Source organism: Podarcis erhardii (assembly GCF_964252035.2).
Source record: "Podarcis erhardii genome assembly, chromosome: 7".
Lineage (NCBI taxonomy): Eukaryota > Metazoa > Chordata > Lepidosauria > Squamata > Lacertidae > Podarcis > Podarcis erhardii.
Window position 1 is genome coordinate 73,866,961 of NC_138511.1, and position 70,742 is coordinate 73,937,702.

Here is a 70,742-nt window from a genome sequence, read left to right on the forward strand (position 1 = left end):
TTTTTCGATTTGCAGCCCTTGGGCCCTTTAGGTTGTGATGTCTGGCTATGAATGGAGAAAGCGAACTGAACACAGGAGTATCCCTGCAAAAGATTATTTCTTTTCTAAGTTGGGCTTTAAATGAGAGAGAATAAATGGAATACTCTTGAGTGGGGCAAATGGGCAAGCTAGGAATGTGGCACTCTACCACATATTTATTCTGTATGAATATACACACACGTGCGTGTGCAAGTGTGTCCCATTGTCTTGCAAAGCAACTGGGACAGGCCTAGGTATCTGGATGTCATAGACAGATTGGATGTAGAGGAATGTGTTGCGGGTAACCCCAATGGAAGAAGGCTCAGAGCCAGGGAATTGGGGGTGGGATGACGATGAGTGGTTAGATGGAGAAGAGGGAGAAGACTGGGAGGAGGTGGTGTTGGAAGTTGAAGAGGTAACACAGCTTAGTGAGCAGGGAGAGTCTGTGCCAGAGAGAAGTCCAGAATTACAGGCAGAAGCTGATGTAGGAGAGGCCCAGAGGCAGAGATGAGCGTCTGGTGAAGAGGCACGGGAGTCTCCTCTTCCTGCTGTGACAAGCTGCCCTCCCCCCGTCTCCCAGAACCAGGAGAGGCATGAAAAGGGCAGAAAAGTTAACTTCACACAGGCACAGTCTCAGATTGCTTGGGGAAAACTGGAGAGGAGGGGCCTTAGGCAGCTGTGGGGAGGCAGGGACCTCCAGTCTTCGCAACCACTTCATGGGGGCAAGACCTGCTGGCTGATTAGGCCTGGCACACCTGTGCAGATCCTGTTTTTGCTAATAAGAGTTAACTCCAATGTGTTTGGTGTGATTTACTGCTGGCTCGCTCCTGTCACTGCCTTCTATTGAGTTAGACCATTCATTCATATTCCTCAGTGTTTGCTACACTTGACTGTCTATCCAGGGTTTCAGGCAGGGTTCCTTCCCAGCCTTACTTGCAGATGCTGGAAGTTGAACCTGGGGCTTTCTGTGTGGAAAGCAGATGCTGCATCTCTGTGCTATGACTTCCTCATCATCTCGAACATCCAGACATTTGAAAATTCTGTCTTTATTTGGTCACTTCTTTCCCCCTTCCTGAGTCCACTTACATGATCTATTTATGGGCGTGTCCATCTGTCCCCTTGAGGGACACTTACCTATACACATACACTCCTGAACTGATGTTGGCATCCCATCCCATTTTATAATATTTTTAATATTTTGTTGGAAGCTTCCCAGAGTGGCTGGGGAAACCCAGCCAAATGGGCGGGGTATAAATTATTTATTTCTACTACTACTACTACTACTATTATTATTATTATTATTATTATTTCCCTATTCTAAAGGCAGCTAAGTGCCAATATGTGGCCACAATCAGCAAATCAGAAACCTGAATGCTCCCTTATCCTTTGATTTCTGACCTTCACCCATGTTCTACATGAAGCCATCACAGGTTGACTTGTGAGTTAACTTGAACTGTGACTGGCTGGATGTCCATCTGGAGAGGCCACATGAATTATAGCAGTGCAGGACAGTGTGGGAGCTAACTGGGATGGGTGGGTGTTGAATGGACACAGCTGTGATAGCCTAGGTAGTGCCAGGCATCGAGATGGCCGTGTCTGGCAAAGAACAAGGTACTTTTTGTTGTTTCGAACCACTTTGTCACATTGCTCCCTCAGTCGTCCTGGCCTCATCTCTTGTATTTTAATATTTTGTTGGAAGCCGCCCAAAGTGGCTGGGGAAACCGAGCCAGATGGGCAGGGTAAAAATAATAAATTATTATTATCATTAGCTGAATATTGGCCCATTTTTAGGGCAACAACTTCGTCACTGAACTTCTAAAGTTCTAATAGTTTTTCTGAATTTTTGTTCAGTGAGTGGGATTTGGGCAGTGACCTTTGGAGACCTAGGCTTCCTGTCTGTAGCTGGCAGGAGCAGAGATGGCAACTCATTCTTGCCTGCAAATGCCTTGACCGTAAGATATTACTCATGTAGCTAATGGTCTGTGTTTGCATCAAAATGACTCTTGCGCAATCTTCCCACGTGAGATTCCTTTAGGTTTCTGGCACATTCTGAAGGATGTGGATATGATAGGGATGTTGCGGGGGTCAAAGGCAATGTGGGTTAAACTGGCATTTATAATGCAGATTCAGTTTTTAATTTGGGATTGCGTCCTTCAAGATTAATGTGACATGTTTTACAGGTATTCCGTATCTCTGTTCTGTAGCAATATGAGTTTTTCAGCAATATGGTCCTTGACATAGGGCTTCTACCTAGTAAAGCAGGATGTCTGTATGGTAGACTGAATTAGGTGGCTTTACAGGGGGACTGGACAAATTCATAAAGGACGATGCTATCAGTGGCAACTCGTCATGATGACTTTATGGTACCAGATTCAGAGGAGATAAGCTGCTGAATTACTGGTTGCTGAGGAACTATGGGAGAGGCTATTACACTTATCTCTTGTCTTGTCTTTCCAGAGTCGTCTTTTTACTGGCCACCATGTGACTCAGGATGCTGACTGGATCAGTCTGATCCAGCAGAGCTCTCCTTTATGTTCTCAACCTTATGAGTTCTCCAAAACCTATCCAGCTTGTGATGCGTCATGGAGCCAATTTACTAACCCACCAGATGACCTTGCATGGAAGCATGAGGTCTTTATGCGAGCAGGTTCTGAGGGGTTGGGATTATCTCTCTGTGTGTGTCTTGTACCCATACATCTGAGCCATCCGCCGGGGTGGCCTGATGAATGCAGCTCCCCCAGGGCTCCCTGTCTGGACTTGTTGCGGTGTCAGCAATCGCCTGGTCTGACCTCCATGTTGTCTACCTGGGAGGGCTGGTGAGAGATGAGGCAGCGGTGACAGTGTCTATTAATAAGAATGTCACTTGTCGTTATGTAACGGAGTCCCACTGTGCCATACCTTGCTTTGTCGCATTTGTGAGGTAGAATCACACCTCCCCTATTTTTTTTACCACCCAATTACATAAAGGCATAATAAGCCATTCAGTCGGTGCATATTAAACAAGGCTTTTAAGTACTGGCATTGGTGGTTCTCCTTTGGACTCTGATGGTGATATTTTGTGGGGATATATCACAAGGGGAGGTCATGAGACCTAGTTCCCAGTTCCTCCTTCAAAATCCACACAAAAGGGCAAGGAAAGCCTGAATCACCAGGTATCTCTGCCCGTCACAGCCCAATTCCAGCAGCCTGTCCCTAGTATAAAGGGTGGGGAGGGGGCAGGAGAAGAATACAAGGATCCCCAGTCCATGCCTGCATTCCGACAGAGCGAGCTTTCCCATGCACATACTACTTTGTAGTAGCAATCCAGCAAATTTGAAGGGTGCGTGTAAACGCATGCATGCGTGTGTGTGTGTGTGAGAGAGAGAGAGAGAGAGTGAATGAGTGAGTGAGAGAAAGAGAGATCTGGAGAGCAGGAGGACATAATTCAGAGAAAGGCCTACCTCCAGAAAGGTGATTTCCTTGTGGGGAACAACAGCACGAGGAGGCCCTTTTTGTAACTTGGCTCCAAGCGGTTAGAAAGGGTGGCGTCTCATTTGCAAGGGTTTTTAATTAATTAATTTATTTAACAAAACGGAAAAGAGGGAGGGAGAGAGGGAACTCCTAGGACGCCTGGGTCCTCTATATTTACCGTTCCCGAGGGGCAGGTCTCCTGAATTAGGGCGAGGCAGAACTGTGCCCCGTCCCCCCCCCCTCCCCGCCGCCGCCAACCTCAGCTAGATATACAGTATATGTATTCTCTCCTTTTGAAAGAAAGATGGGGACTGCCTATATAATAAATGGCTGAGGTGGGGAAAACGTTGGGGCGCCTCCCATCTATGCTCAGCTCTTTTGAGGGGGGGTTGGAGAGCGGCCGGCCAGGCTAACAGTAGCCCCTTTGTGCCGTCCCTTCCAGCTGCCCCTTTTGTTTCAGGGTTGTTGTTTTTTAACCCCCTTCGGTGCGATCGCACGGCGAAAAAAACACACCCAAAAGCGGGTGGGTGGCGGGGTTCAAAACCAGGAAGGGCGACGTGTGTGTGTGTGGGGGGGGTCGCCTCTCGGATCCCGCGCCTGCACCCCCCACCTCGTTTCCTTGCGCCCCTTTTGTTGCAAGCCGCCGATCGCCCCCCTTCCCTGCCGCCCCCTCCTCCTCCTCCTCCCCGTCTTTCTCCGAGCCTGATCCCGCCCCCGCCCGCCTGCGCTCCCCGCCCCGCCGCTGCTCGGCTCGCCCGCCCGCCCGCCCGATCGCCTCGCTAGCTGGCTGGCTGGCTGGCTGGCTGGCGCTCCCCAGCCGGAGACGGGCAGGAGGACGGACGCGCATCCGAGGGGCCGGGCCGGAGAGGATCGGCTGGCGGCGTCGGGCGGCCGCGCTGCTCCCTCCCCTATTGTCTCGGCTCGGCCCGGGACTGGCCCGGGCTGCCGCCGCCGCCGGGGCACATCAGGATCGCGGCGCCATGGTGGTAAGTGAAGGCGCCTTTCTCTCTCTCTGGCTGGGGTGGGGGGTAGGTGGGGGGGGTAGAGGAGATGTGGGGCGGGCTTAGGGGGCGCCTTCTCTTCCTCTTGCGCGGCATGCACCTGTTACCATCGAAACCCACATCCGGCGCCCCTAGGAACACACCACCGCGCCCCGTCACTCTCCTCGTCGGGTCGCGGTGGAAAGAGAGACCCCCCATCAGATTTCAGCAAAATGCAGAACGGGGAAAAGTCAGATGAAAACCCTTTATTTTGCTTCCAATAGCTCCCTCTCCGCCTCACCCCCCTCCCGTGGCATTTTTTTGGGTGGGGGGGGGAGTGGGAACCCGACCCTCCCTTAAGTCCTGAAACTCGGGGAGATCTAGGTCAAGGGATCGCTTTGGATGCCCCCTGCCAACCCATCAGCGCCGTGGCGCAAAGGGGAAGATTCCTCTGCCCTAGAGAGCAACCGCAATAATTCACCAAGACAGCCGACCCACTCTCCTCCCCCCCCCCACGCGTCGCCACCACTTTCTCCCCATCATTAGGAGTTGTGCCTCATCCATTGTAATTAGAACATCACACACACACAAATGCGCTCCACAACTTCCCCCAAATAATTAGGAGGCTGTTCTCTGCTTCACTCAACATCAACTGTTGGGAGTGCAGCAGCAGCAGTAGCGTTGCTAGGCCCCGGCAGCTGGATTTACAGCAAAACCCCAGAAACAAAAGGTGAAAAACCAATGTCAGGAAGCAGGCAATTAAGACTAGAATTAGGTGATTAGGAGCACTGGGTACTGTAGCCTGGAGAGGGATCTATGATGCTGTCCACAATTTACAGTGTGTTGGAGCAGCTACTTTCTGCCATTGTCTTTCTGGCCAGTGGGAAAGAATTCCCTGTTGATATAGGTTAACCAGAAGCACCATTAACAGACTGGCTCATTGGTAGGCACAGCGGGGGACAGACGGACACAGATATACAGAGTCTTGATCCGCTCAATTCTGAAAGAAATCCCGAAAAACAAAAATCACCTCTGTTCCACTTACCAGTGTCTTTGTGGTGTTTGTCTGTTACAGCTCCAAGCAGTTTTGCACCAGACCAACAGAGGCATTGAGTGGAGATGGATGGTGCATCCCTTTGCTTAAAAGGAATTGGAACTGTCTACAGAGAGGCTTGGCTTCACATGCTGTCTCTCTGCGGTCAAACAGGTCTTGCAGGGTTTTGAAATGATGCAGAACCCTGCAGAACCTGTTTTGCTGGAGGCGAAAGTAGGGTTGAGTGTACATGCACCCGTGAGCGACAGTCTTTTTCTCCCAGCTTGCCTTCAAATGCTCTGAGCCAGATTCCTTTAAGTTGGGCATGAGGAACCTGTAAGCTTTCAGGTGCTGTTGGATTACAACTCCCGCCATTCCTGGACATCAGCCGCGCTAGCTGGGGCTGATGGGAGCTGGAGTTCAACAGCGACTGCAGGGCCACAAGTTCCCCGTCTCTGCTTCAAGTTGAAGAATAGCCAGTGTTTTTATGCAAGGCTTGACATTACCATTCCCTCCAGGTTCTGTCAGCGTACCTCCCCCCCCCCATCACTCCCTTGGCTTCACTTTCCCCTTAATCCCTTTAGTAAGACGTAGGATTTTTATTGACGGATTGATAAATAGGAAGTTGTAAAAACAAAATGAAAACAAATCATGTTTCCACATTTGCTCCAGGAACAGCCGCAATGAAACAAACCCATGTGCATATGTGCAAAGAGAAAAATGCAAATGTGTGTGAAAAGTCAGTACACCTGACTTTTCTGCTAGGTGGTGGTAGACAAAGGCAGCAAGAGGGAAAGTGGGTGCAGGGTGGTCGGGAGAGGGAAGGAAGGTTTGCTTGAGTCGTATGTGATAGCTAGTCAAGGTATGTGTTGAATGCAATTGCTTGCATTTATCTTGAGCTATACGATCAGCAGGGCAGCCCCTTTTGGTGGCCCTGCCACTTCCACTGGCTGCTGCCCAGTTGCCATTGACCCATGACAGGGCCTTCTTGGTGGTGTGCCCCATCTATGGATGTCTTCCCTGGTGCAGTGGGTCTCCCTCCCTCATTCAGGAGGAATTTAAAGACATTCCTGTTCACCCAAGCATCGGATAACTGAAATATGCTGTTCCTGGCAACCTTGAAAGGCTTAGCTGCGGGGATATGTAACTGTTTTTAGAGGTTTTAAATATTTCATAAGTTTTTTATTTATTTTACTTTTAATTGCTTGGCCGTTTGTTGCCCTGGGCTCCCTTGGGAGGAAGGGCGGGTTAGAAATTTAATAAATAACAACAAGTGTGCTTTGCAATTATATATTGCCTGCCCTTCATTACACAATTCCGGGTGCGGATTGCGACGTAATTAACAACGATCATTCAAAAACAATTAAGGGCAGATGAAAAGACATGGTTTAAAATTCACATCACAGTTCAGTCCAAATGTAGCTAACATCCCATTAATGAAGTGGAGGTCATCTCTGGGTTAGCGTCACAGAGGTGGGTGCTCACATTTTACTTCCCTGCTTCTCTTATTTCTGGACCGCCAGGGGCCACAGATTCCATACATTTAAAAAACATTTACAAAACATTTAAAGCTCATGACTTTCCCCAAAGAATCCCAGGAACTGTCTGCTAAGGATCCTGAGTATTGCAGCTCTGTGAGGATGAAACTATAGCTCCCAGAATTCTGGGTGGGGGATAAGTGAAGTGTTTTAAATGTGCACCAAATGTGCTTTAAATATATGGTGTTGATCTGCCCTGTGTGGTCCACAAGCTGGAGATACTGAGAAGAGGTCAGCGCTGACTTGCTATCTTGGCCGCTGGAACATATAGCTTGAATTCTGCAAGCTTTCCAAAGACAAGACTGATGGGAAAGTGTGAAAGAAAAGCAGAACCTCACGCTGTGTGTGGTTTTGCTCCTATCTGCGGGCCTCTGTTAACGCAATTCTACGTCAGGAGTTTTGAGTGTCAAAGTTTATCTCTGCTTTTGCAGAAATGGGTGTCTTTGGTTGCAATGTGTACCAGAGTCAGGCTTTCCAGTAATATAAAAGGGACTGTTGATTGTTTTCTTTCTCTTGTCTCCTGTTTTGCAAGAGAAATGCACAAATAATAAACTATTCCCCACTTTTCTAGAGATCAGGATGCCTTGGGCCATCTGCATGAAAAATTTCAGCTTTGTAGCTAGTGTGGACTTGCTGTAACCATTTCAGGGCAGGCATTATGTCACCCATTTTGAAAGAAAGATGCACAAATTCCTCCCTTCTCAGTCCTATTGTTTGATTGTCCGCTAATGATTTATATGTCATCTAGTAGTTTCTGGCACACTTTCTAGTTATCAGGGGACCTTGGGTTACATCTGTGCCAAATCTCTGGTTTCTTAGTAGCATTGATGTATCGTAACAGTGGTCTTCTTCTTCTTCTTCTTTGGTGATCACTCGTAGCCGAGTAAGATTGTCTTCCATAAACACGGTTTTAACAATGAGTCCGTAAGTGACTGTGGAGGCCAATTCATGAATGGCATTACAAGAGGGACCATGTTGCAGTGCTCCTTTTTTGTTCCAGCAAGCCAGCTAGCCCCCACTTACTCCTGTTATGGTATTTATTGTTAAACAAAATCCATATACCACTTGATTGTAAGAAAACCTCTAAGCAGCTTACAAAAGCATGAAATAAAACATTAAAATTGTTGATTAAAGCAGTTAGAAACAGGTATTTGAAAATATTCAAAAGTTGGTTAAACGGCCTCGGCCCGGTATACCTGAAGGAGCGTCTCCACCTCCATCGTCCAGCCTGGACACTGCGGTCCAGCTCCAAGGTCCTTCTGGAGGTTCCCTCACTGCTAGAAGCTAAGTTACAGGGAACCGGGCAGAGGGCCTTCTCGGTAGTGGCACCCTCCCTGTGGAACACCCTCCCTTCAGATTTCAAGGAGATAAAGAACTACACAACTTTTAGAAGACATCTGAAGGCAGCCGTGTTTAGGGAGGTTTGTAATGTTTGATGTTTCATTATGTTTTATATTTACTGTAAGCTGCCAAATCGGTGAGGTATAAATAATAATAATAATAAATCATAAAAAGAAATAAAAGCAGATATAACTTCTACCTGTCTGGATAGGCTTGCCTAAACAAAATTGTTTTAAGCAGGTGCCAAAAAGAGAACACTGAAGGTTCCTGCCTGATATTAATAGGTGTAATAAAGAAGCGATATAGATGTAATAATTAAACAAAATTTGCCAGCCTGCGTTCCCTTTTAACTGGATAAACCAGCTTGCCATAGGGTCAGCCCCTCGGCTTGTCACTGAGGCAAAAAAAAAAAACCTGCTTGTGAGTTTGAGATACAGAAAGATTTTTGAAAACTGCTGAATAGGCCAGTTTTGGTATTAAGTGCAGAGCTAAGTCAGAGGTACTTCCCCTGAAACGCACGCCAGAGGGGAAAAATAGCTTGGGAGGAAGTTTCTGCTTGATTTCCTGGAGACAGTGGTAGCTTTTCTTGATCTGTTGCTGTTAATTCAGGGCTGTGGGAGGAAGGCAGATGAGGGTCAAGGGAAGTCACCATGTCTTAGGCAAGTGTGGGATTTCAGTGGGGGAGCCTCCCGGAAAAAACCTCTGTTTTCGTATCAATCATTCTTGTTCCTAGTTTCCAGATAACACTGAAATCTCACCGGGAACACAAGCCTTTGCTACAAATTGGAATGAACACTTCTTAAACTGTGCAGGAGGCATTCCAGATATAGACATCTGTACGAAAATGCACTCAACTTCTACAAACAGGGAACCCTCAATTCTTTCTTTGTATTGATTAAAAAATGTAACCCCATCTTGCCCCCCCATCAAACAAATTTAAAGCATCTTACAACCCACCCAACCATTGCATTACAATATGAATAATTATCCTTGTGTTTTATCTGTATGACCCAAAGCCCCCATTTGGAAGCATCCTAGGTGCCATTAAAAGGATTCTAGATTATCCTTTTCCCTGAACCTGTAGCCTACCAGGTGTCAGACTACAACTCCCATCTTCCCTGACCACTCCTCATGGTGGCTGGTGCTAGTGGGAATTGTAGTTTAAGGTTACCCACCTTAAATGATAGTTTTCTATTTCTAGGCATCATATAAGGCCCCCTCCTGCACTGCAGGCTAAAGTGGCATAATTGAGAGACAGGTTTATAGCCTTATTGACATTAAGCCAAAGTATGGAAGAGTATTTGAAAGTTATTTTAATGACTGCCTGTACTAATACGAAGCTTCCTGGGTCTTAAGAACCATGCATCATGGTATGTTAGACTGGCAGATGAGAGAAAGATACTTTTTTTGTGTGGTGGCCCCATATTTGTCTAACTCCCTTACTTGGGAGACCGGGGATGGGAATAAGATTGATTCACTGGCAAAATATACCGATAATAATATGCAAACCAAACACAGCCGCCCTGTCTCTGAATTTTACAAAGCAGCTTGTAAATCAAAAAAATTACAGAAATGTGAACATTAGGGTAAAGTGTACATATACATGCTTATATTAGTAAAAATAGCATACAAAGTGCATTATTTTAGGGGAAATTCCTTTGCGAAATGTGTGCATTAGGCAGAATAGCATAATTTTCTTTATGTTGATCTTGTTCTGTGAACTGTCCTGAGACCTCCGGGTATAGGGTGGTATATAAATTCAATCAATAGTAGTAGTAGCAGAATAAATCCTTACTAAAATGCTGATGAATTTTCATGAGAATTGAAAAAAACAACCGTGCAAACTGATGTGGAAATATGAGAAGCAAACTTAAGGCTGGAAAAATGAGAATTTAAGAGAAACCGCAAACAGATCAACCTAGCCTTAGCTGATACTTCTTCTGCTTTCAGAAAACCTTTTTTTATTTCAAGTTGCTTTAAAATACGTAGTGCTCTGCATTATTTCAACTGCTTCTGTTTCTTCATTTATTTATTTTTGTTTTAGATTGTGGTTTGTTTTTTAACAATTTGTGTTCTGTTGTGCTGATGTCTGCCTTCTGGACCCAGAAAATGGCATTAAAATCTTTGAAATAGTGAACTGAGTGAGATGGCTGGAAAGGTGCATTCTTACCCATATTGTACAGAGCTAATGATGATTGTCTACATGCGGGTGTTCATTCTACCAGCCATGTGCTAGACTCTCTACTATGATCAGCTGTTGCAAGCCATCCACGCAGCCCTTCTGCCATGGGAATCTGTGAATGTGCCCTCCTGTTGCGTGTGAGCATTTCAATCTGGCAAGAGACTCTTTCCACACAAAGCTCAATCCTTAATGGAGTTATATGAACCTATTCAGGACAGAGAAAAGATAATTCTGATAATTTATATACCACACTATACACGGAGGTCTCAGGCGGTTCACAGACCAAGATTAACTTAAAAACCACAATTATATAGTCAAAATAAAATTAACAACTCAATAACAACCCCCCTCAAAAAAAGAACAACATTTTAAAAGGGCATAGGATGTAAATCAGATCAACCAAAGCCCTGGTTAAAAAGGAGCATTTTTGCCTGGCGCCTAAAGGTGTATAATGAAGGTGCCAGGTGAACTTCCCTGGGGAGAGCATTGCACAGACAGGGAGCCACTACAGAGAAGGACCATTCTCATGTTGCCACCCTCCAGACCTCTCGAGAAGGAGGCACACAAAGGAGGGCCTCAGAAGATGATCTCAGAGTCCTGGTAGGTTCATATGGGAAGAGGCGGTCCTTGATGTATTGCAGTCCTGATTCTCAGGGTCCCTTCCAACTCTACAGTTGTATGATTCTATGAAGGATTATAAGGCTACCTGGAAGCAGTATGCTTCTGAATGCGAGTTGCTGGAAATCACAGGAGAGGAGAATGCTGTTGCTTTCAGATCCTGCCTGTGGACTTTCCAAAGGCATCTGGTTGGCCATTGTGAAGATGCTGAATTAGGTGGGCAACCGGCCTGAGCAGGATGCTGAAGTAGCTGAGCCATTGCAGGCCTGATCCTGCAGGCTGTTCTTATATTCTAAAGTCCTTGCTATTCAGGGGACAGGGTCAAACATTGCACCACCAGTGCAATATGCCTTTACAAAATGTCTGGATCAACTAGGGATGCAGGTGGCGCTGTGGTCTAAACCACTGAGCCTTTTGGGCTTGCCGATCAGAAGGTCGGCGGTTTGAATCCCCGTGATGGGGTGAGCTCCCGTTGCTCAGTCCCAGCTCCTGCCAACCTAGCAGTTTGAAAACACACCAGTGCAAGTAGATAAATAGGTACTGCTTCAGTGGGAAGGTAAACTGCGTTTTCATGCGCTCTGGTTTCCACCACGGTGTTCCATTGTGCCAGAAGCAGTTTAGTCATGCTGGCCACATGACCCGGAAAGCTGTCTGTGGACAAACGCCAGCTCCCTTGGCCTGAAAGTGAGATGAGTGCCGCAACCCCATAGTCACCTTTGACTGGACTTAACCATCCAGGGGTCCTTTACCTTTTTTACCTTACCTAGATCAACTGATGGATTCTGCTTCGCTTATGGCAGAGGGAAGCCATTCCAGATTTCTGGAGCTATGGCAGATAATGCCTGCATTTGGATGGCCCACCCTGTGGCTGATGGCAGTCTACTCATTCCTGGGAGGGAGGGTTTTTGGAGAAGATGGCATGGCTCAGTGGCAAAGTATCCACTTTGCAAGAAGAAGTCCTTGGGTCCAATCCCTGGTATCTCCAGGTAGGGCTTGGAAAGGCATCCTGCCCAAAACCCTGGAGAGCAGCTGGTGCTACCGGTCAGCATAGACAATATTGAGCCAGATGGGTGCATGGTCTGGTATGGTAGAAGGCAGATTCCCATGTTCCAGCTGAGGGTTAATCAGAGAGGGAGTTTCCAAGCAGATCGTTGTAGGGGAGAGGAAATAGAGAAGTAGAGGGAGGTCCTGTGGCAAGGAGCATGAGTGGAGGAAAGGGAAAAAGCGTCTCAGCTGATCATGCATCCCAGCGCACAACAGCGTTCCTCCTCTTGTAGCATGCGTCAGCCAAAAGCATCCTCCACAGTGCACACTCGGGTATTTCCTCACCACAAGTCACAAGGGCAGCTCAGATGCCTGTTGGATTCCTGGTGGTGACAAAATAGCTGCAGATCTCAGCCTCCCTGCTGCCGGTCAACTGCTTGCGCAATCCTGCTGTGGTGTGTGGTTGAGCTTTGTGCCTGCTACCAACCTGTGTCTTTGGGTTGCAGTCTGGTCCAGAACAATGGGACGCTTTGGGGAGCCGTCATTGCATAGCTCAGTGGTACAGCATCTGCTTTGCTTTCGGAAGGTCCCAGATGTGATCCCTGCTGGCATCTCCAGCTAAAAGGGTCAGGTAGCAGACTCTGCCCCAGACCCTGGAGAGCCACTACCTCTAAGGGCAGGCACAACTAGACTAGATGGGCAAAGAACCTGCCCTGGTTGATTTCACCTTCCTATGTTTCCTCTGAGTAGCTGCAAAGTTTCTCAGGAAGGTGCGCGATACCTAGTTAGCTGTGTCGATTGTCAGTCTATCTGTAGGGACCGGAAGTGAGCTTTCGATGTCTGCGATGAAAGTATTTAGGTAGAATTCCCAAGCAATGCCAGGGCTAAGGCTGGTAGTCCGGTCGTCCGTCCGTCTAATATAACAAAGAAACAAGAAAATGTCAGGGCAGTTTTGAAAGGTTCAGTCCCCCATCTTGATTCAAAATTGCATTCTCACTAGTTCCCAAGGGTGGACACTATAGTTTTCCAGTTCTGACAAAATGGAAAATGCTGTGGTTGGAATGCATTTTCTGGTTTGTTAGCTCGCTGACATTAGGGAAGAGCGAATGGACCGCAGGTACGATCCACAGTCTTATTAATATCTTATTTACCTGATATGTGATTGTCCCGATGTGGTCCCTGTACCAGCCTTTCCCAACCTGGTGCCTTCCAGTTGTTCTTGGACTACAACTCGCCCCATACTTGACTGCCAACCATGGTCGCTAAGGCTGATGGTAGATGTAGTGTAACAATATCAGGAGGGCACAAGGTTGGAGAAGACTGCAACAGCCTGTAGAGAATTGAGAGAAAAACCGTCTGACTTTGTATCAGGCAACTTCCTGTGGTCTTATTTATAGCCAAGAAACAGCACAAACAAAACAGAGCAACAGTGAAATTAGCAGAAGATTGTAGTATCAATTCATTCAGGTAAATTCCTGTAAAAATACAAGTCTTTTTATACCTAAAGAAGAAGTTCCATATGTCCAGAATTTCCCAGACATAGCCGGTATTCAGTCCGGGGAAATCTGGACATATGGCAGCCCATGTTGGCAGTGTGGATTTTGGTGAATTTCATAAAAAAAGCTGAAAAACTTGTGGTTGTTTTTTAAAAGATTTTGTAAAGGAAGCTCAACAACTTTGCCAAAAAATCCTCAACAACCCTAACTAAAGGATTAAAGTGAAGTGATTTATTCCATGATAGTCATAACTCAAAACAGAATCAATGAAATTAATGGACATGGTTAACGTTGAGCCATCAATTTTAATGGGTCTACTCTGAGTAAATCTTTGTTGGATACAGCCCTAGGTAAGAGGTAACTGACATCTCTGAGGAGGGTGTTCCAGAGGTGAGGTATTTTCATCAAGAAAGCCCTATCCCTGGTTGCCACCTGCTTGACCTACCAAGGTGGGGCAAGTCAGCTGAGGATCTGAGTAAACAGGCAGGGCTGCATGGAGGAAGGTGGTCCTTGAGCTCTGCTTGTCCCAGGCCATTGAAAGCATGATAGGGCAAAATGAGTTCTTTGAATTGCTCCTGGCACTGAGTAAATGGAGGATGACTCAATTTGCTCCTGCAGAGGAGTGTTATTCCATTGACTGCCATGCTTTTCATCGCTGTGAGCAGGCACCTGGGCTGAATCACAACAGGCTTTGTGTAAAACTGGAACTTTTCCATGTGGCCGTCTCCAAAACCACCAGCCTCGCATCTTCTCTCCCCTAGAAATGTGTCGTAATTAAACAAAGCATCATCATTTTCAGTTCCCCCACCTCCGCTAGCTGAGGAGGCTGATCAAATGGAGCAGGGGAACACCGGACGCAACGACAACACCCCATAACTTTTTGTCTCACAGCCCATGACTGGGGGAGAGAGGAAGAGATGTGGATTTGTTGCTCTGAGCTGTTCTAGGCTGCATCGGCAGAAGTATTGTGTCCAGATCATGGGAAGCAGGGAGACCATTGTCCTCTAACCTCCCTTGGAGCACTATGTTCTGGGCAATGCAGTTGAAGAAGAAAATCAACAAAGTCGAAAGTGCCCAGAGGAGCAGTGAAGGGCAAGGGAGATGGTGAGGAGCCTGGAGACCAAGCCCTAAAATGAAAGGTTGGAGGAGTTGGGTATGTTGCTTAGCCTGGAGAAGACGAAAGGGTGATGTGATAGTCATCTTCATGGCACATAAGACTGTCAGTGGCTACCAGCCATGGAAGCTATGCTCTCCCTGAGTGCAACACCGGGGAATGGGACAATTGGATAAAAGAAAATGAAGAATACTACTGTACGGAACTCCCCGGAGATTGGCTCCCCAAGGAGAAAGAGAAGAAAATGCGAAAGAACCCAACAGGGAATAAGGATGTATGCAACTACAAACAGGAACAAGAAAACCTGCAGAGGGGGCTTGGAAGTGACCTGAGAGCCTCAGATATTAAAACACCTGACTGATAGATAGGATCTAATGACATAAGGACTGACATTATCCGGAACCAGGAAAAGGGACGTTGGATAAATCTAGAATGAGAGATGCTTTTTGTAATAAACCTATATTTAGGGAATTAGTGTAATACTAATGAAACATTAAAAGATGTTGGAAAGGAAGTAATTGGCTTTAGCAGAAAGGTTAGAAGTTAAATATGGTTTAAACTTTGGAATTCTAATGATTTGAAGACAAGATAAAATTAATGAAATTAATGCAAAAAAGGAAGTGGTTTGAGTAATAAGGTGAAATAAGAACTTGTAAGAATGGTTTGATTATAAATGAAAATATGAAGTTATACTATATGGGGACATACAATTAAGGGTAAGATAAGAGGGTATGAATTTGCTGAAATAATCTTTAAATGGAATACAAAGAGGGAGGTGAGAGGAAGTCAGGAAAATAAGTAAAAGAATGATGAGAAACTGAAAAGAGGGAATTTTATTTTTATTTATTTTTTTCCTTTTATTTTTTTGTGTTGAATTTTTAGCTTTTGTATTTTTCTGGTGTTTACTTTTTTGTTGTCTATGGTTTTGTAACCTTTTTTTCTTGTTAAAATCTAAATAAATATTATTTTTTTAAAAAAGGAAGCTATGCTCTCCCTGCATGGTCAGAGGCTATAATGCTTCTGAATACCAATTGATGGAAACCACAGGAAGGAAAAGTGTTATTGTGCTCGGATTCTGCTTAAGGATTTCCCACAGGTATCTGGGTGGCCGCTGTGAGAACGCGATGCCTGGACTAGATGGGTCACTAGCCTGATCCAGTGGTTTGTCTTAGGTTCAAATATTTGAAGGGCTGTCACATAAAGGAAACAAAATTTATTTTCAGCAGGGGTAGGAAGCCTCTGGGTTACGGGCCAACTTTGGCCCACCAGGCCATTCCTGGAAAATCACTCCCCACGTCAGACGCAGCATCAGGAGTGAGGCCAGTATTGGCATTGCTTCAAAGGAATATTTCATGGAATCGTAGAGTTGGAAGGGACCCCATAAGAGTTATCTAGTCCAGTCCCCTGTAATACAGGAATGTTTTGCCCAATGTGGGACTCGAACCCACAACCTTGAGATTAAGAGTCTCATGCTCTACTGACTGAGCTATTCTGGATCACAGAGGGGTTCACATTGAACCCCCTCCATTTCAGACTCTTTAGCAAGACTCCTCGATGGGACACGCCCAGCGTGCCTCCAAAGACGCTTGTTGCCTGATGTCATTGTGATGTCATGTGATTGACAGGTGGGTGGCCTCTGCCCGCTTTTTATATCTAGAGCAGGCCTGCAGGGGAAAAAAGGTTCTAGAATGAAGGATTCTAACCCGTGGGTTCAAATGACAAGAAAGGGGAATTTGAGTAAACACTAACTTCTTGATGGAAGGACCTGTTTCACAGTGTCCAGGCATAGGCAAACTCCAGATGTTTCGGGCCTACAACTCCCATCATCCCTGACCACTGGTCCTGTTAGCTAGGGATGATGGGAGTTGTAGTCGCAAAACATCTGGAGGGCCGAATTTGCCTATGCCTGGTGGAAGACTCTCCTTTGTTAGAAGTTCTTAGGCAGAAGCTGTCCTGGTTTCTGATTTTATCCCGGAATATCCCACTTTTCCTTAGTATTTCCCTATTTTCACTGGAGAAATGCTGGAGGGTATGCCACCAATCTTAGCACACAAGAGGGTCTGTAGGAAAAGAGGTGGTCTTTCGGGTATTTGCGTCCTGAGTTGTCCTACCATGGCTGACGAACAGACTTTGACTAGCCAAGCTCACCTCAATTATATACGAGAACAATCAAAGACTGGGGGAGATTTGTGGATTATATGAAATGTTATTGTACACAAATAAACTCATTAGCAGGATTAATTTAAACCAAACAGTTAAAATTAATGCGAAAGAACAGCCAGGGAGTAATTAATAATTGGAGTAATGAAGGAGATGAAGCATTACAATTTAAATATATATATATATATAAGAAACCGCAAAAGGAGTGGGGAATAGTAAAAATATACATATTTGTTGGAAAATATTAGATTGTATTTTTGTCAAATTTTTTTTTGACAAACTGAAATATATTTTGAAAAACTGAAATATATACATTATATATATTTATATGAAAAGAACAGTCAGGGAGGTTTGCTTCAGCTCTGCCCCTATATATAGACCTGTGGGTTTTTACAGGTTTGGCTACGGTGTTTTGAATTGCGTAACCCCGCTCTGGATTATTTTATTTTATTTTGGGAGTTTCGGCATCTGAAATGCGTAATGTCACGTGATCGCAGGTCTCTCAGTTTTCCAAGCTGTGTCCTGTGATATCTTTTGAGCTACCCAACCAAGGGGCTAATGTTATGTCTAACGACGTTATTTTTTCTTCCTTTTTAAAATCAGTTATCTGGATGGTGGTGGGGAAATGACAAGTATTGCTAGCAAACCGAGCAGCAATTTTTTTTTTAAAGGGGGGGGGGCGATTGCAAACAGTCCTTGAAGAGAGGTTGACAAAATAAAACGTATCTTGACAAACTGGGAAACTGAGCTAGATAATGTGGCAGCCGATGTAGGGAGAAAGCTGGATGGCATCTATTAAAGATGCTGTTGGTATAGAATGTCAGGGATTGGCATTGTACTGGGAGATCAGCCATTGTATCCTTTTGTAACTCGGGAGGTTCCTGCGATTATCTGCGGAAGATACTGTGAAATCTGTCTGCCAACCGATCCCTGACTTAGCTGCAGGGTGGAATTGTAGCAGGCCAGCTCTGAGCCTGAAGAGTGATCCCTGGATAACTTTTTTTTTCCTGCCTTTGCTTTGCCTGTGGGAAGAAGTGTCGGAAGTGTCAATATTTATCCATACCTTCCTTATTTTGACTGCACAGGCCCGGAGCACGGACAACATTGATACAACGGGAGAAGGTCAAGTCCGCTCGCTGGGGAATGCAAGCAGTAACATCAAGGGGAAGCCAACCAAGAGGTAAAATCGAGAGAGAAAGAGAGAGATGAAAACAGGCCCAAGGCTTTGTTGCATTACAGGACAGTAGGTTCAACCCCCAGGACTGAGAGGCAGCGTATGGTCGCCAACTTTCTGAACTCATCCCTGCAGCCTCTAAACCAGGCTTCCTCAAACTCGGCCCTCCAGATGTTTTGAGACTACAATTCCCATCATCCCTGACCACTGGTCCTGCTAGCTATGGATCATGGGAGTTGTAGTCCCAAAACATCTGGCGGGGCCGAGTTTGCCTATGCCTGGTGGAAGAGACTCTATTGTTAGAAGTTCTTATGCAGAAGCTGTCCCAGTTTCTGATTTTATCCCGGAATATCCCACTTTTCCTTAGTATTTCCCTATTTTTACTGGAGAAATCATGGGAGTTGTAGGCCAAAACATCTGAAGGGCCGAGTTTGAGGAAGCCTGCTCTAAAAGGTGTGGCCATTTGATCTGTAGGCGCCGTTTTTTTATCTCTCTGCTGTGAAAAGCTTCGCCTGCTCTTGCCCCCTATCCTGCAGATCTAACATAGGGCAAAGAGACTACGGTCTTATTTTGAGTGAGTGCCCACCCACAATTTAATGTGAGAGGGGATGTATGAGTGGTTGCTGGCTTCAGCCACCCCTGCTGCAAGTTTCTTCCCCTCTCGAGCCACGTTCAGCATTGCTGCTAGAAAGCAATGCTAGTAGCAGCGTTGCTGGACATGGCTTGAGAGGAAGAAGTATGAGGATGCAGGCCGAACGGCTCTAAGGGCAGACCCACAGCGTAGATTTAATGCCCAAAAGAATCCCGGGAACTGTAGTTTGTGAAGGGAATGGCAGGCCCGTGAGAAGGAAATGATAGTTTCCCAAGAGTTGTTGGGAGGAGTCTATGTGTACAGTGGTACCTCGGGTTACATACGCTTCAGGTTACAGACTCCCCTAACCCAGAAATAGTGCTTCAGGTTAAGAAATTTGCTTCAGGATGAGAACAGAAATCGTGCTCTGGCAGCACAGTGGCAGCAGCAGGCCCCATTAGCTAAAGTGGTGCTTCAGGTTAAGAACAGTTTCAGGTTAAGTACAGACCTCCGGAACGAATTAAGTACTTAACCCAAGGTACCACTGTACTGTAAATGTGCACTGGATTTGGTTTCATTGTATGGCGCAGATCTGGGCTGAGAGTGCCTGACGTAAGCAAGCTAAAGGAATTAGGATGATGGGGAAAAGGCCTGCAGGGAGAGGGCTTGAGGCAAGGCAGGGAACAAGTGTAGGATTTGGGGAGAGGAAGGTGCATGGACTTCCACAGGAATGTTTAGCAGACTTCCTCAAACTCAGCCCTCCAGATGTTTTTGGCCTACAACTCCCATGATCCCTAGCTAGCAGGACTAGTGGTCAGGGATGACGGGAATTGTAGTCTCAAAACATCTGGAGCGCCGAGTTTGAGGAAGCCTGGTTTATGGGGTGGGGTGGGGAGCAGGCTAGTTTCTGTCATACAAAAATGAAAAGAATTGCGTGTGTACATTTTATCTGAGATTCTACAAATGCTAGGAACTTAGGCTGCGTACGCACGATACTCTTTCAAACACACTGGAAGTGCCTTCTTTCCTGCAAAGGACCAGAATTCTTTGAGAGCGTGTGGGAATGTGCATTGAGCGTGCTTTAAAGGTACTGTGTGTATGCATCCTTATGCTTTTTTTAAAAAAAGCAAGCAAGCTGGGAATCTTAGGATTCTGGTTCATCTAGGGCAGGGTGGGGAGGAAAATCCCTCTTCCCGCCACCCCCCCCCCCACCATGGGAGGGAGGTTGGGCTCAGAATGTCACAATGGCTTCATTGCATATGGTAGGAGGGTACTTTTTAGTATTTTACTTAAGGCTTGAAACTCAAGAGTTAGCACCCATAGCAACATAACTCATTCCCTTACATAGACCTACTGTATTTTTCGCTCTATAAGACACACTTTTCCCCTCCTAAAAAGTATGGGGAAATGTGTGTGTGTCTTATGGAGAGAATGCAGGCTGCGCAGCTCTCCCTGAAGCCAGGAGAGCAAGAGGGATCGGTGCGCACCGATCCCTCTTGCTCTCCTGGCTTCAGGGATAGCTATGCAAAGCCTTTTCAGGGCAATGGGAAGAACACTCCCCTTCCCCTGAAGAGGCTTGGCACGGCTATCCCTGAAGCCGTGGAGAGGCGCTGCGTAGAGAGGGAGAGAATCTATTTTTTCTTGTTCTCCTCCTCTAAAACTAGGTGCGTCTTATGGTCGGGTGCATCTTAGAGAGCCAGTCTTAGAGAGCCAGTGGTCTTAGAGAGCCAGTGTGGTCTAGTGGTTCAGAGCGGTGGACTCGTAATCTGGTGAACCGGGTTCGATTCCCCGCTCCTCCACATGCATCTGCTGGGTGACCTTGGGCTGGTCACACTTCTTTGAAGTCTCTCAGCCCCATTCACCTCACAGAGTGTTTGTTGTGGGGGAGGAAGGGAAAGGAGATTGTTAGCCACTTAAGGTAGTGATAAAGCAGGATATCAAATCCAAACTCTTCTTATGGAGCGAAAAATACGGTATCTCTCTTTCCCTGCAGACTTTCCATCACACGAGGCCACTTCCCCAAGCTGACCGAATGTGCTCATTTCCACTACGAAGCACTTGACTTTGGACACATTGAGGTACGTTTGCCAGCCTGCTTTCTTCGCAGGGCTTGGGAGAACGAGGAACTGTTACCTTGGGCACCTGAGTCCCTATGGCAGGCTGGGAAGGGAAGTGGCAGGACAGGTGGATATTTCTGCCTCCCCACTGCTGCAGGGGGCACTTAAATTTTCTCTCTCCCCACAGCTGCAGCTTGCACCCGAGCAGAATGAGAATCTCAGTCACTTGGAGGAGGGAGAGGTGCTGTTTGATGTGCAGGTCACCTGCCAGGTAAGGGGCGGGGAAGGGGAGTCAACTGGCAAAACCTGTTGGATTTGGTTGGATTTGCTTCTTATATTCTTGAGCCGAGTTGTCAGCTGACTAGGTAACTGGCAGCTGTTCACCCATCAGTACATTATTTTATACTGCGCACATTATTTTATACTGTAGTTAAATTAGAAATAATTTAAAACTTAAAAAATAGTTCAGTTTAAAAAATTTAACAATTTAACTTGACAGTTTAAATTATTTCAAAGCCAGTTACTTTTTAAAAGATTCCAAATTGTTTCTAATCTAACCAAGGTTTATACCTGCCCTAGCACACTTGCAGCCAGATCCAGTGCAGAGGGAGATATTGTTTTGTGCAGTGGGTTTAAGCATGCTAAACTGGATGGGATTGGCTTGTTAAGTAGGCATAATGCTCATTCCCAGGGAATTCTGGGAATTGTAGTTCTTTGAGGAGGGGGTGTTGGGGTTTTCTGATAAATTCTTAATTCCCTACTATACTATGATTACCAGGAATAATTGTTAATCGACTGTTTAATTGGTATAAAACAGGTTTAGGTTTGTTGGGGAGACAGCGTTCTGTGTGTCTTGTTTGATGACACTGAGGGAAGGGCCTAGCTTCCTTTAAATGTTAGATAATCTGGCCACCCATTTTGCAATCTGAAGTTGTGCTGTGCTTCCATTTTAATTATGTGCTGCGTGTTTCGTTTCTTAATTGTGAACCACCCTGGGATATATTTGTATGAAAGCTTGTATGAGTTCCGCCAACCTGGAATATTCCCATTCTGTAGTCCTACTCAGCCAACCAAATCTGCTGGAGCAGGTGAAAGGCCTGGCTAGTCCAGCATCCTGTTCTCACAGATGCTTGTGAGAAACTCTCAAGCAGGACCTCAGTGCGACCTCACTCTTCCCACCCTTGATTCCCTGCAACTGGGACTCAGACATAATCCCTCTGATGCTGGAGGCAGAACATAGCCATCATGCATATTAGCTGTAGACAACGATACGATAATCTTTTTTGTCATTGTCCCATACAGAACAACAAAATTGAAAAAAATATACATCAGACATTCAAAAACCAACAAGCCTGCTATCCCAGTTTGGTTAACCCCCTAAAAACTCTGATACCCCATAACTGAATTCAGTATACTCACATAGAGACTACCTTGCACTGCGTTTAAAACCAAAATCACATTTGGATAGAAACTGTTTCTCAGGCGGCTAGTCCTAGTCTTTATAACCCTGTACCTCCTTCCAGAAGGCAGAAGCTGAAAGAGATCATTTCCGGGGTGTGCACTATCCTGCACTATCTCTGCAGCTTTCTTATGGCACCCAATTATTATCTTCCTTGCATTTGTCTAATCCTCTTTTACAACCATCCTCGTTTTTGGCCGTCATTGCCTCCTATGGGAGCAAATTTCAGCCTTTAACTGCAAGCCATGTGAGGAAGGGCTTTTGACGCCTGTTCTGAATCTTCCAACTTTCAGCTTCATTAGATGCCCTTGAGTCTCTGGTGTTATGAGAAAGGGAGAAGAACTTTTCTCTATCTACTCTCTCCATGCCATTCATGCACTTCTCTCATGCCACCTTTTTGTTTGTTTGTTAAGTTTTTATTTATTTATAAACTGAAACCAACACGGTTTATTGAATTGCAGTAACAAAAACCAAACAATATCACAAGGAAAAAAGAAAAATAACAAATTACACAAAAGAAAAATAAATAAAAAGAACACACCAAAAATACATAAAACATAGTCTTCCCTCCACCCATGTTTGACCTCCTTCCCTTAATCTTCTTTTATTCGTATTGCTTTGTTTTTGTTCCACTTCCATCCACTTCCTCAATATTTCTACCCTGTAAACTTTATTCATTGCATATCGATATATTTATCCCAGAACAATGTTTTTTCATGTACTCCTTTACACAGTCTCATTCTTCAATTAATTTTTGATCTGTTTGTCCTCTTATCGCTGCCGTATTGCATTTTCTCTACGCCAAAACAATCCTGAATGCTTCAACCTTTCCTCACAAGGGACTTGCTCCAGTTCCCTTGACCATTTTGACTGTCCTTCTCTCAAAAGTTTTTCCAACTCTAGAATATCCTTTTTGAGGCTAGGCAACCAGAAGTGTACACAGTACAGTGGTACCTCAGGTTAAGTACTTAATTCATTCCGGAGGTCCGTTCTTAACCTGAAACTGTTGTTAACCTGAAGCACCACTTTAGCTAATGGGGCCGCCACACGATTTCTGTTCTCATCCTGAAGCAAAGTTCTTAGCCCGAGGTACTATTTCTGGGTTAGTGTCTGAAGCGTCTGTAACCTGAAGCATCTGTAACCCGAGGTACCACTGTATTCCAAATGCAGCCACACCATAGAACTGTATAATGGCGTTATGATATTGGCAATTTTGTTCTCAGTTCCTTTCCTAATCCCTAGCATGGACTTTGCCTTTTTTCTTTTTTCCTTTACAACTGCCGCACGCTGCATCACCATCTCAACGCATGTCTGGGATTTTGTCTGTGTGTTTGGATTCTGCCCATGGGCCTTGGTTTCCGCTGTGTTCATTGAACTTTTGGTACAGAGACCAGGGCAGTTCCAGGTTTGAGGGGTCCCTCAGCAAACAAATTTTGGGAGAACCATCCTTGTCAGGCTTACTTGCTGTGGCTGGGGCTGCAGGAAGTTGCAGCAATCATCACTGGCAACTGAGTCTGGGAGCCAGCATTTAAATTTCCCACAATGCCTCCTTCATCCGTGGGTTTACCTGGTGGCAGGGGCAGGCAGCAGCAGCAGCCACAGCAATGCTCCCTTCAGAGATGGAACAGCTGGGTCTGAGAACGGCCATTAAAATTTCCCACACTGCCCCTGATGTAGCAGCACTGTGAGGCATTGTGGGGAATTTTAAAAGAGTGTCTCCAGCCGTCTGGCACTGATAAAAGCACCGGGGATGGGTGGTAATTGTTTAAAGGCCCAGGACAGGTGTTAATGATGATCCCTTCCTGGCATTGACCAAACATCTGCTCAAGGGATACTTTGTGGTAATGCTGGGCTTGGATGGGCCTTGCGAATGCAATTCAAGCATTCTCTCTCTCTCTCTCTCTCTCTCTCTCTCTCTCTCTCTCTTTCTCTCTCTCTCTCTCTCTCTCTCTCACACACACACACACTCACACACAAAAATATTGACCCTGGGTTTGCTCAACAGCTGTCTACCACCCTCTTCTACCTGCATGGTTCTGAATTCATAGTAGGTTAAATATATTTATTAAGCCAATTAAAGGTATTGGCCATATATGGATTTTTAAACTTTTCTTAGGGCCCAACCTTTTACTTTTTTGTAAAACGTCCTCGGTCCAGTATACCTGAAGGAGCGTCTCCACCCCCATTATTCTGCCCGGACACTGAGGTCCAGCACCGAGGGCCTTCTGGCGGTTCCCTCATTGCGAGAAGCAAAGCTACAGGGAACGAGGCAGAGGGCCTCCTCAGTAGTGGTGCCCGCCCTGTGGAACGCCCTTCCAGCAGATCTCAAAGCGATAAACAACTACCTGACATTCAGAAGACATCTTAAGGCAGCCCTGTTCAGGGAAGTTTTTAACGTGTGATTTTACTGTATTTCTGGTTTCTATGGAAGCCGCCCAGAGTGGCTGGGGAGGCCCAGCCAGATGGGCGGGGTATAAATAATAAATTATTATTATTATTATTATTATTATTATTATTATTATTATTATTCCTCAGTGTTTGCCTTTCTCCCTGCAGGGAAAGAGCTGGCAAGTGCACCGCAGTTACGAGGAATTCCGCACCCTGGATGCCCACCTCCACTGCTGCATCTTCGACAGGCGCTTCTCTCAGCTTCCCGAATTGCCGCCCCTCAGCCACATGCGGGCCCACCCTGAGGTGATTGTCTGGGAGACATTTTGAGGGGTGCGTGGGGAGTGTTTTGAGGAGGGTGTGACTATCTGTGGCTTGGCTTCTGGCATGCATTGGCAAGAGTTACGCCAAACACAGGAATCTTGCATGTCCCCTTCCCCAAACAGAGAATTCCAAGTACTGACTAGTATAAAAGTTGTCCAGGGAATTCACACTGCCTCTGGAGACTGGACATCTTTCTCAGTCTTAGTCTACCCTGACTTACAGGCCTGGCCAAAACATTTTGCTGCCTGAGGCGAAGAGCAAGATGGTCACTCTCCCTGGTAGCACAGTTGGTAGAGTATGCGACTCTTAATCTCAGGGTTGTGGGTTTGAGCCCCACGTTGGGCAAAAGATTCCTGCATTGCAGGAGGTTGGATCAGATGATCCTTGTGGCCCCTTCCAAGTGGTTAGAGTGTTGCACAGGGCCTGGGAAACCAGGGTTCAAATCCCTGCTCAGCCATGAAGCTCACTGGGTGACCTTGGACCAGCTACTGCCTCCTGGGCTAACCTTCCTTGCAAGGTTGTTGTGAGGATAAAATTGTGAAGCGCATTCCACCTTGGTATGGAAATACAGTGGAACCTTGGTTCACGAATGGCTTACTTGCCAAACAAATCGGCTCCCGAACACCGCAAACCTGGAAGTAAGTGTTGAGGTTTGTGAAGGTTTTTCGGAAGCCAAATGTCCAACTCGGCTTCTGCTTGAGTGAAGGAAGCTCCTACAGCCAATCGGAAGCCTTGGTTTTCAAACGGTTTCAGGAGTTGAATGGACTCGTGGAACGGATTAAGTTTGAGAACCAAGGTACCACTGTAAATGTAATAACAAATAATGAAATTAAATGCTATCCGATACCGAGGGCTACCAGTCTTTTAATTCCAAGAAACTACCCTCACCATACCTATTAGGTGGGGGACCTGCTGCAAGTTACTGTGTCATAAGCACTCTGCACATGCTCAGAGACAGCATTGCCAAAGACTTCCAGACTTTGGTGCTTCCTAAGTGCCCATCTTCATACCATCTCTTCTCAAGTAGTTGTCGGCTTCCGTTGACACTGAATCAGGGAGAGCTGATATGCCAGTGACACCTTATGTTTTCTCTCTCCTTTGCCAGCTGCTGGTGCCCATGCTTTCACAGTACCTGGAGAAGCTGTCAGCCATTGTGGACAGCAACATCAACTGTGGACCGGTCCTCACCTGGATGGAGGTGAGGAACAGTGAGGGTAGCTGTGGTGGTGGAGGATGCAGCTGTTTCATTTGCAAGCTGAAATGTGCTTTGTGTATTTCTTTTTGTTTTAATTTCTCATATAGGATCTGATGAAGCACTGTACAATATAATTGTGTGTGTGTGTGTTTTAAGCAGATAAATGCAAGTCTTAAACAATGTATGTGAAATGCCTGAGACATTTGGAATGTTCTGCAGAAAAGTTAAGTAGGTAATATTACTGCACAGAGTAAACCACTGACGCTGCCAGGGTGCTAGAAATGTTAATCTTGCTTTCAAGGGCTCCACAGATACCCATTTCTGCCTCTTTTGGAAATCTAGCAGAAAATGAGATGGAAGCCCCATGTGGTGTGACCTAGTTACTGTATGCTGGGATTAGGGGTGTAAGGAGGTAACGATTTTCATCCAGTCCTGGGTCCGTCACAATCAGTGCTGTTTCTGTTCCGCTACAGTTTGACTTCCGCTAAAACCTACGCTATTCATCTTGCTATCCGCTGCGGCTGAAACATGCATAATTAAATAAAGCAATTGATTTCAGTGGAAGGGAAATGACAAAAACATTTCAGCAAATATTATAGCGATTTACATAACATTTGCAGACTAGAAGCATAGTACTGAATGCTGCTTGCATTTGCTCGTGTGATTTCTGTTCCTGACCTCTGACGAACATGCAAAGCGTGGGAATTTTTGCTCTTATTTCAGTTTCTGATGGAATTTTCTTAACACCTGTATCTCTGGATGACACCCACAGAACATTCCAAGGCTTCACCCACTTCACTTGTATTCTCCCCCTGCCTTTTATTTCAGATTGATAACCATGGCAACCGACTGCTGGTCAATGAGGAAGCTTCTATCAATGTTCCTGCCATTGCAGCTGCCCATGTGGTAAAACGCTACACGGCGCAGGCATCCGACGAGCTCTCCTTTGAGGTGAGCACTACTTTGTAGTTCACGTTACTTCTGGGTGGCTTTTATCTTGTCGGTAGACCTGCAATGCAATACCTTTTCAATCTCTCTTCCCAGCTAGGGTGCTGCTTGGGAGCACAGAGAGTTCCTCTCCCCCAGGGAGGATTTATTAAAACTGATTTTTTGGGGGGTGGGATAAACCATGACAGCTTCCAGGTATACAACAGTCACAGACAAACTAGCATGGGTTGTGTTCAGCTGACTCAGAATAGACTCACTGAAATCAATGGGATTACGTTCATCATCTCCATTAAATTCAGTGGGCCTACCCTGACTAACGTTGGCTTCCATGCCATGAATTTAAAACCAAAAAGAAACAATAATCAACAAAACAGCTGTCTTTTTATTTCCTAAAAATATTTACAGCCCCCCTCACTGTGGTTTCCAAATCTTTGAAGAACTCTTTTCACATTGACTTGTCTGCCAAGGAACCCTCTGTATCTGTGGTGGAGTCTCTTGTACACCGCAAAGGATTCTGGGGCAAAACCTTGGGTGCCATCTTGTTTCCTGTGGAACTCTACCTTGCTAGGACCTCACTGTCATCTTGTGTGAACCAAGTGCACCTCAGGGCAAGCCTAGGACCCATCTGTGTTAGCATATTCCAAGGAATGTTCTGTCGTGGTGGGGGATAACTTTTTCTTACTGATCTTCTGAGGAACCCCAGGGATTCCATGGGGACAAATATCACCTGCTGTTTCCCAGCATATATCAATTCTGCACGTTTTCTCTTTGTTTCACAAATGGGATTCAGTGGGACTTTCTTCTGGGTAGACATGTATAAAAGATTGATAAAATGTGATAATATAGATGAGGTACTTCAGAAAAAGCCCAATTTAAAATGTAACTACTACAGGTTGTCCTACTCAGAATAGGTTCATTGAAATTAATGGACATGGTGAACTTAGGTCCATTAATTCCAGTGGGTCTGTTCTAAGTAGAACTTAGTTGGAGGCAACCCTACATATATTAATCACCTTCATATGAAGTACACACCTATGTAACCCAGACACTGGCAGACTGGAACAAGTCCCGTAGAGGCTCTGGGCATTCCTTGTAGTCAGAGTACACCTACCAAAATCACTTAGTCTACTCTGAGTTACTTAAATCTAGTAGATTCAGTGGATCTACTTTTAAGCACGGCTAACACTGGAGACTGAGAAGAGAAGACTCCCTGGAAAAGACCCTGATGTTGGGAAAGATGGAGGGCACAAGGAGAAGGGCACGACAGAGAACAAGATGGTTGGGCAGTGTTCTCAAAGCTACCAGCATGAATTTGACCAAACTGCGGGAGGTCGTGGAAGACAGGAGTGCCTGATGTGCTCTGGTCCATGGGGTCACGAAGAATCGGACATGACTAAACGACTAAACAACAACATTGGAGATTGCCCACCATGGTTCATGCACTAACATAGGATTGTTGTTGTTTTGTTAATTTGTTTGGCACAGGTTGGAGACATCATTTCCGTGATTGATATGCCCCCCAAGGAGGACAGGAGCTGGTGGCGGGGAAAGCATGGATTCCAGGTTGGTATTCAGGAAGGAAGACACATTGCATTAGGAGAGATATGTTGAAGCATAGGATCAGCACTATATCTTAGATGGCCACATTGTATTAAAGAGAAATTGGGATGGGTGGGTGGGAGTGAATGAAAGTGTGCGTGTGCACGTGTGTGTGCCTAGACAGGGGTATGAGTGTGTGCCAGTGTGTGGTGGCTTAGGCCCCACCCATTTTTTTCTTGGCTTGCACTCATTGCTGGTGTGCAGCCCTGACTGGGGTGGAGATGTCCCCCACCTTGATTTAAACAAGTGAGCTGAAATAGTGGCAGGCTTTCAGAGAATTGGACTCCAGCTCCCATCAGCCCTAGCCAGCATGGCCAGCAATCGGGAATGATGGGAGCTGTAGTCCAGCAACATCTGGTGAATCATTGTGCCACTCTCCTGTCTTTCTGAAGAGGCGCCATTTGGGTATATGTAGGCTGCAATGTATCAGCTGACGAGCTTTTTCTGGCACCGGTTCACTGCTAATTTTCTGCTCAGCTCCATTTTATCAGCACGCCCATATTATTATTTTTTAAAAAACTTATATTTTAGTTTGCTCCAAAATGCCTTTTCACAAATTTTCTTAAAATATCTGCACAATTCTGCTTTTTTTAAAAAGCAGATATTCCTTTCAAAACAAATACAAATGCCTTTTTGGTCAGTATCATTTTAGCACCCTGTTAAGTCGGCAGAGAGGTGTCGTGCAATTTGGCTTGAGAGAAACGTGACTCTCAGTTGCTTGCCTCAGTCAGCCCCACTCCCTCCATCACAATTCCAGGCACCTAGTGTGGCAAGTGCATGAATTTAGCCAATGTCACCTGTCTTGACAGCTTTATGCCTATACTGGTTAATCCATAACCAGTATAGATGAATTGATTGCATCAGAATTTTTGTTAATTGCCTGTTTGCCACATTCACTTGTGATGGGCATAAATAACTGAGGTAGGGTTTAACAAGTTCCTAAGCCAGGGGAAGGCCTGGTTGTTTTTCTTAAGGAGGCATATTTTGCTTTGTCAGTCTGTTGAACTCTTCCTTGCCTCCCTCTTTTCCAGGTGGGGTTCTTCCCCAGCGAGTGTGTGGAGCTGTTCTCAGAGCGCCCCAGCCCAGGACTCAAAACAGGTGAGCACATCCCCCTTGACTTGCTGTGTTCGACCACATATGCTGATTCTCCTAGATCTACAAATCGGCTTGCTGCAGAAACATAATGACCCCCATTTCCAGCAGATACATTTTCAATTACTTTATATATTTATTGGTATTACTGGATACAACCCTAGAACACTTTCTGCGTGCAGGAGGATGACGCTGTGCTCTTTCAGATGCCAGGCTCTTTCATGACACCTAAAATTTGCCACCTTAGGCGACTGCCTCACTGTGCCTAATGTTAGGACCGGCTCTGCACAAATGTTCCAGAAGCTGTGCGCGTGCTCTGATTCTCCAGTCTAGCTCTCCTTTTTATTGTACCAGAGCTAAGGGGGTTGTATAATTTTTCCTGTCACGGAAATGCTGTGATATGTTAGGCTAAGCGAAATCAACAGGCCCAGGGCCACCTAGGCAGCTGCATGGCCTGGGGATTTGAACCTGGGTCTCCACAATCTAAGACCAACATCCATCACACTGACTATCCAAATCAATCAAACTATGCAAGTGCAAAAATGGGCATAAATTATGCAAAACAAATGCAAATTTGTTTAATTTGCATAATGCATCTAGGTTGCAGTCGTAAGTTGTTTGGAACACTTGGCTGACAAGAGCTGGGCAGTATGTGTCTATAGCAGCCTTTATTAAATTGGTGCCCTGAAGATGTTTTGGACTACAATTCCCATCATCCTCAGCCAACTGATCACCCCATATGTTGATTCACTTTTTTTTGCCTGTTATCTTTTAATATGCACAATTTGGTACACAATTTTACCTTGTATATACATTTTTGCAAGCAATTTCTGCTTAACACAGTGGTTCTCAAAGGGTGTGGCAGGAGAGGGTGGCAAATGTGGCAGGAAGATTCGAGGTCAATCAAAGAAACATTGAAACATTTCAGTTTAGTATAGTATAGTATAGTATAGTATAGTATAGTATAGTATAGTATCATTTTTTTATTTTTAGAATATGGATAGATACCTTTTCAAAACGAGAGCGAGAACATCAAATGGTAAAAGAGAACAATCCTAATTGTGATCTATTTGCTTTCCAATGTATTTCCTATCAATAAAAAAATTGGTGTGCTGCAAGCAAAGTTTTACGTGCTCATACCAAGAACTAACTTAGTTGGTCTTTGATACAATCCCATTCATATCTCCCATCATAATGATGTTATCGTAGTCCAGATATTCCAGCATGCTCTCATGCAACTTCTTATAGAATTCCGATTTCCCATCATTTGGTGCATAAATTCCTAATAACAAAATTTTTTCTCCTTGATGTTGTATTTCAATTGCCAAAATTCTGCCATGTTCATCTTTGAATAGAAATTTAGGTGAAAGGCTCTCTTTTGCAAAACAAAATAAAAAAAAAAATTCCTTCCAGTAGCACCTTAAAGACCAACTAAGTGCAAAAGAGAACTTAGTTGGTCTTTAAGGTGCTACTGGAAGGATTTTTTTAATTTTGTTTTGTGTGGCCTAGAGAAAAAGAGTTTGAGAACCTTTAGCAGAATGTCATTTGTATGCTGTTTTCACAAATGTATGTACTTCTGGACATTGTTTGGTTGGAGAACAGCATTGCAAAATTTGGAGAAGTGTGGATTTCAACGGAGGTTTCAGTTCGTGTATTAGTTGGGGGAGTGTGAATTTAATTGCAGACCAAACAAATTTATCCCCCATTCCTAGTCTGGTGTTACTGTTTGTGTCCTTCTGTTTCTTATTATTTCTTATTTCCATTCATGGATGGTTTACTATCCAAAGATCTCAAAGCAGTTTATAGTAGATAAAATTACATAAATAGTAAGAACAGTAAAAAACCATGTCAAAGGATTTACATAAAAATAAAACATACACCTAAACAATATCAATAAGTCAGAGAATACTACGAAGCAGTATAATGTAAACTTTCGACCAACATAACACATATCATTCATAAACACTCACCCAATTTCACCTGCCATCTATTTCACACAGCCACTGCAACCATTGACTTCCTTAACCATGATCTCTATCAACCATCATTTCTTAGCAATTAGACTCCCCTCGCCTTCATTTCCTGTGTTAGCTTTCCCCATTAGGATGTGAGTTGGGTTACTGTGTGAAGCTTTCAAAAATAAGAGACAATTCATTTTATTTTATACCGAGTTTTTTTGGTGGGCAGCCTAGAAATCTATCAGGGCAGCTCTCAAAAGTAGGCCGCAGCTGAGAAATGACACAGCAGACGATGGCAGGTAGCCCTGGCGAAGACATTGACTCACAAGTTAAGAGTGCTAAAGGGATGGGAAATGCCCCAGGCGACTAAATGACAAGGACTGGAAGTGGGGGAGAGGGGAGGTTTATGCTAGCCATTTTGTGTGTCCAAAAAAATTACTGCATCTTCCCCTCATGCCCTTGTGCTGTTCTGATTTGATGTGTTTGCTTCAGGGATAGCAGTGGTTTGAAAAGAGATGGTGTTTATGTAAGATTGTCACCAGCCCTAGAAAATAACTCTGTTTTAATGAGGTGAAGTGTGGGACAGCAACTTATGCCAGTAGCTTTGGGCTACTGAATTCTTAATCTTTCCTGGCCTTTCATGTTCTGTGTGTCTTCTTGTGCAGATGCAGAAGGGATGAGCTGTGGCATCCCCGGGCCCCCAGGCCTCCTCTCTCCAACCTCAGGTGAGACATGGCCCAATGTGGCCTGCTCAGCACCCCCTAAGCTAGCCTTCTTGCCCCTGGTGTCCTTCTGCCAATGTCCAGTGTCCAGTCTGTCAGATTCTGGATGTGGAATCAGAAGAAGGCACCATCTTGTCCTTCACGTCAGGCAGCTGAACATCTTGGACCAACCCAGACTTAAGCATAAAGTAAAGGTAAAGGGACCACTGACCCTTAGGTCCAGTCGTGGCCGACTCTGGGGTTGCGGCGCTCATCTCGCTTTACTGGCCGAGGGAGCCGGTGTACATCTTCTGGGTCATGTGGCCGGAATGACTAAGCCGCTTCTGGCGAACCAGAGCAGTGCACGGAAACGCTGTTTACCTTCCCGCCGGAGCGGTACCTATTTATCTACTTGCACTTTGATGTGCTTTTGAACTGCTAGGTTGGCAGGAGCAGGGACCAAACAACAGGAGCTCACCCCGTCATGGGGATTCGAACTGCCGACCTTCTGATCAGCAAGTCCTAGGCTCTGTGGTTTAACCCACAGCGCCACCCACGTCCCGTGGACTTAAGCATACATTACATTAAATTCATTCTCGAATCTGCACGCATGAATGTGTTTTAAATAGCAACTTTAGGAGACTCCAGTCTGGACTGAGATCATGGCATAAGTGGCTGTGTGCTTCAGCTTTTTCTCCCTGTGTTCTGTGTTCTTGACGAAAGTCCTCGCCAAGATTGCCCTCTCTCCTGGAAGAAAAAGTATTGTGGCAAATGCATGTGTGTGTGGGGGGGTGTCCCGCGGTTCTCTAGATGGTGTTGTGCCACAACTCCCCGCATCCCTGACTATTGGCCATGCTGGATGGAGGCTGATGGGAGCCTATAGTCCAGCAGCACCCGGTGGGCTCTCTGGTGGTGTTTTGGCTGCAATACCATCTTCCTGCAGCAAACAGCAGCTTGGGGAGGGTGATTTTCTTTGGGATTGTCACACGTTTGCCACCCCTACATGGAAGTAGCATCTTTGCTGTCTTCTTGGGCTTTATGATGCAGCCCGCATGCAGTGGCTGTCCTGCAGTGGCTTGGAGAAGGGCCACAACCCTCTCTCTTTCATTCTGTTCCAGTGTCCAAGAAGCATGGCAAGCTCATCGGGTTCCTTCGCACCTTTATGAAGTCCAGGCCCAGCAAGCAGCGCCTGAAGCAGCGTGGGATCCTCCGAGAGAGGGTGTTTGGCTGCGATTTGGGCGAACACCTCAAGAACTCAGGCAATGATGGTAATTTTGCCCACAGATCCTTCCTGTTACCGATAATGCGGCCTCATCTGCTACTAGGAAAACAACACACAGTCCATTTTATCTCAGCAATAACAACCCTGTCAGGTTGGTTAGGCTAAGAGACAGTGAATGGTCCAAGATCACCCAGTGAGCTTCATGGCTAAGTGGTGATTGAACTGTGGTCTGCCAGGCCTTAGTCCAACACTCTAACTGCCACACCACACTTGGCTCTCTTCTGCAGCGTTGGAAGGGGTGGAAGTGGCCTGTATGGTTGAGGGTTCTCCTCAAACTGCGTCAGGACTCCTGGTTTGATTTCTATCCCTAGTATGTCTACCGACTGAAGAGCATTCTTTGGGATGGGTTTTAACAGGCAGGAAAGGATATATGAATTGCCATTTACCCTTCCAGGTGCACACATGTGTGGGCTGAACAGAGCTAAGAGGAGGGGAAATGACATCACACAGAGCCCTCTCTAGCTATTGTATTTCTATGGTCTGAGTATCTGCCCAGCCATACAGCTCTGTGGACTTAGCCCCTTCTCATGCTAACTAGAAAGAATATGCCTCTGTTAGGTTTGGCTGCTAATCTTCCACTCATTCTTCACTAGAGATGTGCTCAGATAAATCATGCTGCCAACATTAAAATATTTTTTGCAGCTTTGCGGCTTACCACTTTCATTTCCCTGGTCCTTTATGAGTGCTTGTGGCCAGAGCTCAACCTCTATGAGAAAAAATAAAATAAACCAATTTAACATGTTGACCCACGGGGACAACAAGCCATCGCACTGGCCCTACCTTATGTGGTTGTTGTAAGGATGATTGTTATATTATATTGTTGTTAGATATGCTTCTTGTTGTTATGCCAGTCCCCCAGGTACTACGGTCCTGCTCTGATTTTATCGAGAAGCATGGCATTGTGGATGGCATCTACCGTCTCTCTGGAGTCTCCTCCAACATCCAACGGTTGCGGTGAGCCCTGGTCAGGAGGAGCAGGGTTTGTGGGCCGGGGCCTCGTTTAGCACAGAAAGTCCTAGAGGCAAAGGTTTAACAACCAAATTAGACGGGATATGACGGCCACATCTATCTTACTCCCAAATAATGGAGGATCTATCCTGTAGATGAAAAGGAGCATTTGGAGAAGGAGGAGGAGGAGGAAGGAAGTGAACCCTGTGCCTTGTGGCACAGGAGCTGAGACTGGTAGTTTGGGTAAAGTTCTGCCCCAAACAGGAAGTGGTTCACCACATGGGACAGCTGCATACAAGAGGGACAGGGAAATATTTTTCAGCCTGATGTCCGTAGCGCCTTGTAGGCAACTTTCCGTGGACTTTAGGTCAGTGGTGGGCAGGGCAAGTTGCGAAAGTGGGCGGAGCAAACCTTTGCAGATTAGGCTGCATTCCAGCCATCCAAAAGTCTGCTTCCTATGCACACACATCTTTCTCCATCCAGGAAAGCAATTGTTACCACAGCTCCAGGATACATTCCAACCATAAAGAGACCCAGAGGCCCTGGGTCTCTCATCGCTGGCATTTAGTCAAGGGTTCCCAGTTCTAGCCTTGCTCAGCCTTGGCACAGTGACGCATCAATTTATGACGTTTACTCCTAGTGCTTTATGTGCTGCTTGTAATATTTCATATTCATATATATATATATATATATATATATATATATATATATATCTGTAATTACCATTCTGAGAATTCGACGTTTTCCATATGATTTCTTTTTGAGGTTCCTAGTTGTTTTACTCATGCATGCTGTACAGAGATATTTATTTAATCCCACTACTTAATATATGGAATTCTTATTGATTAGTAGCGGCAGTAGTAGCACCTTTAGGTGTTTTGAATGCGGGATTTTCATTGTCTTGCATTGATTCCTTTCTGTTGGGATTTCTGAAAGGCTGGAAGATTTCGGTTGAAATAGAAATTAAATAAATCAGTGCCGCAATCCAGGTTTTGGAACTGGGAGAAAAGTTTAAAGCAACAAAGAGCATTGTGGTAAGGCGAGGAGCAAAGGTTTCAGTCCTCTCCCCTACCCGCTACTTTTCATGTATAGAATAGAGTCACCCCTTTGGGCAGACATGCAGAAAGCTGCCTCGTCACATCATGTTTGGCCCTAAGTAGGCCAAGCGAAAGATTTCCTGGCTGTGGGTCACTGTGCAATTTGTACTGCTTTGTGTAATTTCTCTCTTCCCGCGACTTCCTATCTCCTGCAGGCACGAGTTTGACAGTGAGCGAGTGCCCGAGCTCTCCAGGGACGTCTACTTACAAGACATCCACTCTGTCAGCTCTCTTTGCAAGCTGTACTTCCGGGAGTTGCCAAACCCGCTGCTCACCTACCAACTCTACAACAAGTTTGCTGTGAGTCTTGCAGACCGCCGGGAGAAGTGTCCCACCCACTCAGTGACTTCGGTCACTGCTGCCACCTCCACCATTCCTCAGCTACCCCTTTAAGAAATCGTAGAGTTGGAGTGGTTTATGTAGGCCGTCTAGCCTAACCCCTGCTTAATGCAGGAAATCCAGAGAGCTAGAAATTCAGAACTAGAGTGTCCACAACAGATGGTTGCACAGCCACTGCTCTGAATGTATTGGAGATAGCTACCACCCATTGTCATTACTAGGTAGCAGAATGAAATCCAAGGTGGGTCCAGGCAGGCTTTGGACCACATCTGAAATGACCTTGCCTCTCATATGCATCTGCCACACCACAGTTAGGAAGGGAGTCCAGAGCAGGACTCCGAGCTGCCTGTGTGCAGCATTATCATTCCGTTTATACGTTACTTTTGAGCAATGTAGTCCTCAGGGCAATGCATGAACATACAGTGGAACCTCAGTTTTCGAACAGAATCTGTTCCAGAAGAACCATTCGACTTCTGAAATGTTTGAAAACCGAAGCCTGCATTTCCGGAAGCATTTACGTCCAGAAAACTCAATAGGGAAGCTGCGTGTCATGTTTGGCTTCCGAAAAGCGTTCAGAACTGGAAGCATTTACTTCTGGGTTTTTGGTGTTCGAAAACCAAAACCTTCGACTTCTGAGACACTTGAAAACTGAGGTTCCACTGTACTAGAAACAGTAAAGTGAGCACAACTGGTGCCAATGACCCCTCCCCTTTTCCCTGTCAGATCCATCACCTGCCCTGTGTGCCAGGTGAGTTTCTGTGGGTGCCCCCAGTGTCTCAGAAACGGCAGCTGTTGTGTGCTCAAACTGTCAAGTGAGAGTTGGCCATGTGCGTGTTCCCAGGGCTAAACAATAAAAATTGGAGTCGCGGAACAAAAGAGGAAGAAGAGGGGGTGGAGCAGTGGAGTACAATTATATCGCCCGCCAACGTTGCTGCCTACACAATAATACGTGCAGCAGTTTCTCCTGACTTCCTTATTCTTTTGAATCACCTGCTCTTCGTGCTGGGCTATTTCAGGCTTGGTTAACCCTGCCTCCCCCTTCCTCTCCCTCTCCTTCCTTTTAAATTCCTTTTGGCTTGTATTTGTGATACTTTGATGGGCAGCATCCAGGCATGGCTAGTGATAAATATGAGCTGAAGTCTTCAGAGGCAGGACTACACCTTCTCAGTCAATTGAAAGCTGGAGCAGAAGGGATTGGTGGTGTCACTAAGCCCACCCCAGGGATGTTTCAGCCCCCTTTCCTGAATTCTCAGCTTTCATTTTAATAACGACAAGCAAGGCTTTCCCCTGTTACTTGGAGAAAATATAAGGAAAAACATGCATGCAGTAATCTGCTTAGTTGCCCGCTACGAAGTAAACTTGTTCCCACCATCCAGTGTTCTGGCCAAAGAGTGCAGAAGCACTTGAATCATGGACAACTGCTAGGTCCTTCTTTTTAAAGGTTGTTTCTGTAGATCTCGAAGTGGTTTACAGCAGGTAAACATATATAAATATATACACACAGAGAGAATAAGTGCAATAAAAACATTGCAAAATTATTACCATTAAAATAGGTTAACTACATAAACAGTATCCATGTTCATAATTACAATGAAATGAGAATGGAAGGTTTTGTTCCCCGCGCTCCAAAATCTGCTTTGTAATTCATTTCTTTTTCCATATCACCCTGCTCTGTTTTGCTCCTGTTCATGGCCTTTCAACAGCCTCCACACTTTCCCCTCCCTCTCCAAAAAAGATTGTTCTGTTTACTCTTCAAATACTCAAGGGCTGTCACATTGAAGAGGGCGAAGATTTCTTTTATGTTGCCCCAGAGGGCAGGTCTTAACCGCACATGCTTAAGTCATAGCTGACAACGTTTCCCTTTTTTTAAGGGAAATTCCCTTATTCCAAATAGGATTCCTTGCAAGAAAAGGGAAACGTTGACAGCTATAGTTTAAGTGGTAGGAGGGTCGATTTTGGTCAAATGCTAGAGGAAACATTTTGATCTGAGTTGGGAAAGCTTTTCAACTTGCTGGGCCAGGGTCCTTATCAGGGCTGCCCACCTATCAATCACCTGACGCCATAACAGTGTTAGTTGTAAGACAAGTAAAAGCATTCCAAGTGGAAGAGAAAATTAGGAATTTAGTAAAAGAGGTGGCTTCCTCAAAACAAAAGACCTTAATTGTCAAAGGCCAGAGTAAAGAGGTGCATTTTTAAGGTTGTGAATTCCCCTGTGATCCTCTGTGATTTTTGGATGGAGGACGGCATGCAAATTTAATAAATAATGATGTTCAGAATATGGCAGAGGCTGTGCAATGAAGCTGCCAGGTGCGCCTCTTTGGGGAGGGAGTTCCACAATTTAGGGCTTGCCGCAGAGAATGCTCTCTCCTAGACCACCATTCCCCACATTTCCCAAGGTGGTGGAACCACCCAGAGGGTCCCCTCTGCTGATCTTAACACGCGAGAGGCTCAGTAGGGATAGAGGTGGTTTTTCAGAGGGCTTTTGTCATTTAGGGTTTCAAAAACTAATGTGAACACCTTGAATCGGGCCTGGAAGCAAACTCTCCCAGTCCTTCTCCATAGGGCTGTGCACTGGATCCGGTTGGACCCCAAACCGATATAGGTCAGCCCTGGATGGGATCAGGGCTGATCCAAATCACCAGCTTAGGGGGAGCTGTTCACAGCCCTACCGTTCCACAAGAGGCCTGATGACCACGCTGACTCCTTCCCTCTGCTTTCCCCCTGCCCTGTCGTCGCAGGAGGCCGTGTCTGTTTCTGGGAACGAGGATCGCTTGGTGCGAGTGCACGACGTCATTCAGCAGCTGCCCCCACCGCACTATAGGTAGGCGTTGCTTGAGGCGTGAACACGGTGCCCGAGGTGGTTCCCCCAGCAAGGGGAGGGAGGGTGAATGCAAGAGCCCTTGCAAGGGGGGTGGCGGAATGGTGTTGAGGGCGGGGTTTGCGAGGGGGCCGGCGGTCCGTCGAAGCGGACTGTCTAGCTGTAGCAGCTTCTGCTCTGTCCCAACAGGACCCTGGAATTCCTGCTGCGGCACCTGGCCCGCATGGCTATGCACAGTCAAAACACCAGCATGCATATCCGCAACTTAGCCATCGTTTGGGCACCCAACCTGCTGCGGTGAGACGCCCAGATCAATGGCCCTGCACTGGCACCCCCCACCCCAACCTGCCCCGTGCCTCCCCCTGTGTTGCCACGATGCTCCTCCGCCTTGCACCTTCTCCAGCTCTTGCCTGCAGCGCTCTTGGAATCCTCTCTCCATTGTTCCCGCAGCATTTCCCCTGTACTAACACCAGCCCTTACCCATAACTCTCTGGGGCATGAAGTCGACCCTTCCTGCACTCAGCCCTGAGGGATAAGAATCTACAGCTCTTAAGCTCCTCTCAAATTTCCCCATTTCGTCCCTAGCATATTCTGGCACTCTGGCTCAGGCTTAGACTGTGTGAGATTGGTGGGGTGTGTGTGTGTGTGTGTGTGTGTGTGTGTGAGTGTGAATCTTAGAATTATAGAGCTGGAAGGGACCTGGAGAGTCCTCTAGTCTCCCTCCCTGCAGTGCAGGAATCTTTTGCCCAATGTGAGGATCGAACCCACAGCCCTGAGAGGAAGAGTCCCATGTTCTACCTACGGAGCTATGACTCAGGGCTAAGGGGTGTGTGTGTAAGAAGGAGGTATGTTTTGGCCTTGCCCACCACCTGAATGGACTCCCCAACCCTTTCCCCCCAGGGAAAGTGGTTGTCAGGTTCCTCACCCCTACCTTCAAGGGATTGTTGTGGGGCCCTACCCAGGCATTCCTGTTAAGGCCTCTAGCTCAAAGATGGCTAGCGGGCAGGCTGTATCAGTTCCCCCATGACTCTCCTCCCTTGCAAAAAACAAATAAAAATGTTGCCATCCTTTTCACTGCTCCTGTGGGTCCCTGCTGTGATGCCATCATGCCAAAAGGACTTTTTTTTGGTGGTGCCTCAAGGCTACCCACTTTCACAATTCAGCCACACCCACCATACTTGGGTACGATGACACCCTGTGCAAGGCCAACATTTGGCGCCCTCCCCCCCAGCCCTAGTCCTCACACTGTCTTCCCAAAGGCAGGTAAGGAGGCCCCTGGCCTTGGGAAGGAGATGTGAGGGCTCTGGTGGGGTCCTAGAGCTTTCCACGTCTTTCCTAAAGCTGGGAAAGAGCTAAGTAGGCTTTGGGAGGACTCTAGGACCCTGTCAGGGCCTCATGCCTCCTTCCCAAAGCCCAGCGCCTTGCTTACTGGGCTTTGAGATAGCACCACTCAGTGTGTGTGCACTGTTAATCCGTCCCTGCACCCCCTCTGGCCTTCAGAGAGTTGACCAATGCAGGCCTCGGCCTGGAAATAATTAACCATCCTTGCTTGAGAGCTTCATCCAATACTCCACCTGAGCTTTTACTAGCATTTATTCTACCTTCCCATTTAGCTCCTGATCTTGACACCTCCCCATCACTTACCCACGGTTCCCTGGGGTTTCCCTCCAACACCAGCCTCCTCCTCCTCATGGGGCCCTTTCCACATTCCACATGCGCTTCTATCATGCTGCTTTGTGGGTCTGGCCCTTCTCAGCCATGTTACCGAGGGACTGTGCCCTCTGGGCTTTCAACGATGATATTCTGGGGCTGTGAGCACGTGCTTGTCCCCTCCCCAGGCCCATCTTACAGGAAAACACAGCTCTCTAGTAATCCCTCCCCCTCGCTGCTTTTTACGGCAGGTCGATGGCTCTGGAGGTTGTTGCACAGTGTGGTGCCGATGCCTTCCAGGAAGTCCGAGTCCAGTCCCTTGTGGTCGAATTCCTCCTCAACAATGTTCAGGTGCTCTTCAGCGACACTTTCACCTCCGTCGGAAAGGACAGCGCAGGTAGCTCGCGCCAAAGGGGACTTTTTTCTGAGGCTGCTATGAAATCTGTTAAGAAATCCCTCTGCCTCATTGTCACAGAATTGCTTGCTTGCTCCAGAATTCTTGAAGGAAACCATGACAGTTCAGGTTGCTTGGATTTGTATGGTCAATGGAGCCCTGTTACCCTTCGCCACTGTTCTCCAATCTATTCCCAGGCAAGGAGCTGTCACTGGTTTTCCTTGATGAAGAGGCCCCGTCCGCAGCAACATTTAAAGCACTTTCATACCACTTTGAAGAGTGGCTGCCAGTCAGTGTAGACAAAACTGAGCTAGATGGACCAGTGATGTGACTCATTATAGGGCAAGGTCCTATGTTCTTTCTTATGGGGCCTCCCTAGTTTGTGGGGTATAATTCATCTGATTGTTGGCAGAAGTGAAATTAAGTAGAAATGAATGGATACAGAGGACATTCTGGAAAGTTCTGGGTTGAAAACTGCTGCTGCTTTCAGCACTGAGCTTAGAGTTATGGGATGATATGGGATGTTACTGGGATTCTTGAAAGCATTTCGTTCTTGTTCACCATGAGGTCTGGCATAACATTGTGGGAGGTCCAATTTGAGCATTTCATTATATTCAAGGGTGCAAAAATTCAGGATCTGAATATATATATGGGCTGGCAGCTGGCACCAGGGTTACTAAAGAGGGCCAGCTCCTTAGGAACTGGCTCCTAAAATTATCTCTCTGGCTCCTAGATTTTTCCAACAATAAAATGCTCCCCTACTCTGGGATAGGCGGCAGTGGCGGGGGAATCATTCATGTGCAGAACAGAGGCTGAAGGCAAACATTAACTGTTCTGGTTTTTTTTTTTTATTGCTGCCTTTTTAATTGTTGACTCTAGTTTCATTTGTTAGCTCCTTGGGGGCCTTCAGAGAGAAAGGCAGCCTATAAATTTTTAAGCAAACAAACAAATATTTAAAGAGCCCTGACAGGAGGTTTGTCACCTACCAAATGAGCCTGGTTTTGCAATTTGCATGGCAGGGGTAGGTGTCAGCAAGTCGAATGCTGATTCAGCTGCCTGTTTCGCTCCTCTAATGATTCAAGAAAGGTTTCTCTTCAGGCAGAATGTACACGTTTTATATGTAGTATGTATGCATCTCTTTTTAAAGTACCAAATGTTTTTAAAATAGTTGCAAAATGCAGCTGGCCCTTTCATTGTACAAGATGGACCTCTTGTCTTAGGTGGTAGACTGGGAAAAGTAGCAAACTGATGCTCATCTAAGAGCATTGTGTCATCTTTCTTGCTTGGCATTGTGTTAAAACACACCTGAATGCTCCAGACCAGCAAACTGCCAAAACTTCAGCTTTTATAGAGGTGGACACACTAGCTAATGATCAATTAAGCAAGGACATTTGATTAGCAGCCCCTGCCTGCTACTTCACCTCTTAATTCGTATGGAAGCAGTAAGGGTGTACTTAGTTTTTCACACATGATTTCTTCATCCTGGCTTTATTTCTGTTAAATAAATCATGACACGGAGTCATATGTCATGTGTTGTTGTTCATCTGAGGTTGCAATTACCTAATGTTAAGACCTGCTAATGGGACACGGGTGGCGCTGTGGGTTAAACCACAGAGCCTAGGGCTTGCCGATCAGAAGGTTGGCAGTTCGAATCCCCGTGATGGGGTGAGCTGCCGTTGCTCGGTCCCTGCTCCTGCTAACCTAGTAGTTCGAAAGCACATCAAAGTGCAAGTAGATAAATTCTGGCGGGAAGGTAAACGCCGTTTCCGTGCGCTGCTCTGGTTCGCCAGAAGTGGTTTAGTCGTGCTGGCCACATGACCTGGAAGCTGTACGCCGGCTCCCTCGGCCAGTAAAGTGAGATGAGCGCCGCAACCCCAGAGTCGGTCATGACTGGACCTAATGGTCAGGGGTCCCTTTACCTTTACCTTTAAGATCTGCTAAGGAACAAATGATTGCTATGATGTCCTGCTATGCAAAACTACATAACGCAAAGGGGGTGTACTTTCTTTTCCCTATGACTGCATGCACTCCTAATGTTGGGCAAGTGTGGGCCTGGCTGCCTGTCCGGACGGTGGGCCATGAGGCCATATCCCTCTTTGCACTCATGCAACCTGTCTCCTCCAACAGGGCGCTGCTTCCTTCCCCGACCCAAATCCCAGGTGGTCAGCTGCCCCTCCACCCGATTGCTGTCCCTGGAAGAAGCACAGGCACGGACCCAGGCCTTATGCAAGGCTACCAAGCCAGAGGCTAAGCAGGGATCCAACGATCTGCAGGGGCAAGGGAAACTTTCTTCTGTGTTGAGCTCACCTGACACCAGGTAACTGGGCTTCCATGTACAGGTGCAGTATACCTCTAAACATCAGGTGCTGGGAGTGAACAACAAGTGCGTTTGCATCACTCCGATGCCCTGCTTTCCAGTTGATGGTGGAGTAAATAGACCTCACCCTGATCCGGGGAAGCAGTTCTTACGCTACTGTGAAGACCATTGTCAGATTGCTGTGTGCGAGCTGATGTTTCAGAGGGAAGTGGGTTGTAGGTTGTTTTTTATTTTGTAACTGCAGTGACAGCAGGCAACTGGGACGGCTCTCTGCAATCTGGCACAGGCTCGGACTGCTTAGCTGCCGGAGCTGGTGGCCTCGGGCTGACATGTCTCTTCCACCTGCAGGCAAAAGGCAGAAAGTAATGGGAGGCTGCGGAAGACGTCAGGTCCTAGCTGGAAGGCCTTCTTCGCCATTGGCAAAACGCCAGTCACGTTTCGCAAGAAATCACACCGCCTTGGAGACCTTTTTGGGCTTGGAGAGTCTCTGCCAGGTGAGAGACCTGGTCAACACCCGATCGTGGGTTGCTTTCTTCGTCCATGGATTTTCAGGACAGTATGCAGATCAGGAGAGGCTCCTCTAATCTGGGAGGGGCTAGGTGGTGGTGAGGCCAGAGTTGTAGCAGCACTGGGTTTGCTCCACTAGCGTGTTCACACAGCCCAGACCTTGCCACTGCTTCACTCTTCCTGGTAAGTTGCAGTGGTTCCACTGCTGGGAGGCTGTTGCACCACCCTGCCAGGCAAGTGGCAAAAACATATTACAAAACAACAGGGAAGTGTGGATAAGCCCCCGGTCAGCACTCTTAAGGGCTAGAAACTTGCTTTGTTTTTAAAAAGAAGCTGAGATACACAGATGCTCAGTTCTGCACCAGATAATAAATTCCACAGGTGTGGTGTGCTTGCCCGGTGTACAATATATACTTCCTGGGAACCTGAAACGAAGTCCTCCAACTAGCATTCCTCTATGGCTTTATATTTATCCCAGAGTGGATAAAGTTTGTTTCATGGGTGAGGATTGGAAGAGAGATTGAGACCTTGAGATAAGGCCCTTTTCAGTTAATCATCTACTTCCTTGTCCTGTCTTGTTTCAGGGGGCCAGCCTGAGACTGTCACCTTGCGATCAGCCAAGAGTGAGGAGTCCCTGACATCGCAGGCCAGTATTGCAGGTAAGAGGAAACCTCATAGGCTGGGACATATGGGGAGGTGGGCTGCCACCAGGGGCTGCCACCAGGGCTCCTTAGGGAGGGAGCGCAGGATATAAACTCAGTAAATAAGACAGAATAATAGCTGCATAGACTGCCAACCTTCCAGGTGACTTTTGCCTTTGAAACAGGTGTGGAGAAACTGTGGCCCTCCAGATGTTGTTGGTACCTAACTCCCAGCAGCCCCAGCTGTCACTGGTCAAAGATGATGGGAGTTGTAGTTCATTAACATCTAGAGTTCCCCATCCCTGCTACAAAAACAGGTTGCACAAACCTACCTTTAGACTTGCAGCTGGGAGCTGCATCCATTCCCTCTGCTGGACAAACAAGCAATCTGAGCACAGGTCTACATGGTAGGTTTCTGTGGCTTCTGTTCATGGCTTTAAACCTGATAGGTAGGGAGCCAGCAGCTGGTGGTGCTTTGCCCGTGAGGGTCCTGCCACCATAATCACTGGCCAAAAAGATCGTAGCAACATAAGGAAACTGCCTTGTGCCAGCCATTTGCCAGACTGCTTGGCCATCAAGTCCAATATTGTCTATTCCAGGACTGGAGGACCTGTTGTTGGACTCCACATCCCATCAGCCCCAGCTAGCATAGCCAATAGTCAGGGATTATGTAGTCCAGCCACACCTGGAGGTGAACAGGTTCCCCTCCCTGGCCTACTCAAGTGGCGCCTGCTACCTAGCCTTGCCAGGTATTGAAACCGGCACTTTCTGAATGCAAAGCATATGCTCTCCCATTGAGCTGTGGCCCTTGCAAAGGGGCAGCCTTGTATGCTGAAGCTCTGCAGGATGTAGAAAGCAGGGCTGGGCGATATCTGGTTTCCACCAGCTCAACGTTGCGATATACCAATATATCACAAGGTCTGAAATAAGGATGGAGCTTTGTAGAGGCACTGGCTGGCTTCAAGGTTTTCCCTGCATTGTGATTTTTGCTGGCACCTGCTGTTGTGATTTGCTGCCCCCCTGCTGAGCTGGCAGAGTTAACAGGGGCTGCAGCGAAACATTGGCTAGCTTCACAATTTCCCCCGCATTGTGATTTTTTGCATTGCACACATACACACGCATATCGTGATTCACGATACATTGCCAGGTCAGAAATTATGAAAGCGATAGCACAATATTGACCCAGTTTGGGACGATATATCTCCTACCCTAGTGGAGAGTTTCAGGCTTGCACCCATTGCCTTTCAGGGGGGAATCTCTAACAGCACACCTGTATGCAAGCAGCCAGTCCCCCAGAGCCAGAAGTACAGACCACATAACATGGGTCTTGAAAGACCTACTTTGGCTCCCAGTACGTTTCCGAGCACAATTCAAAATGTTGGTGTTGACCTTTAAAGCCCTAAATGGCCTTGGCCCAGTATACCTGAAGGAGCGTCTCCACCCCCATCGTTCTGCCAGGACGCTGAGGTCCAGCGCCGAGGGCCTTCTGGCGGTTCCCTCCCTGCAAGAAGCCAAATTCCAGGGAACCAGGCAGAGGGCCTTCTCGGTAGTGGTGCCCGCCCTGTGGAACGCCCTCCCATCAGATGTCAAAGAGATAAACAACTACCTAACATTTAGAAGACATCTGAAGGCAGCTCTGTTCAGTCAAGTTTTTAATGTGTGACATTTTCATGTATTTTTAATCTTTGCTGGAAGCCGCCCAGAGTGGCTGGGGAAACCCAGCCAGATGGGCGGGGTACAAATAACATTATTATTATTATTATTATTATTATTATTATTATTATTATTATTGCCCTGTGTGGCGCTGAGCCTTGCCCCTTTCCTCTCGGATGTGCATCTGGTGGGTGACAGTGGGCCAGGCAGTTGCATGCCCTTTACCTGTGTGGGTTTTCTCCTTTCTCGGTCCGTGTCCTAGGCCTCCCCAAGCTGCCCTGCCTGCCACGTCCACACTCCAGCAGTGATGCCTTCCCCACCCTCAAACCGTGCCGCTCATGCTCCTCTCTGGGCTCCTCCGTGTCCGGCCGTGGCGAGGGTCTGGCGGCTGGGGCGGCAGATCTGGCCGCCCGGCGCCGCTCCTCCTGGCTGGAAGGCGACTCGGAACTGGACTCGGAGCTGGAGCTCAGCCCCCCTGGCCTCCGCGGCCTGGACTTCGACCCGCTGACCTTCCAGTGCAGCCCCCCAGCTCGGCAGCCCTCGCTCTCGGACGACTCCGGGCCTCCGAGCCCTGGACGGGCGCTCTCTCCCTGCTCGCCCCCCACGATCGGCAAGGATACATCGGAGCCGCTGCCCGTCTCCCTCCCTGAAGAGATGCTGGAGATGTTCACCGGGGGCGAGGCCAGGGGCCCCGGCGGGCATGCCTCTCCGCCGCACATGATCTCAATGCTGCTGTGTGCTGCTGGTGGGCAGCTGAGCGACAGCTGCGAGCGTGAAGTCCGCTGCAAGATCACGCAAGCCAAAGGCTGCACGTCGCCACTCAGTAAGTGTTGGTGCCTTGTGGGAGTCGGTTGGTAATTCTCCTCAGCCAGGGTGATGTATCAACAGAGTACATGGAACCCCTGGAGAGTCTTCAGAGATTTCTTGCTCCCAGCAGAACATCATCTTCCACACCATTCAAAGTAACAAAGTGTGTATTGTCTCCAGACACGAGAGAAAGCTAAACTATAGATAAACTGCTATGTACAGTTGTTATTCTGGTCTTGTGCTATATACCTGAAGGAGCGTCTCTACCCCCATCATTCAGTCTGGACACTGAGATCTAGCTTTGAGGGCCTTCTGATGGTTCCCACACTGCAGGAAGTGAAGTTACAGGGAACCAGGCAGAGGGCCTTCTTGGTAGTGGCACATGCCCTGTGGAATGCCCTCCCGTCAGATGTCAAGGAGATAAATAACTACACAATATTTAGAAGACATCTGAAGGCAGCCCTGTATGAGGAAGTTTTTAATGTTTTATGTTTTATTATGCTTTTGTTTTTGTTGGAAGAGTGGCTGGTGCAACCCAGTACAATTAATATTCTTATTCTTATTCTTATTATCTAACACTACTGCATGAAACCCACAGCCTCTTCCGCTGACTTTCCACAGATTCAGAGTTAGACCCTGACATGCAAACACTACATCATCAAGGCAAAACACACACACAGAGGACATAATGAAAGCAATGCCCTAGAGACAACTATACAAATCTCTACACATAGGCATATTTCCTGAACCAATGGGAAGGTGAATGACTCAGCAAATCATACACCCAGCATCGCTGGTGTTGCTATGGTAACCCAGTGCACCTGGTACCCTTATCTCAGAACCTCCAGGTGTGGGGGATGTACTTCCCAAGGCATGAGCCCAAGCATTGTGTAATTTAACCCATTGTTCAAATTCTGCCAACAGTAAGGACCATTTACTTACTGCTGTTATTACTTTGAAGTAGTAGCGGGGCAGCCTTTGCCCACCTGGTGCCCTCCAGACTTTTAGGACTACAACTCCTACCGGTCCAGGCAGCACAGCTGACGGACAGGGATGATGGGAGTTGTGATCTAGCAACCTCTGGAGAGCCACAGGTACCACATCCTGCATTCATCAGGAACCTCCCTGTGCTGCATCCTGGAAGAGGAGCAACAAGCAGTTATAAGTCTTTCTGTTGTGCTTCTAGTCCTGGAAAGCTGCTTCACCACCCCAATGGGAGGGCCGGCTCTAATCTCTCTCCCTTTCCTTTTTTTCCTATTCAGGTCCGAAGGCTGAAGCAGCTCCCAACTCCCCCGGCGTGCTGTCCGTGCTGCGGCACATCCCGCCTCCGCCTCCCCCCAAGAACCCAGCTCGGCTGATGGCGCTGGCGCTAGCCGAGAGTGCCCACCAGGCAGCGCTGCAGCAGAAGCGCCAGAAGCAGGCCGGTCGCGGGCAGCGAGAACCCCGGACGCATTTTCGCCGCTCCCTGTCGCTGGAGTGCAAGGCAGGAGAGATGACGAGCGGAGCGCGGGCGCTCTACTCCATGGTGCGCCCCAGTCCCAAGGCCCCTGGTCCCTCAGCCCTGCAAGGCCAGGCCAGGGGCAGGAGCATTGGCAGCCAGTTCCGCAGCCGCCAGGGGGAAAACCAGGTGAGGGCCTTCTGGGTTCCGGAAGCGCTGGGCTGTCGTGAGAACTTACGAGGGCTCCTGGAACACTTCTTGGACATTTAAGAGGGGTGTATTATTTAATAGGGACGCAGGTGGCGCTGTGGGCGCTGTGAGCCTAGGATTTGCCGATCAGAAGGTCGGCAGTTCAAATCCCTGTGATGGGGGTGAGCTCCTGTTGCTCGGTCCCTGCTCCTGCCAACCTAGCAGCTCGAAAGCACGTCAAAGTGCAAGTAGATAAATAGGCACCACTCCGGTGGGAAGGTAAACGGCGTTTCCGTGCGCTGCTCTGGTTTGCCAGAAGTGGCTGAGTCATGCTGGCCACATGACCCGGAAGCTGTACGCCGGCTCCCTCGGCCAATAAAGCGAGATGAGTGCCGCAATCTCAGAATCAGTCACGACTAGACCTAATGGTCAGGGATCCCTTTACCTATTATTTAATAGACTTGATATTTTCACCCCAGTCCTTAATCATGACCCCACCTCCCTTGCTTTTATCTCTCTCCAGGTGCCTCTCAGCCAGGCGTCCCCCCCGAGCAGCTCGGATTCCTTTTCTCCCTACCGGAGGGTCCTTGCTGACCTCGCCCAGAGAGACCACCCGTCGCAGTCCTTCTCAGATTCCTACCACCTGTCCTCCCCGTCTCCTGCCTCACCAGGTGCCTACAGCTTCCGCCACCAGCCGCCTCCCCTGTCTGTGCCCTGCCCTGCCCCCCGTCAACCTCTAGACGCCTACCCCTTGCCCAGCCAGCCTCTTGCCCCGCCAAAGCCCCCGCCTCCTCCGCACTTCCCCTTAGCCGCCGGCCACTTGCCCCTCAAGAGCAGGCCTCCTGTTTTCCAGGCCTACCTCCCGGACCACCAGCTCCGGCACCACGGCCGTTTTCCGGCCTCCTCCCGAGTGGGGGTCAACGGGACCCCCCCTCCTCCCCAGCTGGAGCACGAGAATCTCTACTATGAGATTGTGGGGGAGCCTCCTGCGTACCCCGGCTTGGCACGACCCTGGCCTTCCTGCCCTCCCCCGGAGTATTTGGCCACCTTCAACGCTTCTTACGGGGTTTTCGAGCGGCCGTGGCGCCAGCCCCTCCTCCCCCCAGCGCCCTCCTCCCTCCAGCCCATCTTAAAGAACCCCCGGGCGCACGCCCAGCCCACGCCTCCCGTGACGGCCCGCCAAGAGCCAATCTACGTCAACATACCCTTCCCTGAGCCCCCGTCCACCACCCCTCCGCCCTCCCCGCCACCTGAAGCGGCACACCCCCGGAGCCACTCCGACCCCGGAGCCCCTCAGCCTCTCTCACACCACAGCAGACCTCCCTTGCCTCAAAAGCAGAGGCTCGGCTGGGGGTATCCGGCCACGGGGCAGTACCGGCACCTCATGGATGCTTTGCCCTGCAGCCGTACGTTGTTGCAGCTCTACCGCCCGCCTCCGGCCTGCTGGGGCCGCTCCCCCTACGGCCCGGAGCCCATCATCACCTACGACGGACCCCCTGCCCGCCCGGGGAGCCAGGCCTCGGCACCCGCCTCGTCTCTACGGAAGCTGGATGAGTCTCCGCCGCAGTACGGCAACGTGGAGAGGAGGGAGGGCTCTCCGTCTGGGTGCTACCTGGGGCCCAGCTGGACCGTGTACACAGAGGGCCAGACGCACAGCTACTGCTGAGAAGGCCGCCAGGCTTGGATTCTCGGGGCTGGGCTCCGGGTCCTTGCCTCCTCCACTCCCCCACCGGTGTTTATGGAATTATATTGTGGTACTGTTTGCTGTGGGGAGGGTGCGGGGGGAGGGGATGTGGGTGTTGGAAGGAAGGATGTCTCGCTATCGGTCCCAGGAACGTCGTGCCCAGGCCCCTCGCTGGCTGCTGCGCCTGCCTGTTTTGAGGACTGGCCTGTGGTTTTGTTTTGAGAGCACACAGATCTCCAAAGGCAGCTGCGGAACCCTGCATGATGTCCCCCACACTTCGGCATGACATCATGGCAGAGCCTTTGATCGCATCGTTTTAAGCCTCTTTTTCGCCGTCATGGCTGTTTATGTTACGCTCCATGCTACATCTCTTGTCGTCGTCGTCCCCAAAATCTCCACTGCCAGCAGTGGATTCCTAGCACCTCCAGAGGAGGTCCTTCATCTCCACTGCAAAGGGGCACAGTGATGTGTCTGAACCCCACCCTTGGGTGACATCACCTGGTTTGCTTCGGTAACACTGCCCCTAAGACATCGCCGGCAGATGGTGTCTAGGGGAGCCGAATGATGAGGCTGGCGGTGCTCCTGGAGGTGCAGTTCCCTGAGCTGGCACAGTGGGGCGCTGTTCACTTAGCTATGCTATTGCGTGACATCGCTGGGTGATATCGCAGGCTCTTTGAAAGCTGGGGATGGACGGCACACTGATCACTCCCCTTAAAAAAAAAAATCGTCGAGTATTTCCATCCAGGATGAGTTCTAACTTTTTAATGGTTGTTTTAACCCCATTAAAACATTAACAGCACCCACCCACTCCCCTTTCTCCTGCTTTCCCAGTTCCTGGCGAGACAGCAAGGCACAAGACTCTTGGTTTCTTGCATATGTGCCAGGGGGTACAAGGTAGCTTTCGTTAGAGTAATGTGACTGGGCAACCTCTTGCTTCCTGTTCCCAGACCATGTGTTTGTGGCTTTCAAGCCAGGCAGACTTTGGTGTCTCCAGAAACTTCAGGGACGGCAGGCAGGCAAGGGGAAGGTCAGCCACGCATTTGTGAGTTTACTTAGGATTGGAGGGTCTTTGTATATCGGTTCGCGTGTGTGGGTTTGTTTCTTTTAGTGGAAGGTAAGATGCATGTGTGCTTGGCATGGGATGCTTATGTAAATTTGTGTGTGTGTGCGTGTGTGTTTGGGAACTGGGTTTGTGTGTGCCTGGGAGGACATAGAGTTGGGTATCCATGTCTGTATGGTGTGTGTTGTGTTGTCTGGAATTGGTGGGTGTGCGTGTGTATGCGTCTGTGATGTTTGTATATATTTCACGGGACAGTATTTTAGGTATGTGGGGTGGGAGGAAGGAGGGAGGGGAATCTATGCCTTATTCCCCTTTTGACCAATCACACCTTGACGCAAGGGCACAGGTGACATGCCCCATCATGCGATTCCCACTCCACAAAAGCACTTTTGTACGGCCTGTAGGCTTCTTTGGAATCCTCATGATGTCAGATTCCTTTTGTTTAATTTTAAGGAAAAAAACAATTACTGATGGCGATTCCTGCCCCCACATCACTGGGGGGGGGGAATGAGAACACTGCCTGAGCACGATGCAGACAAATTGCACACGCATTTGGGTCCTATTGATTTCAATCAGAGTAAAGCTGAGCATGCCGTTAACACTCCCCCACTGAACTCCGTGTGACCTCAAAGTCATGCCCTGCTTTTAACTGCCTGATCCTACTGCATGTTTACTTGGAAGTCAAGTTGTACTTGGCTCAATGGGACGTGCACATAGGATTGCAGCCTTAACCTCGTCTTTTCAAAGCCACTTTTCGAAGGTTCTGGATTCCCTTGTGAGGTTTGGGATCAGCCATATCTGGATCTTGGCCACCCCAGCTGGCTGGCATTCTCTTGTGGTGAGATCCAGGTCTTCCCTCTACATTACCAGGCACCGGCCATCTTAAAGCAGATGATACTCGTGTATGTATAAAATGATATGCAAATGACTTGGAAATAATTCTCCACCTCCAATATGGTTTTCAGTGTGAAACGTGTGCCCTAACTTAAGAGTTTCGGATCCAGGACTGATGGACAGTTGAACCTTTTGTTTTAACTGCAGAAACTGCACTAATCTTGCTCTTTCTTTCTTTCTTTCTTTCTTTCTTTCTTTCTTTCTTTCGGTACTACTGCTGTGGCAATGACTTCCAGATTGCCCCAGGTCCTTTACCCTCTTCTATTTCCTAGCTTTACATAGGAGCAGTTCGTTGCAGGCTGCTTCTTGTGTTGCATTGCAAACACGTGTGAGCACATTCCGAAAAAAGTGGTGTCTAAAAACCCACGTAAAGCATGGTGCTGGAACTGAAACCAGTGGCCCTGGTCTGTGTTGGGGTGAAAAGTCTTTGGGAGTTTTCGCTGCATATTTATTTGCTACATGGGCAGAGCAGTCCTGTGGCCCCTTAGGAAGGGCATCTCAGAGGCCATGGGAATCATCTGGTTTCCATTTCCAAGGATGGAGAGATTGAGAGAGAGTTCTGAACTGGGGAGGGTGTGAACCAAAGGAAGTCACCAGAATACCCCACAAAGAAGAGAATAAATTACACCAGCTCCGTAGGGATGGGGGAGAAATTTGATTCAGTTTGTGTTTAGAGCCAAATCTATCAGATATGCTCTTTCCAAAACAATAAGAAAACTGAAACATAAAAATGAATACATTTGTGAAAGAGACATACAAAAATGCATTGAATTAGGAGAAATTGTTTGCAGAATTGTGTGTATTAGGGCTTGTCCACACATGCACTTTTCCCGTGCCTAGAAAGCCCAAGCCCAAGAGGTTTTCCACTTGCCCTGCCATTTCTCCTGGGGAAAGCCCGCTCTTAAGCATTGATCTGAGCAAACATCAATCCACGGAAATCCCAATTGATGTTTGCTCTGATTCGACCCTAAAGAGTGGGTTTTCCTGGAGGAAAGTGGTGGGACAAGTGGAAACCGCATACAATGATTATTCTTAGAAGAAATCAGCACTAACATGCTGGTGAATTTTCACACGGATTACTTTTTAACTTGAAAATTGCTGAACAAATGTGGAGAACCGAATTTAAGAAAGGAGAAATGGAGAGAACCAAAATGGACAGATCTTTCAATCTCTTGCCAGTTCAGGAGCTGGTGTGTTTTATTGCTTTTTTATTTAATCTCCCTGGAGTAATGGGATGGAATTAGTTAAAAACAAACAAACCAAAAAGCAGAAAAGGACGAAAGAGCACAGCAGAACCTCTCCAATCTCATTTCTGTTGGATGTTGGATCAGGCAGAAGAACTGCCTTTAGTCCTGTCCCCCACAACGCAGAGCCTTAGGATTGCAGCTCGAATGTCTAAAATTTGGGGGATGCTCATATTCACAAGTAAATGCTAATAACCCAGGATGACTTTTGAGAATGCCCGAATACACATTTCAGACACAGACAACTGCTGATAGCTCTATTTAGATGCATTCTAGCCATGCGCAGCTTTTGCCTGGGTCTGCCAATGTGCCTATGTAAATGTGACAAAATTTTGGGCATTCACAGCAGGATCATCATAAAAATATATACCTTCCATGGGAGATCAAGGTGCATATTGCTGCTCTGAACTTCTGGGCAATTAGATTGTAGATGTAGGTGCAGTTTCGGGGCAACCACTGTGCCTTTCAAATAGAATGTTCTGTGCAACCCTGAAAATGATTCCTGACCTGGGAGACCGACTATTCAATTGTACATTTGGCAGGAAAATGGGTGGGACCTGCTTTGGCCTGGGCCCGACCTGCAGCAGAGCAAAGTGGCATTTATTTATCAAATAGGCTATCCGGATGGTTCGCAACCCATTTCTGAGATGGTAGAGCGGACTGTACCACCACAGATTGCAGGTGGGATGTGTCTGGGGTGTCCCATTTTTGTAACAGTCCCCTATGTGAAAAATCAGAGTGGCCAAATGCAAAAGAGGAAGAGGGCTCCTGCGCCTTTTAAGAGTTGTGTAGCCGATTTCAGCATGTGTCGCTTGCCACACGCACAACTCTCTTGCATTACATCTGGGCACTCTAATGGAAAAAATTGTAAGTAGAAAGTAGCACAACAGAAAACAGGCTGTGCAAGAAATTGCCTCCCTGATGCGCCGGTTTTCTTCCTGCATTTCATGGGTAAGCATTTAACAATGGTATTCTCCACTTGTGGCTTGAAGTGGTGCAGTTATCTCACTCCCCTTGGCATTCTACCACCTCGTTTTGCTGCCTGCATGCAAACAAACAAAACACCAAGGGATTGCTTCCTATTGTTTCCTCTGTGTGATGTCTCCCAGGGTCTGGCATCAAAGGGTTCTGGGGAGGGGAAGGGGCAGTCCCACAATCTCTGATGCTGTGAAGCTGTCACTGCCACGTGTGTCTGTGCCTGTGTTTCTAAAGGCCAGCATTTACTCACTACCCTGATGTGCTGCATCCTTCTTTTCGGATATGAATCGACCTCCCTTTCTTCCTGGACTCTTGTACTAAATGGCTTAAAACAAAACCAATTAACAAATAAAGGCAAACTGGCAGCTTGGGCATGTGGTCTCTCTGCTTGCAAGGAGACGGATGGGACAAAACAGGGCTTGTGTCGCTTGGGGTCGTGTTCATCTTCATCATCATCATCATCATCATCATCATCATCTTACTACTGAAATTTATATCCTGCACTTCTCTTTAAGGAGCCCAGGGCGGAAAAACACATCAACAATACAATACAATACAATTTAAACTTCTAAAAACAACCTTCTAAAAACCAGTTGAAAGCCTCCAAAAACAATCATATACTCTTGCAGCTTATAATTTCAGGGTTGCCAGATCTTTCAGCCACCAAATGCATGGGTAAACAGGAATGTTTTTAGATTCTTCCTAAAGGTTAAGAATGTGGGAGACAGATGAACTTCTCTAGTGAGGCTATTCCACAAACACGGAACCACCACCAAAAAGGCCCTGTCATGGGTTACCACCAACCAGGTCTCCAGGCCTCAAGCCTGCCTAGGGGTTGCCTCTGGGCCTACGCCAGCCAAAGTTATCTATTCAGAGGACATACCAACCCAGCAGCTAGACACGAACATTCCTTTCTCTTTAGAAATAGCCAAGCAGGCACATGAAACTCCTGTCTCCACCCAAATGCAACCAGGTCCGATACGATCAGGTGACTAAACCATATGACACCATCCACACATTTGCACCAATAGACCAGGGATGTCAGTGGTACTTGGCCGCAGCTCAATTTTGCTGTTGGTTTCCTTTTATCAATTCCGGATGTTGAGGGTGAAATAGGAGGTTGGTCATAGTTGTTTCCTACACACCACCACCAAACAGTGAGGCTAAGTGGTGGGTTCCTCAGCTCAACATCTATTTCACTATATATGAAAAACAAAACAAATTCCTTCCAGTAGCACCTTAAAGACCAACTAAGTCAGTTCTTGGTATGAGCTTTCGTGTGCATGCACACTTCTTCAGATACGGTATCTGAAGAAGTGTGCATGCACACGAAAGCTCATACCAAGAACTGACTTAGTTGGTCTTTAAGGTGCTACTGGAAGGAATTTGTTTTGTTTTGACTATGGCAGACCAACACGGCTACCTATCTGTAACTTCACTATATATGGTGAGAGGTGTAGGCCCAACAATGACCAGAAGTCAAGGCCATTTCCAAGGGGAAGAAGAAGGAAGCCATACCATCTCCATTCCTCTTCTTGTGGATGACTTCCAGGATTTGCTGTCTATGTGCCCTTAGTAGTTGGTGGTTTTTGTTTTGTAAAGTTCAACACATGCTCCTTCATTCACTGTCTTATGAACACCTGTTATTTTTAGAGCGCACCCAGATGTTTCCTCTCTGGGCAGTTTCCGAGGTCAACGGGGGATGAATTTTCATGCTGTTTAAAGTTTTGTAAAGTCTGCTGGCTAGTTTCCAGAGAGAGCTTTTTATAGTATCTTTTAGCCTTTTCACCCATTGCAGTCATTTATTATTATTATTATTATTATTTTAATGAAGAATGTGTGTTTAGAACATAGGCTGCATGTACGCAACACATCTAAAGTGCGTGATTTGCCCCAGAGAACCCAGGGAACTGTAGATTGTTAATGGTGCTGGGAATTGTAGCTCCACGAGGGATAAACCACACTTCCCATGATTCTTTGGGGGAAGTCATGGGCTTCTTGTTGTTTAGTCGTTTAGTCGTGTCCAACTCTTCGTGACCCCATGGACCAGAGCACGCCAGGCACTCCTGTCTTCCACTGCCTCCCGCAGTTTGGTCAGACTCATGTTTGTAGCTTCGAGAACATGGGCTTACATGCCTTAAATGCCCTTCCCTACTTTAACCATCTATTTGGCACAAAATGAGCTCTGATGACACAGTGTTGTACTTCTTTACTTACCCACCCAGCCTTGCTGCAGACTACCAAAGAGTGACATTAGAAAAACAATTTCTAAAACTGGAGGACTGATTCACACACGATCTAGACAGCCCTTGTTGTAGGAAGTGACCTGGAAGTTCTAGCACCAGTCTTTACCACCTGTGATAGCAGGTTCACACATGCCCATTAACGCTAGCTGCCGCAGTCACCAAATGCAGAGTACACCAAGTGAAACCCAGTTTAAAGAAGCCCAGGGTGACGTTCTCCGATCGCCCTCCCTCCATTTTACCCTATCAGCCACATTGTGGTTTAGGATAAAAGATGGTGATTTGCCCAGGGTCACTCTGTGAACTTTGTAGCTGGCTCTTAGGGGCTGAGCCTGCAGGTTTAGTGGTGCTTGGGATGAAAGTGGGCCCCCAGCCAGCACAGTTCCTTGGCAAAGACATGTCACAGCATCTATCCTGGGAAAGTAAGAGAGGAGAAGGAATTTGGAAAGAGGTAATCGAGTGAGTCATGCCTCTTCCCTCAAGAGGGATGTAGTTTTCTGCTCAGGGCAGGGAAGGGAGAAGCAAAAGAGAAGGGAAGTAATATGACCATAAGACCAGTTGTATAATAAAGTTGGACATTCATTTTGCTAACTTCAGTTTCAAACTGGAAGTAGGTGGGAGCTGGCTGGCTCCAGTTTGGTACATCATCCCCATACACTTAGGTTTACTTTTTTTAAAAATATATTTTTAATTGAATGCCAGGTTCTGGTTTAGCTGAAGGTGGACAAATAGGGCTGTTAAATCTGTGCTGTGATGACTAGGGATGTGAAAAAGGCATCGTTTTCTGTGCCATCCTATGTCACATGCACCTGTGCTTTCATTCTGCTGCAGTTCTGCTTCTGACAAAAGCTATTGTTATTCATCTTGCTGTCTACTGTGGCAGAATTCTACCGTTCAGTACAAATGAAACACAATGCAGATGTGTGTGTGTGCGCACACAAGCAATTGAGTCTCATTTGCAGATTGAAAGCAACAGTGGTGAGTACCAATCCTATTCCTTGGATTGCTTTCCAATCTGGACGTGGCACAAATAAGCAAACCTTGGCAATTTTTGCTACCATTTCCACTGGAATTCTCTGACATGCCTAGGGGTGATCTGCCTATACAATTAGGTGGTGATGGTGGTGGGAGATTTATTGCTGTCGCTATTGTTAGAGCAACTGGAAATGGAAAGCCCTTGCTGATCTACTGCAGATCACAGTGAGATTTGTTAGTGGATCCCCGCCTGCCTTTTGCTGCCCCTTTCCTCAGTAGCCTTCCAGTAAGGGAACAAGCCAGATTAAATGCCATAGTTCTCAAAAAGAAAATATACACACACGGACAGAGTACCTTTTCTGGATTTCAAATATTTATTGTACATTTTTTTTAATAAAAAAAAGTTTCACAAAAGAAGGTTAGGAAGATTCCTCCAAAGGACACTTGAGTGACAGGATGGCAGAGTTAAAGGTGTCCGGCAGTGACACCAGCCAGCCACAGTCAAGTTTGTGGGGAGCAAGTCAGCCTTACAGAACATGCTATGGTGCAGTGTGACTATAGAAGGAAACCCCACGGAGGTTCCTCACAAGGATGAATCAGGATGCCGTGCCCTGCCTGGAGGTGTAGGAAGATGGCTCCACCCTTCCCCATCATAGGGCAAATTCAGCTCGAGCAGCTGGGTTTTCCCTCACATTGTAGTGTAATGGTATATAGCCAGGAGAACAACAGGGCACTGTGGAAGAGAGGACAACGTATGACAAAACTGACTGCAACTCCCCCTCCCTTAACCATGTCATTACAATTTCTTTTGCACCACGCTTACTCGGCACACCTTTGGCCCTCCAGAAGTTGCAGAACTACAACTCTTCCCTGACCATTGGCCGTGCCGACTGGGGATGACCGGGTTGTTCAGCAACATCTGGAGGGCCAAAGGTTGGCCACCCATGTTTGAAGTCTTCTTCTGAGGAGTTCAAGGTGGCTTACACGGGGCTGTGTACACAACATACTTAAATATGGGATCCTGTAACCCATCACATCATTTCTCTTACACATAAACTGTCAAACATGCATGCAATATTTTAATCCTAACTGCGAACCAGAGACAAGAAGGAAGTCATTACACAAGGAGGTGCTTCTCTTTTTCAAATAACAGGAGAAATAACAGGAATTGAAACATAATGAAAATAAATCCAATTGAGTTTAGGAGTTACTAAGCGTTCCGCATTACAGCATAATGTGAAGGAGATCTTTGTGCAAGCAAACTCAGGTTGAGTGGTGAATAAATTGTGTAGAGAAGCCCACTGACTCTCTTCATGAACATAAACGCTTTGATGGATCAGGCCAAAGGCCCTTCTAGTCTAGCATTGTGTTCTCAGTGGCCATTCAAAATGCCACTGCGAAGATTGCAAACCAGATATGAGTACATCAGCACTCTCCCTGCTTGCAACCCCCAATAAATGGCAATCAGAGGCATATCATGAGTAGCTGTGAACACTGGCAGTCCCATCCTCCATGGTCTAGTCATCTTTTTGAAACCACCCAAGCTGGCAGCCATCCCACATCTGGTGGCAGCAAATTCCTTCCACCTCCTCCCCAAACAAGCCCTTCAAGTTAGGACTCACCGTGAGCATGAGGATAGCAAAGCCGAACCAAGAGACTCCCCAGGCGTAGCTCTGTACTGCGTGCTTGATGTGCTCAAAGCAGCCCTAAGGGAGGAAGGGAGGAGAGCCAGTGAGATCTTCCCTGATGAGGAGATGCTGAGAGTGCCACAATTGCCCCCGGGGGGCCAAAAAGGAGGCCTGTCTTGACTTCGCTCCAGGGCAGACAGTTCTGTACTTCTCATGAAGATGCCCAGGAATGGGAGGCAACTTAGGGAAGGGTGTTGAGGACCACAGTACCTTGGTATGGATGTAGTCGACGTGACCCAGTCTGCAGCCCTCTTCGTTGAGCATGACAAAGTTGCGATCACGCTTGCAGCAGTAGAAGGGCCAAGGGGCCACCACCTCAGGGTACCTGCTTCTGAAGACCGAGGTGTAGTTCACCCAATCCATGGGATTATTGGCACCACAGCACTTTTGCTGGAGGTAGAAAAAGCATCCCAGTTAGTGTTAACACCTTGTACTGCAGTAGCTATTTGGGCAGAGGATCCCTTGCCTGTTTGCTATGCCTTCCCTGGCTATTATTATTGAATCTGTTAGTCACTTAATTATTATTATTGAATCTGTTAGTCACTTTATCTTGCCCAGGGCAACTCAAAGCGACTTCCAACCAAACAGACAACCCCCGCCCCACACATAGATACATTTCTTCTTGGTTTTAACGAAATACATTAAAAATATCCCTTCTACTTATGAAAGGCCACAGACAGTTAAAGGCCAAAGGCCTAGTTAAAGAGGAAAGTTTTTGCCTGGTGCCTTAAGATATATAATGATGGTGTCAGGCGAGCCTTCCTGGAGAGAGCATTCCACAACCGGGGATCCACTGCTCATTCTCATGTTGCCACCCTCTGGACTTCTCTGCGAAGGGGCACACGAAGAAGGGGCTCACATGATGATTGCAGGGTCTGGGTTGGTTCATATGGGGAGAGGCTTCCTAGAAATATCTGGGAAGGGCTGCAGCTCAGAAGAAGACCAAATGTCAGTCTTCTCCAATCTGGTGTCCTCCAGGTTGTTGGACTACAACTCCCATCAGCCCCTGGCTGCATGGCCCAGTGGTCAAGGATGATGGGAGTTGTAGTCCAAAATGTATGGAGGGCAGTCGATTGCAGAAGAGCTGGCACACATTGTGTATGCAGATGGCCCAGATGCAAACCCGGAAGTTTTCAGTGGAAATGATCAGGGGATGGGAAGGGAAATACTTCTGTCCAAGGCCTAGGAGAGCCAAGAGTCTGACCCAAAGGCATAAAGCAGCTTCTCAAGTTCGTATTCAAGAGGGCCTTGTACAAACATGAAATCAGTTTCCTAGCAGATCTAGACTTATGTGGACCTACACCAGAGTGGGCAACCTACAGCCCTGCAGATGTTGATGTCCAACTCACATCAGCCTCAACCAGTATGAGGGAAGTGGTAGCCTAGGAGGGCGACAGGCTCCTTGAGGGACAGCATGAGACTCTTGGGTCATGGGTTCTAGCCCCACACTGGGTGAAATATTCCTGCATTGCAGGGGTTTGGACTCAGTGACCCTCATGGTCCCTTCCAATGCTACAAGTCTGTGATTCCCCAGCCTCAGCATGCCAAGGCAACATCCCTTGTGCTGCTTGATGCAGCATTAGAAAATTATTGTCATTACTAATATTATTATTAATACTAATCTATTAGCCTCCAGGAGTGGGTTCTTCTGCAGGAAGAGCAATGCAAGTTTCTACTTTGCCCTTCAGCCAGCTACTGTCTGGAAAGCAGAGATTTCCCCACTCAGCAAGAAAACCCACGGCCAGAAGCAGTAACGCTTCTGAATACCAGTTGCTGGAAATGGCAGCTTGTGCTCAGGTACTGTTTGTGAGTTTCCACCTGGTTGGCTGCTATGAGAACAGGCTGTTGGACTAGATTGGCCATTGGCTTGATCCTGCAGGTTCCTCTTACGTTCTCAGTCTCAAGCTGGCCAGCTCTTGGCAGTTCTGCTCCCCCCAGAGGTGGTAGTTTGGGAAGGGGTATGTTACCTCCATCATGAAACGATCCCACATGCGGGTGAGTTCCCGGCCTTGGTCAGTGTCCGCCGAGTAGAAGGCCAACATCTGTCTTGTTATTAGCTTGGAATTCGAAACCACCTTGGGTGGGGAAGGGAGAGAGAATGCTGGTCAACCACATTCCCCAGCGCCCATGTCCTTTCTTTACAAGACCCATATGTTCTGAACATTCTGCTTGTAAAGAACGTGGATTGTGTAAATGCATGGCACAATGGCTTCTGGCAGAGAAGAAAAATGACAGGCCTTCGTTCCATAAAATGATCATGGGGTTAGGAAAAAACTATCGGGGGGGGGGGGGGAATCATGGGATTAGGCAAAAACAAATCATAGGCTTCCCCCCAAAGAATCCTGGGAACTGTAGTTTGTTCAGGATGCCAGGAATTTAAGCTCTGTGAGGAGTAAACTTAATTTTCCTAGGATTCTTTCGAGGAAGCCATGACTGTTAAAGTGCTATAAATGTGCTTTAATGGGTGGTATGGATGTGACCCTAGGTTTTGTTGGTTTTCTGCAATGAGAGAAACGGGATCACTTAAGGTGTTTAGTTTATTAGGCCAAATAGACTTAAAAAAATAATAATGAACAGCCCACTTACTTCTGATATTCTTCAAGAATATACCCTGGCTCCCATGGTTGTAGCCTAACTGGGATACATAAAAAGTAACTCCAACTAATTTAGCTTTACTTGTAAAACCTCTTTGTAAAGGCTTCAGCGCTTGCAACGCTAACGACCTGGACCATGGGAGTAGCCAGGATTTACATTGAAGGGAAGGGGCAGAACTGAGCTGTTAGTTAAGTATTTCTATTTATTAGCTTTATTTAGGGGGCAGCTGCCCGTCCCCCTGGCAAAGCAAGACTCATAAGAGACAGTGGGCTGGTTCAGAGGATGCTTCAAGAAGACCAGTCCAGTGCATGAGTCTCATCTGCGCCATCCATGTGGCAATGGTCCATCCGAACGGGGGCGTTGCACTTATGCACAAAGGGCATAGGCCATAAACTGGGCGGCTGGTTCTCAGATTAAAATTGCGACAAGTGCAATTCAGTTTGCAGAATGAAACCATCAATACTGACAGTATCTGTGGCTCCTCTGGGCTTTTCCAAGAAGGAGCACAAGGCCAGGAGGACAAACAGAGTCTTGGAGCTTGAAGGGAGGAAAACAAAACAAAAACAAAGGAAAAGTCCCTCAATGAAATCTCAAAGGTCACATGTGGTTGTGCCTTGGGTGCTTGCTACAAACACACACACAGAAGACACACTGTTGATTAGCACAGTACTCCTCACCTGGAGTACTGTGTCCAGTTCTGGGCACCACAGTTCAAGAAGGACACTGACAAACTGGAACGTGTCCAGAGGAGGGCAACCAAAATGGTCAAAGGCCTGGAAACGATGCCTTATGAGGAACGGCTAAGGGAGCTGGGCATGTTTAGCCTGGAGAAGAGGAGGTTAAGGGGTGATATGATAGCCATGTTCAAATATATAAAAGGATGTCACATAGAGGAGGGAGAAAGGTTGTTTTCTGCTGCTCCAGAGAAGCGGACACGGAGCAATGGTTCCAAACTACAAGAAAGAAGATTCCACCTAAACATTAGGAAGAACTTCCTGACAGTAAGAGCTGTTCGACAGTGGAATTTGCTGCCAAGGAGTGTGGTGGAGTCTCCTTCTTTGGAGGTCTTTAAGCAGAGGCTTGACAACCATATGTCAGGAGTGCTCTGATGGTGTTTCCTGCTTGGCAGGGGGTTGGACTCGATGGCCCTTGTGGTCTCTTCCAACTCTATGATTCTATGATTCTATGATTCTATGGTTATTACCCCCCCCCAATCATTAGATTGATCATCTGATGAGCAGGGACTGGGTGATTTTTCCTCCTGGTCATAGTGCTGGACAGAGCAGAGAGACTAACATTTCTCTGCTTAGCCCAGTGCTGTGATAAGAATTAAAATTGCTCTGCCTTTGCTGGTGTTCAGCCCAGTCACCTCCCTGTGGTGATGCAGCCACTACCTGAAAATTACGTTGGGGGTTAGTGGGCTGGAGATTTACCACCCTGGGCTAAAATATGACACAGGCCCACCCTTTCTCTCAAACTGGACAGAGCCAAGTTTCGGCCAGCGGCAGGCACAGTTGGGCGACTCTCCCTGGTCTGCTTGTACTTACATAGTCACGGTGCGTGTAGGACGTGATGCAAGAAGCACACTCAAATAAGTAGACAACCAGGATCAGCACCAGATACTGAAGACAAGGAGAAAGAACCAGGTAAGCGGGTAGGGAGACTGCTGACCACTAGGGCCTTAGCAAGCCAACCTTCCTTTCCCAAGGCAAAACATGAAGGCTGGAGACAAAGAGGCTTCTGGGGAGTCCAAACTGAAGTTTTGAGGGTTTGTTTCGAAAGCACTGTTTGAAGCCACTGATGCCAGCCCCACTTCTCTCTGAGTTTACATAGGGAAAGGTGGAACACACATCACAAACCACAGCTCTCTCTTTCCAGATGCCTTCAGTTTTCCATATTGTCACCCACAGCAATCTTGCACTCTTCCCACCAGAAGGGGAAGCGTGTCAAAGCTGACTCCATCGCTTGTCCCCCAAACACTGCTAAGGAATGGCAGGAGATTCCAGCTGGGATGGGGTGGGGAAGATGAGCATTCAGTAAAGTCCCTTCCCCCTCCCTGCTTTACTCACCAGCAACACCATCAGGCGGTTGCCATTCACAAGGCTGATAATGCCAAAGACGCACACGCAGAAGAAGCAAAAGCCAGTGAAGATGGAGATCCAGGCACCCGCATAGACATCGTCTTTTCCTGTAACTCCCATGATGGGGTAGACCTTGTAGGGATCAGCTGTTACCCAGACAGACTCCGCGTAAAGTGCCAGTCCTGCAAGCTGCGTAAATATGAGAAAGCTGTGATATAGCAAGCTGCCTTGTGGGAAGTTCAAAATAGGAGCTGTAGCCAGCAGGATATGGCTCAGAGTAGACCCAATGAAATAAGGGGCCTGCCTCATTAAATTCAATGGGTCTCCCCTGAGCAGGACTGGCATTGGATACAACCCTATTTCTCCATCGAGCCCAACCTTGAATCCTTGGACTTGTCCAACTCCTATCACCCCCCAGCCATCATGGTCAAAGGTCAAGGCTTAGGGCCAAAGTAGAGAGCATTTGGGCTGTGGGCTTTTGCTAACTGTGGGTGCCCAGATGTTGCAACATCTGGGGACCTGCAGATGGAATGGCCCACAGCCCAAATGCTCTCCACTTTGATTGGCAGTAGCTCTCCAGCAGGCATCTTGCCCATTATCTGTTCCTTCAACCTTTTAACTGGAGATGCAGACAGTTGAAATGGGGACTTTTGATCAGCAAAGGAGATGCTCTACCGCAGAGCTATGCCAGTTCTCCTTTGACACAAGTTCTGCTAGCAGGGCTGTAGTGCCCCAGGTTAAGACACTAGATTCTAAGCCAAAAAGCCCATAGGTTCTCCTTCTACCTACAAACATGGTAGCTTCAGCACTCTCACCATGATGATCACATTGCCCATCACCAACAGCCCCACGACAAAAGATGAGCTCTTCTCCTCCATGTTTCCCAGGAAAGGTTCCTTGCAACAGCTGCTCAGGTTCTGCAGAAGGTGGAAAAGCACAAAAGAAATAAGAAGGTGATCCTGAAAAGCCAATGGGAAAGACTTAGGATTATGGTTCGCTTCCACCACTCCTGTCTCAGTTTGCATAGAGGAGAAACGCTTAAGCCAGCTTCGTCAGTGCTCCTTCCAAAACATCCATACCCAACAGTGTGCAGAGATGGAGAAGATCGAATGGCAAGATTGATCTAAGGACCATCTTTACCAGGTTAGACCACACAGCATTTGGGATGAGAGTCTTTTCAACGTTGGCCATGATTATGGCATTTCTGACTTCTTGGGTTGACGTGAGCTTTTGGGTTGAAATGTTGAGTTTTATTACATGTTTTATTTTGTACTCCATTCCTAGAAATCGATTTTAATGTTTCACTGTTTTAACAGTTTGTATATGAAGAGAAGTAACTGTTTTCTATTTTAAGTGTGTCTGGAGGCAGGTAACTGAGCCAATAGGTATGGACTCAAATACGTAGGTTTTAGGGAACTCCACAACATTCCTGGGAGTCAGAAGAGCTCAGGGCAGGATGCAAAACTTCCTTTGCAATGAAGGCACACCACTATGTTTTTACTCCAGTGAATCAACTCAGTGGCCTTTTATCAAGGAACTCAAGACTCAGTTGACCTAAACAGAAACAGTTGCTACCTGTCTCAGGTGGGAGGGAGGGGAGAGTACCTTTGACAGCTTGAGGGCCATAATCCCTTCTGGAAATCTTCCAAGGGCCACATACATGCTAGTGGTGGGTGGGGCCAGAGGCAAAAGTAAGCAGACCAATACATGCAAACTTTACCTTTCTACAGTAGGCTAGTTTCTACACTCACTCACACATTCCTCTTTGTCTTCCACCCAGGTGAGAAAGAAGTATTCAAGAATTCATCCTAACCAGCAAAAACAGTTGAGGAGAAGTTGGAGCAAGGCCAGTGGGAGATGCCCCAAGGGTCAGATAGAAAGGTCTAGAGCAGGGTTTCCCAAACCTGGGTCTCCAACTGTTTGGGGACTACAATTCCCATCATCCCTGACCACTGGTCCTACTAGATAGGGATGGTGGGAGTTGTAGTACAGCTGGAGTTTGGGAAACCTTGCTCTGGAGGATCAGATTTGGTGTTCAGGAGTGAACTTACCACCCCTGAAGTGCTTCATGATAGGGAGCAAATCACAGTTCTCTTCAGCAGGGATGGGGAACCTCCAGCACAGGCTTTCATTTTGGGCAAGCTTCGAAGGACCCACCAGGAGCTTAAAGGGAGTTCCTGATGGTTCCTTTACTGGAGCAAAGCACACTCAATTGGCCATTAGTTGGTGGTGAAGGAATGCACATTGCTCCAGCAGGAGGAAGCAGCTTCCACTGAAACAGCTCTTAAAATGGAGGTGGTGATGGTGATTTTTTTTTAGCAGTAGTTTCAGTTGAAAATTATTTCTCCCTCCCAGCATTGATCCTCAAACCCCTGAAAATCAGAGCTTCAAAGAACAATATCAGGCTGTTTGAAAGACCTTTTGCAAACAGTCGTGTGCTGCCTCCTGGACTCGTGGTGTCTCCCAAGATATTTCAGAACCATTTAATCCTGCATTTTCTAGAAAGTGGGAAAATCAGGTTTCTAAAATAGTACCAGAGGCCTGTGTGCAATGCTCGAGAGTGACCAATTGTGAAAAACTAGGACAAATTTTAATTCAGTTGCCTGGAACTGCTTAGAATACCAAAACCTTTTTTATTTTTATTTTTATTTTATTTTAAAAGGGAACTCATGCAGGGATCAGCACTGGACCTTCTGCAAGGGTGCTGAAGCTGAGGTGGGTATGCAAGGATGCCAGGTGATGGCACCCTTCTCAGAACCAGAAAAAATCTGGTGGCCAAACAGAAATTCAGATTAATTTAAAATGTATCTGCATTGCAAACATGTGTATCTTAAGACCTAGCAGACCAGGGATTTGTATGATGGGACAGTCTTTAGGGAAAAAAAACAAACTTGCCCCAAATTTATGGATAAAGGCAGGGTATATATGGAGCCAAACAACCCAAGTCCTTAAGAGATTTGAAGGGAAGAGGAAGTTCCTGGCTGGGTCTGGTGTGTGTATGTTTTTTCCAGTCTGGGAGCGCCTGTCCCCAGGCACCAGTTCTTGCCTAGCTGGCTCCACAAAGGACAGGTCTAACTGGCGGAGCTAGCTATACCCTAGCTATACCCTCAGGACAGCATTGCAGGGATTCCTGGCGATCCACATTGCCTCCTCCAGAGTTGTTTTGAAGGGAGAGGAAGGTGAACAGGCCAGTGCTCTGCGACTCAAACCTGTTATGCAGAGCACACATTGCTACACCCTCCCTCTCCAAGAGGGAAACACCAGTTTTGGTATTGCATGGCACCAAGAAGATGGCCAGATGTTGCTAACTGTTGATGAACCACTACAAGACCCCTCTTGATCTCCTTGTGGACTTAGTTTGGAGAGCTATCCTTGGACAGAAGTTTGTCCTCTGATGGCTCTTCGGTTGGAAGGCTGTTCTCAGCACAGTAGGACACAAGGACACTTTACCTGGGTGCAATCTTGTAGGGTTCTTCCTACATCCTTCTGTTTAATGGAAGGGGATGAAAATCAGAGGCCAAATACCATCTAATCCAGGAGTGGAGAAACTTCTTCATCCCAAGGGCCACGTTCCCTTCTGGGCAACCTTCCAAGGGCCATATGCCAGCAGTGGGCAGAGCCAGAGACACGCGTGGGTGGAGCAACCAATGCAAATTTTGCTTTTGTACAACAGGCAACCTTCAGCTCTCTGTCCTCCATTCAGACGAGCAAGATCAGAGTTCGAGGGCAGCTTCCAGCCAAGTCAAAGCACTCAAGGTGGGAAGAAGAACCAGTTAGGTTCTCCACCAAACGAAGCCAAACGACTTCCAAGCATTACCAAGGACCCAAGACATTTTGGCACCTGAGGTAAACTACAAAATGATCTATGCTAAGAACAAGGGGTGGTGGAATCAAATCAACCTGACCCAATGGTTGAAAAGGAAATCAAAGGTCATTGGATGGAGGGGACAAGGCCTGCTCAGGAACATGCCAGAAAATAATAATAATAATAATAATAATAATAATAATAATAATAATAATAATGTTATTCTTATTCTTTATACCCGTCCATCTGGCTGGGTTTCTCCAGCCACTCTGGGCAGCTCCCAACAGAATATTAAAAACACAATAAAACATCAAACATTAAAAACATCCCTAAACAGGGCTGCCTTCAAATGTCTTCTAAAAGTCAGATAGTTGTTTATTTCCTTGACATCTGATGGGAGGGCGTTCCACAGGGCAGGCGCCACTACTGAGAAGGCCCTCTGCCTGGTTCCCTGTAACCTCACTTCTCACACTGAGGGAACTGCCAGAAGGCCCTCAGCGCTGGACCTCAGTGATCGGGCTGAATGATGGGGGTGGAGACGCTCCTTCAGGTATACTGGGCCAAGGCCGTTTAGGGCTTTAAAGGTCAGCACCAACCCTTTGAATTGTGCAGATGGGTGCAGACCCCAGGAGACTCCAGAGGGCAGTCCCTACCACCTTCTCCCTAGGGGTGGGAGGAGATCAGCAGTGCCCCCTAGTCACTGTCAAGGTGGCATGGGTGGGGGCTGCCAAGGAGGCGGCAGGTCCATCCTCCAAGGAGCATGCTGAAACCTTCGCTGTAGCAGCAGCAAGCGATGCATTCCTTGGAGACCAGATGTGCTGCCCCTGTGGACCATGCCGCCCGAGGTGGTCCGTTCACCTTGCCTTATGGCCCTACCAAGAACTAATAGCCCAAAATCAGTACTGGGTTGCAAATGGATTTAAGAATTCTGGAGGTACTTGCTTTCTGGCTAGAAGCATTTAGTCAAAGAGTTGCCTAATTAACTGGAATCAATTATTTGAAACCCAGACTGCCCTCCTTCTTGAGAGAGAGTTTGCCTTTATTATTGTTCTTTTTATTTATTAAAATTGTGTATTACCCTTCATCCGAAGATCCCAGGGTGGTTCACAACAGAAAAATACAAAATGGGAATACAAAATACATAATAAAGCAAAAACAAACAACTCTTTCCCACAAGCACGTTTCAAAAGCCATAGAATGTTAATCAGCCAAATGCCTGGTTGAAGAGAAATGTTTTTGCTTGGCACCTAAAGATATTAAGTGTTTCTCTTCAAAGAATACAGTGCCGCCAAATGAAATTATGTACTCAAGGCATGACCATCTTTGTATCTCCTAAACAGGAACCAATTGGCACATTTTATTATCATTTTAATGTTCAGCACCTGGAAATTAGTAAATATTGGCTATTTTCATTTCAGAGGCGCTTTGTGCATTGTAGTCAGTGTGTGAATTTTAGCTGGAGAGAAAGGTGGTTTTGCAGGCCATTTTCTGTCTTAAAAACAAATACCTTTCCTGTGTGTTTACTCTGAAGTAAAACAAATTGTGCTCTTTGGTGTCTACTCCCAGGCAGTAATTGCCTCTAGGTTCTCTTGACTGGTTTCATGTTCCAGACAGCTTCTCAAAAATACGCTACATCGCCATATACCATCATTTCAATGGAAATTTTGGGATATATTCTATCAACATGATAAGCACTGAACCAGACATAGAACATTTAAAGGTGCATTTATGCTTCTTCAAACCAATATGTGAAGTGAACTGCAGGCATCCTTCAAAATTCACACTTCTCATTTTTCCAGACTTAAGTTCACTTCTCCACATCAGTTTGTGATTTGATTTTTTAAAGTCTTCATGAAAATTCATTGGCAATTTCCCCTCTAATATACCAGTTTTTGCATGCAGTTTTGCTAAGCAATCTCCCCAACTATAAAGCATTTCTAAATGTTATTTTCACTAACAGATGAAATTTTCGTGCACATTTAGCCTGGTATATAAATTCATTGAATGAGAATTGAATATTCTCCACTGCCATCCTGAAGTTTAGCCTCTGTTGTTTTTCTTTAACCCTCCGTACCACAGACCTAGAACTTTGCCACCAGCCTCACACTTTGGCTGCGTATGAACCATACATTGAAAGCATATTGCTTCCCCCACAGAAGCCTGGGAACGGTAGTTTGTTAAGGGTGTTGGGAATTGTAGTTCTGTGAGGGGCAGCCTACTGTTCCCAATATTCTTTGGGGAAAGCAACATACTTTAAATGTATGGTGTGCACAGAACCACACTCCTCTCAGCCACCTGGATGGAAACTGATGGCGAATCTGAGGCACAAAAGCAGGACCAGGGAGAAATCTTGCAAATATATTCGCACACCTTTTTTGTGTGAAACTGAGGAGGTTAGCTGGATTGCAATAAAGCCTTGTTGACCATTTCTGGAAGGATCCATTTCATCGCACAAATGAAATGGCCCCACTTGAGGCAACTCAGCTAAAGCAATCAGATGTATCTCCCCACAAAAGCTTAGTCTTGAGGTGTGACAAGACTCCACGCTTTCCCCTGCAATGGCTACCACTCTGGAAGGACATTGCTATCAGAAGGCAGTCACGACTGATAAGAACTCTACACACATACACTCTAAGTGTCCCTATTTTCCAGGGACGGTCCCCAATTTACGGAAGCTGTCCCGGTTCCTCATTTGATCCTGGAATGTCCCACTTCTCCTTAGGACGTCCCTATTTTCATTGGAGAAACATTGGGATGTCCCCATTTTCACCAGAGAAATGTTGGAAGGTACATACATGGAGTCTTGAGAGTCCCATGGACTGTAAGAAGATCAAACCTATCCATTCTGAAGGAAATCAGCCCTGAGTGCTCACTGGAAGGACAGATCCTGAAGCTGAGGCTCCAATACTTTGGCCACCTCATGAGAAGAGAAGACTCCCTGGAGAAGACCCTGATGTTGGGAAAGATTGAGGGCACAAGGAGAAGGTGACGACAGAGGACGAGATGGCTGGACAGTGTTCTCAAAGCTACAAACA

General features: G+C 47.0%; 2 protein-coding genes across 4 annotated transcripts in view; one reads left to right on the forward strand and one right to left on the reverse strand.

Annotated features, from left to right (window-relative positions):
* Positions 1 to 4,261: 4,261 nt before the first annotated feature.
* On the forward strand, positions 4,262 to 54,690 carry ARHGAP33 (Rho GTPase activating protein 33). 2 transcript variants are annotated; one of them, XM_081868664.1, is made up of 22 exons: positions 4,262 to 4,454; positions 18,000 to 18,094; positions 20,653 to 20,737; positions 20,904 to 20,987; positions 24,732 to 24,869; positions 25,993 to 26,085; positions 26,911 to 27,033; positions 28,516 to 28,593; positions 29,661 to 29,727; positions 32,345 to 32,404; positions 33,499 to 33,648; positions 34,514 to 34,616; positions 35,863 to 36,007; positions 38,785 to 38,867; positions 39,054 to 39,161; positions 40,766 to 40,911; positions 43,036 to 43,225; positions 43,574 to 43,719; positions 44,317 to 44,391; positions 46,289 to 46,849; positions 48,096 to 48,460; positions 48,984 to 54,690. In XM_081868664.1, exons 1-22 carry the CDS (start codon positions 4,449 to 4,451, stop codon positions 50,124 to 50,126), a joined length of 4,044 nt encoding a protein of 1,347 aa, XP_081724790.1. In that variant the 5' UTR covers positions 4,262 to 4,448; the 3' UTR covers positions 50,127 to 54,690. The 2 variants fall into 2 exon arrangements, with proteins under 2 accessions (XP_081724790.1, XP_081724791.1); XM_081868665.1 differs by lacking the exon at positions 39,054 to 39,161.
* Positions 54,691 to 57,889: 3,199 nt separating this feature from the next.
* Positions 57,890 to 70,742, reverse strand: part of UPK1A (uroplakin 1A) — a 13,233-nt gene continuing 380 nt past the window's right edge. The window contains exons 1-8 of one of the 2 annotated variants that reach the window (XM_081869642.1): positions 65,623 to 65,777; positions 64,718 to 64,819; positions 63,891 to 64,091; positions 63,369 to 63,443; positions 61,194 to 61,301; positions 59,437 to 59,616; positions 59,161 to 59,244; positions 57,890 to 58,271 (exon numbers count right to left, since the gene is read on the reverse strand). In XM_081869642.1, the coding sequence (XP_081725768.1) occupies positions 58,227 to 58,271; positions 59,161 to 59,244; positions 59,437 to 59,616; positions 61,194 to 61,301; positions 63,369 to 63,443; positions 63,891 to 64,091; positions 64,718 to 64,780 (756 nt within the window). In that variant the 5' untranslated portion in view covers positions 64,781 to 64,819; positions 65,623 to 65,777 and the 3' untranslated portion in view covers positions 57,890 to 58,226. Of the gene's footprint in view, positions 58,272 to 59,160; positions 59,245 to 59,436; positions 59,617 to 61,193; positions 61,302 to 63,368; positions 63,444 to 63,890; positions 64,092 to 64,717; positions 64,820 to 65,622; positions 65,778 to 70,742 lie in introns of those variants that run through there. The other variant, XM_081869641.1, reaches the window with a different exon arrangement.

What these genes read in the sequence shown, in the direction of transcription:
- ARHGAP33 (XM_081868664.1), top strand. An exon ending in CAGCCCAGGACTCAAAACAG is followed by an intron (nt 29,728 to 32,344) that starts GTGAGCACATCC and finishes CTTCTTGTGCAG; the next exon opens with ATGCAGAAGGGATGAGCTGT. An exon ending in CAAGAACTCAGGCAATGATG is followed by an intron (nt 33,649 to 34,513) that starts GTAATTTTGCCC and finishes TTGTTATGCCAG; the next exon opens with TCCCCCAGGTACTACGGTCC.